Genomic DNA, 66,594 nt, shown 5'->3' with positions numbered 1-66,594 from the left:
CTCCCACATTCCCAAGCCCATCCGTGCCTCCCAGTGCCCACCTTGCTGTGCCCACGCCAGCTTCCTGCCGGCCCTGATGCAGGCGGTCATTCCCAAGGGGTTGGCGGTGAGGCAGGAGCGGATCCAGCTCTCCAGCCGGGGCAGGGAGAAGGCTCTGGCCCCCTGGGAGAAGCCGTTGTGGGGGTGGCAGGGTGGGCACAGGGCCAGCTCGTGGAGCGGCCGCACCGCCCGGGAAGCGCCCACGGAGCCCTCGAGCAGGAGGCTCAGGGCACCCACGGCCTCCAGGGACACCAGGCTGCTGGAGCTGGAGTGGGACGAGGCCGAGAGCTGCTCTGGCTCCAGCAGCAGCTCCAGCATGTCCAGGAGGTGGCTCTGCACGAAGGCTCGGTGCTCCTGGTCATTCCAGTTCTGGGGGGGGCAGGAAAACACGGGGCAGGTCAGTGCTCCAGGCTGGGAAGCTCCAAGGGCATCAGAGCCCAGAATCTTGCTCAGAATTCCTCTGGAATGTCAAACGTGTGGTTGGGAGAAGCTGGAATCATTAAAAACTCCACGTCAAACACGGAGCTCGTTCCTGCTCTTCCAAGGCACACAAAGCCACCCTCCCCCAAAAATTAAACCCCATTTTATTCTAAGTCAAGCGGCAAATATTTAATCCTAGAAAGCAGCAACGGGCTCTCTCCCAATCCCACCCAAATCCAGGGAGCTCCTGCTGGCACTGGAAGGAAGGGAACAAATCAATAACTGGCAGGCAAGGTCTTGGAGCTGCTCCACTGGAAAAGCCCAGCTGTGCCAGGATTCCAGGATAAAGTGTGTCATCTTCCAGGGTAAAAAGCTGAGGGTCATTTCTCCAATAAACAAAACGGCCTCTGAAAAAATCCTTAGTTCAAATCCTAAAGGACTCATGCCCAGAAAAAAAGCAGGAGACTGGAATTACAGCAGAGCTTAATACAGCCAAGCTTTGCTGAAGGAACACACCTTGTCCTCACCGCCATCTGTTCAAGGATAAAGCTGCCCAGCTCCTCTTTTTAATGATTCCAGCTTGTCCCAACTACATTCCACCAGCTCATCCAGCTCCCAGTAGCACATCCATGCCAGAATTCCAGAGGTTTGCAGCTGCGGTTGCCAATTCGTAAGTCACCCTCCCACACAGAGCTGCCCACGGGACACATCCAACTCACTCCTTCCTAAATATTTGGCAGTGATTTAAAAGGAAACAGCATTTCCACGTGGCTGATCTCCAGCTGAACAACCAACTCCCCTCCCTGACACAGAACCTGAGGCCAGGGAACACCCTGGGATCCAATATTCCCACTGGAGCACATGAAAGGAACTACGAAGACGAGAAAAGTCTCCTGTTTGAATAACGGAAAAAAGCGAAGGAGCTGTTGGTCCTTAAAAGGAGAATTGCCAGGACTCACAGGGAATTTTCATCTGCCTTTGGACTCCAGGAAAGCCTCATGGAAAACTTTTTAAAAACTTTCTATTAAATGCACAGAGAACACAGCAACTCTGCCTCATTTACCATGGAACAGGGAATCTGCACTTAGAGAGAACAACCCAGCCCCTTCCTGACCCCTCAGGGCAGATCCCAACAGGGGAGAAGCTCCTGCACGTGGAAGATCCCACAGGCACGGGTACCTTATTCCCGCCGGCGGATTTCCCAGGAAAGCCGGGAGATGCGGTCCTGGGGCTGGGCCACTCGTCGCCGAGCAGGGACCTGCGCAGGGACACCTTGTGGAGCTGCTGCACGTACAGGAACAGCAGGAACTGTAGCGTGTCCACGGACAGCTGGAGAGCAGGGAGAGAGGAGGAAGAGTCAGGACCCCCTCTTACACTGGGCCTGGGCTGCCCCTGCCTTAGGCCGGCTCTGGGCTCTTGCCTTGCTCCGCTCCCGCTCCAACTCCTCGGCGCTGGCACAGGAGGCCTCGGCCTCGGCCCAGCGGAGGCGGCGGGGTGGGTCGGGCTCGAGGAGACCGCGGAAGAGCTCGAAGTAGAGCCAGGCGAGGTCGCGGTCGAGCTGCAGCTTCCCGCAGGCGATGTGGCGCCAGCGGGGCCAGCGCAGCCGCGGTAAACAGCCCTGGGCGGCCCTGGCGCGGGCGTAGGCGGCGGCCTTGCGCAGGTAGTGCGGAGCGAGGCGGGCGGGCGGCGGCGCCGGCAGAGCGCCCACCAGGAACGGCTCGGTGCGCGCCCATAGCCGCACCGAGCCCGCCTCCGCCGCCATGGCCGCCGCCGCCGCTTCCGGGTTCCGCCGCGGGCACCACAGAGACGGGCCCTTCCCTCCTGCGCCGGAGCCGCTGCTCATTGGTCGCGCCCCCGGCTTGGGGGCGGGGCTAAGAGACTCGCGCGCCGATTGGCTACGCGGAGGGAAGTGGCGGCGAGGCGTGCGCGTCGCGCTGAGCCATGACGCTGTGGCAGGCGATTGGCCGGCGGCGCTGAAGTGTGCGCAGGCCATTGGCCGGCGGCGCGCGGTGCCCCGCTCCCATTGGCTGCCTGCGGGCACCCCGCGTTCCCATTGGTCGGGGCCGGGCAGGGGGCGGGGCCGGAGTCGCCGCCGCCGCCGCTCTCTTAGGGCCCGGCCCGGCCCCGCCATGGCCCCCGCCTGGATCGGCCGCCTCTGCCTCCTCCTGCTCTGCCTCTGCGGGGAGGCCGCCGCGGGGTGAGTGCGCTGGGACGCGCCCGCGGCACTGGGGAGTGCGGGGGTTCAGCCTCGGCGCCGCACCGGGCCCCTCGCGCTCGGGGTCGGCAGCTGCGGCGCTGACGGGACCCCTCTCCCTTTCCCCTCATCCCTTTTCTCTCTCCCTTTCCCCTTATCCCTTCCTCTCATCTCATTCCCCTCATCCCATCCCCTGACCCCATTCCCTTATCCTTTTCCCCTCTTCCCATTTCCCTCTCCCGTCTCTCGTGCCCTCTCTCTCCCATCCGTTTTCCCTCCTCATCCCCTCTCCCTTCCTATCCCGTTCTCCCCATCCCCTTCTCCTTCTCCTCTCTCCCTTCCCATTCCTCTGCCTTCCCCTCCCACTTGTCTTCCCCTTCCCCTTCCCTCTCCCTCTGCGTGTCCCACCTCCTCTCTCTCCCTTTCCCTTCCCCTTTCTCTCTCCTTCCCATCCCCTTCTCCTTCCCCTCCCTCTCCCTTCCTCTCTCTCCCCCTGCAGGAGGGATTTCTACAAGATCCTGGGGGTTTCCCGTGGCGCCTCCATCAAGGACATTAAGAAGGCCTATCGCAAGCTGGCGCTGCAGCTCCATCCCGACAGGAATCCCGACGACCCGCGAGCGCAGGAGAAGTTCCAGGACCTGGGAGCTGCCTACGAGGTGAGACCTGGAGCCGGGAGCGTCCCTCTGGAGCCGGGAAGGGGGGGGGGGGGGCGGCTCGTGGAGTCTCAGGATCCGTCCTGTAACATTCTGTAGGGAAATGAGAAAGGGAATGTAGGGAACGGGAAGCCTCTTCCATAAGGTGCAGGTGCAATCCATCCTCCCCCTGTTACCATGGCAAATTCCATGCCCTCCTTGTCAGTTTGTTGAATTCTATCCTACATCTTTTATTATCATGGAATGCTCTGAGTTGGAAAGGACCTTAAGGATCGTCTCAGTCCACCCCCTGCCATGGACAGGGGCCTTCCACAATTATATCAAATTCCCTTCCTTCCTTTTCCTCCTCTCAGCAAATTCCGTCTTCATCCTGTTGCTGTTTTGGATTCTATCCTACACTTTTTATTCTCATGGAATCATGGAATGCTCTGAGTTGGAAGGGACCTTAAGGATCATCTCACTCCACCCCCTTCCATGGACAGGGACCTTCCACAATTATATCAAATTCCTGCCTTTCCTTCCTCCCCTCCCCATCAATTTCCATCCTCCCCTTGTTACTACATCAAATTCCATCTATTCCCCTGTTACTACCTGGAATTTCAGGCACTTTCCCTATAAAACCCAAAGTCCAGATGCTGCCAGGCTGCTCAGAGGGCTCCTCCTGCCACAGGACAATCCAACACCTCTCCCAGCCAGGAGAAAACCAAGGCACCAAGTTAAAGTTGTTTGGAATTTGAGGGAGAAATAGAGGAGCACCAAGTTAAAGTTCTTGGGAATTTGTTCCCAGAAATAGAGCAGCAGCAGCTCCCAGTGTTGCACAGGGACAGGTGTGTGTGCAGGGCCTGGCTGGGATTGGGATTAGTCTGAGCTGATGGGAGGTGAAAGGCTTGGCTTTTAGAGGGAATTCAGTGGGAAAAATAACCGTGGGTTGCATATACAGGAGGATTCCTGCTGTTTCCATGATAATACTGTGGGATGTAAGTGATCCCTGACATTTAATAAATAACACATAGATTATCTCATTGCCCAAAGGCTTAAAGTCAAAGCCTTACTTTCCCTGGCTGTAATTCCATCCAATGGAATTTGGGCAGGTTGATACAGGACCTGTTTCTTCCATGTTTTCTGTCCTTTTTGTCCTCCTCTGTCACTGCTGGATTCCAGCTGTTCCCTGTGGAGCAGAGAGACCCTGGAAGATGGTGTTGCAAAATTCCATCAGCAGAAATTCCCAGCAGTGCTTCCAGCAGTCTGGTTGGGTGGGAGGTTGGGATCCTCTGGGAGGAACCCAGTGCAGAGGGAAGGGATTTGTAGCCTGGCTCCTGCTTCCATCCCTGGTATCCAAATTTGGATACCTGCTCCTCAGGTATCCAAATTTAAGGCAAATGAGGAAGTGAGAGAACCAGCTGGAATTTATTTCTCCATGATCAGAAAGAAAACACTTTAGTTTTGTCTCAAAGCTGGGGCCTCTTAGTTCAGACTTAAACTGAACCATCCCTGGGCAACCAGGGAATATAAGGATTTTTTTTTTGTGGAAAAAAGTATTTCCCTCTCTTTTGCAGCAGCTCATGGAGCTGTGAGCTTGGTGTCCTTCCTGTTAGCTGGGATCTTGTCACATTTTGTGGCACTTCATGCATGGAAAGGATTTTTCTACCTCTTCCTCAAGTTTATTTAAATTTCCCAGTTTGTTTAAATCTTTGCCAGCGGCTGAGATTATTCTTCTTATTTAAAAAATTGGAGAGGAAATGGTTGTAAAATCAAATCAGAAATCCAGTGTTGACCTGTGTGGTTCTGAAAACAGGTTTGGAAGAAAGTTTTGATGCCCTGGAAGGTCTTTGTCTCCCTCTTTAGCCAGGACAGCTTGAGAATCCTCCTGCTAAATCAGTGGGAGATGCAGCAGGTTGGTTTGAGGGTTTGGGGCAAAATGCAGCCAGGATTGTGTGTCCCTTAGAACCCAAACCAGGATTTTCCTCACCATAAAGCCTCTGTTGGCAGCACCTCTGCCAAGGGTTTGGGGAGTTGATTATGGCAAAGCTTTCCCAAAAAACTGTGGGGAATGTAGGTTAATGGAACTCCTCAGTGTCTCTGTTTTAACGGCCCTGGTGATTCCAGCCCAGAGCTGCCTGGTCTGAATGGAATTGTTTCCATTAGGAAGGACACTGATCCCAGGAGAGGGAGCTGAGACCCTTCTGCATGTGGTCATTAGTCTCAGGATGGGTTTGGGAGCAGTTTCCATGGAAATCTCAAGTGGCAAAGGGAAAATTGAACTCTCACCCACAGGGTGAAACTCGTGAGGCCACCGGTGGTTTTGTCCCTGTTGCTGACATTTATAACTGCACAGAATTCCAGAATGGTGTGGATGGGAAGGACCTCAAAACCCACCTCATTCCAACCCCCTGCCATGGGCAGGGACACCTTCCACTAGCCCAGGTTGCTCCAAGCCCCATCCAGCCTGGCCTTGGACACTTCCAGGGATGGGGCAGCCACAGCTCCTCCAGGCACCCCAAATTTCAGACTGGATTTCATGGTTTAGCCACTTGTCCTCCTGTTCCCGCTCCTCTTCAGCCTTCTAGAAGCTCACCTGGCAACTCTGACCTTCCCAAATGTGATCAACAGGGAAAGGAATAGTAAATGTGATCAAAACTTCAGAATTAAATCTGGTGCTTCACAGTCTTAGAAGTCCTGACTGAGCTACAGGGGTGGTGGTATATGATTTTTTTTTCAGTGTGTCCTTGTAGGATCTGAGTTATTCCTTCTAATTTGTTTTTAATATTTAAGATAAAACTCAGTGTGTATATTTTCCATGTTGTTTTAATAAACTGAATGTAATTTTCTATGGGTTTAAGTGATAAATGTTTAACTTTTCTAGACCAGCACAGCAAGCAAGTCCTAGACAAGGCTTCTGTGACATAAAGCCTCGCTGGTTGTCCCCAAGTGCAGAGTCCTGTGGCCTTCAGAGCCTTGTTAAACAACTCCCCTGAGCTGCAGGTGATGCCTTTCCTGCTTCCATGTGTTTTCCAGGTGCTGTCAGACGAGGAGAAGAGGAAGCAGTACGATGCCTACGGTGAGGAGGGACTGAAGGACGGGCACCAGAGCTCCCACGGAGACATCTTCTCCCAGTAAGGAGCTTTTCCCACTTTAGGCTGTTCTCCAGCTGCAGCTCTGATTTTGTGATGCTCAAGCTCGTGGTTTTTACCCCGTCCAGGTCACTGATGTGCTGTGAGATGGAGCATTTGAGGAAATACATTTCCAGTGGGTGTCCCACGTGACATTCTCCCTTTGGTTGTGCACCGCTCCCTGCTACAAGGGCAGCAAACAGGAACCAGGGGTGACTTCCCACATGGACAGCCCTGTGGGTGATTTGTCAGGTGCAGCACCTGCATCAAACATGTGGGGACTTTCCCAAGTTCCCTGTGCATGACTGAGGTTTAACCTGTTGTCACACCTCGTGTGCCCTTAGGGGACACTTCCGCTTCTGCAAAGTGTTGCTGTAGCAACAAAGCAACTGTAGAATTTGGAGCATTCCAAAGGCACCTGCACCTGATTTTCTGCCCCTTTGGATCAGCCAGGCACAGACTTCCTGAAGTCATCCCTGTAGTTGCTCATCTCTTGTGATCCTGAATGAGAACTTGTGCTGCTTGTGGGGGACAATATACAGGTTTTCTAGGAATTTTTCCTCATCCCTTTTGTCCTCAAACAAAACAAACCTACTTAGAGTTTACACCTTGTAGTGGCAGCTGAGCAGTAGAGCAGATCAGAGGGGACTTCCCTTGGGCAGATTTTGAGATGTTCCTGCTCCCAAACCTGGTTTCTGTAATACAGGAAACTTTTCCAAAGTGTCTCCTTTGCTTGAAGTGTCCTGGAGGAGGACACTGCAGGTTCCTGAGTTTTCTCTGGAGCTTTAGGACTGTGAGGAGGTTGTTCTTTAGGGGAACTGAAGCATTTGCCCAGGATTCCTTCCTGAACTAACCCATGTGCTTTGCTCCAGCTTCTTTGGGGACTTTGGATTCATGTTTGGAGGGAACCCTCGCCAGCAGGACAGGAACATTCCCCGAGGGAGTGACATCATCGTGGACCTGGAGGTCACGCTGGAGGAGGTGTATTCAGGGAACTTCGTAGAAGTAAGTTCACTTTCCAGAGTGTTGCCAGGTTTGAGGTGCCTGACCAGTGCTCAGAATACCTCCCCCCAAAAAAGAGAGCTCCAAGAGATGCTCCTGTTCTCAGTGTCTGCCCGTTGGGGGTGTTGTGGTGCTCTTTGCTGTAGTTTACTGAAGAAACCACACATTTATCCACCTTTTCCATCTGGCTGTGTCTCTGTAAAGTGGGATGATACTTATTTATTGACTGTCAGTCACTAGCTGAGCTTTTTTAGTGCAGGTGTAGAATTTAATGATATTTGAGGGCCTGTTCATAAGCTTCAAATTCACTTTGCAGTTCCTTCAAAACCACACCGAGGATTTTTCATGGTCTCTCTATGTGGCCAAACGTGTCACTGCAAGTTTTTGGATTATATAATTGGGAAAAGTATGTGAAAATTGCTGTTTCTTTTAAGCAAACTCCATTTCTGGTGCTGACAATCCCTCCTGTTCTGCACGTTGGTGTTTGCATTGACTGATTTTGTGCTTTGAGTGTTTGGGGAACCCCAAATAATTTCCCTGTTCTGTGGGACAGGGAAGTGTCAAAAACGAAGTGTGAGGTGTTCCATCCCGGTGTTCCCTTTCCTGAGTGGAAAGGTGTGCAGGAAAAGGAAAGGAAATGGCAATTGTGGTGTCAGGGAGAGTTTTCCTGGTGTTTGATGTGTGACCACAAGGTGAAAACTCGGGGTGTGTTGCTGAGGTCACACACGAAAACGTGGCGCTGGGTTGGAGTTAGATGATCTTCAGGGTCCCTTCCAAGCCAAACCATTCTGTGTTCAGGCTGTTTGAGAAATCCAGACCCTTGTGGAGCCCCAGGAGTGCTGGCACCAAGCTCTCCCTCTTCCCTGCAGGTTGTCAGGAACAAGCCAGTGGCCAGACAGGCGCCAGGCAAACGGAAATGCAACTGCCGGCAGGAGATGAGGACAACGCAGCTGGGGCCGGGGCGCTTCCAGATGACCCAGGAGGTCGTTTGTGATGAGTGTCCCAACGTCAAGTGAGTCGAATGCTCTCCACTGCTGCTCAGAACCCTAAATCCTGTGATTTTACCGAGTAATATAGGGATGTTTATTCCCAAACTGACCGCTAGGTGGGGGAAAGTGCCTGAATTCCCGGTAAGAACTGGGGAATGTGGGAATTCCTAACGCAGGTTTCTCGTTTTCAATGGGCTGGTCTTTATTCTTGCAGTAGAGCTCTGTTAGATGGAGAGCTCCCCACTTTCCTCTTCCAGCCTTTTATTCCTTGAACAGTCACACTACAGTGGGAGTGCCAAAACTAAATCTGGTTCAATACATTTGGGGAAGCACGCAGCTTCCAGCTGGGAACAGCTGGAAAGGGAATGCCATGTTGTGGTCACACATCCAGATGCTGCCTGTGCATTTAGGAGCTTTTAACTTTGCCTCCCCTACTAGTTGAGCACCTAAAAAAGGCAGCACTGACTCTCCAGTTTTAGATGTGAGCAAGGCAAGAGTACATGTGAGCTTGTGGGGGTGTTCCCATTACCCCATAACACACATAAAAAGCTGGAATAAAGTTGAAATAGAGTTAAAAACTTAGTGCTGGGTTGCTCTTCCCATTTTCAGGCTTGTGAACGAGGAGCGGACGCTGGAGGTGGAGATCGAGCCGGGGGTGAGGGATGGCATGGAGTACCCCTTCATTGGGGAAGGTGGGTGTGTGCTCAGCTCTGGCCTGCTCCATTTCCATGATTCAAGGCTGTTCTCTGTGGACTGGGAGTGTCCAAGCCCCACTTTGTGGTGGTTGGAAGTGCTGTGTCCTCTGCATGTGCTGAAATCCAGGAGCATCCCTTGGCTGGGAGTGGGGACAGGCACTAAACCAGCACCAGGTCTGATGTTTCAGGTAACACTTGAGCAGGAGCATCTGCTCCAGGCTTGAGTGTGTGGGGGAATCCCCTGTGCCCAAGGAGATGAAGGACACCACTGACATGCAGGCAGGTCTTCCACAGCAGCAGAGAGGTGTGACCCCGCTGATGCAACACCCAGAGAGTCCTAAGGTCTTTTAGATATATTTAAGCAGAGTTTTATTCATCTAAAGATCAACTAGTTGGGTTTTTTCCTTTGACATGTGAGCTGCAAGACTGTGTTTGATATCCTGCTTGTTCCTGAAAAAAAATAACCATCTCCTTGAATTCCTTCTCTCTCCCAGGTGAACCCCACGTGGATGGGGAGCCCGGTGATTTGCGCTTCCGAATAAAAGTTCTTAAGTAAGTCCCTGGCCTAGTTAGACTCTTCCTGCTGACTATAAAGGCAGCTTGCAAGGCATTTTCTGGCCAGTCTTGCCCACTCTGGCATGGAGCTTGCCCTGCAGCGTGTTGGTGCAGCCCTGGCACTCAGGGCTGTGCAGGATGTCCAACCCTGATGGTACTGGAGTAGCTGGATTCGTAAGAAGTGGGGTTATCAAAGCATCTTAATCTTTTTGGCTTGAATTCACCGGGTGTGATTCACATGAAATACCTCCTTTTTCCACAAATACACCATCTCCCTGTTGTAAGGAAATTCACTACTGAGAAGATCGTTGTGTGAGTCACTTGTCACACCTCAGCACTCCCCGCCCTAGAAATAGAAAGGGCATTGGGCAGTACTTATCCTGCACAGGAAAATGAGGCTAAATTTGATTCATTCCTCACTTCCCCTCCTATTTGTGAACTCTCCAAACTCCCAAAGAGAAGGGAAGATGCTGAAGGACCTGTTTCCCCTCTGGGGAAGGAGGAAAGTTCAATGTCTCTCATTTCCACAGGCACCCGGTGTTCGAAAGGAGAGGAGACGACTTGTACACAAACGTGACGATCTCGCTGGTCGAGGCACTGACAGGCTTTGAGATGGATATTGCCCACTTGGATGGGCACAAGGTGAGGCCCAAGGTGCTATGGAACCCAGAGCTACCTGCAGATCTCCTGTGCTTGCTCAGAGTCTGGTTATATCCAGTATTCCCTCAGCTAGAGCCTTCCAGGCCAATTCCCATGGAGCCAAAACAAGCTCTCAAGTGTGGGTCTCACTTCCATGGTGTCCCAGCTGGTGTTAGTTCTGGCACATGTCCTGCCTGGACCCGTTGATACCACAGGTTTTGGCAAAGGATCAAAGCTCCAACATCAGTTGGAGCTTTCCAGAGGGTTGGAAAGGGTGTTGGAGTATTGGGGTGCACACACACAACACGGAGTGACTAGAGAGGTGTCCAAGGAACAACTGGAGATGGCACTCAGTGCTCTGGGCTGGGTGACAAGGTGATGGTTGGTCGCAAGCTGGACTAGATGATCTTGGAGGTCTTGGAGTCTCAGTGACTCTGGGATTCTGTGATTCTGCAACACTACTGATGTCCTAAAATTCCTTTTCCCTCCAGGTTCACATTGCTCGGGATAAAATCACAAAACCCGGCGCCAAACTGTGGAAGAAGGGAGAGGGTCTTCCAAACTTTGATAACAACAACATCAAAGGCTCCCTAATAATCACCTTTGATGTGGAGTTCCCCAAGGAGCAGCTGACCCCGGACCAGCGGGAAGGTGGGTGTTCAGAGCCCACCAGAGCTGATAAGGACCTGGCATAGCTGATCCAGGGGCTGGAGTGCTCAGGGAGGGCTCTCCTGTGCCTGTGCCCCTTGTACAACATAACACAGTTGGCTGATGCCCTGTGCTGAACTCCCATTTCCCTGGGAAGCAGGGAAGTTTGGCTGCTGCAGCTGTAGGGAGCCAGATGAGGTTGGGATGTGCTGCTACTGGAATGTAGCACTTGGCAAGTTTGCAGGTGCTTTGTTTTGGAGCTGGCCATCTGGCTGGGCTTAGCCTCTGCTTTGCCTCTGCTGGAATGGGATCACAGAAGGATTTTCCAGCCCCTGCTGCTACTTTCTTGGAGGCAAGACTTGTGGGAATCCCTCTGCTGTCGAGGGTAAGGAGTGTCAGGCTGTGTCAGGAGAAAGGTTGTTCCTCTCCACACCTCCTTCTATCCTACTCCCTCTAGGAGAGATCTGCTGCTCAGCTTCAGTGCTCAAATGGAAGCTTGATGAACCATGTAGAAATCCTAAAATTGACAGGATTCCCTCTACTCCTTTGCTGCAGCAGCCTCTGGGGTCACTTCTGCTCTGCATCAGAGTGGGCGTCAAGGGCCTCGTGCTCTGCCACAGGGCAAAGATGTTCTTGGCATGTACCAGTGCAGCTCCTCAGGAAATCCCTATCCCCAGAGCTTCTTCCAGGGCTTCCTCTGAAGGTGCTTTTTTAGTGGATTTCCTGAACTCCTCAAGTTTATGGAGGGAAGCCAAGCCCTGGGTGGGCTGAGCCCTGTGGCACTCGCTGCTGCCTTGGCCACGCCGTGCCAGCTGCCATGGGCAGCCCAGTTGGTGGCTGCAGCTCCGGGTGTTCTGTGGCCCTTCCTGCAGCTGGCTGGGCTAGGAGGGCTGTGCCCCTGGGCTGTGCTTTGGGTGATCCTGCTGTGGTTTTATCCCTGTGCTTTCCTACTTGTTCCAAGGGTATCTCACAGGGCACAGCGGCCACGTCCCTGTGGAGTCTCATTCCAGGCTCCGCTGCCCTTCTAGAAGTTTCATCAGGCAACAGCACCTCTGAAACACAGGAGGTTATTCCAGCTGTTGCTCTTGGCACTTTGGAAGACACTGGGCAAGGAGCAGTGACAGAAGCCTCTGTGTCTGTGACAGTTCCTCCCACACCTTTATGGATATCCGGGAGCAGAGGGATGACCGTGCTGCCATGAGTGTGTTGGGGCACAGGGTGTTTCTCCAGCACCTCCCTCCTAAAGCAATTCCACATTTCCCAGGGGAAGGTGACTGGGTAGGCAGTCAGATGCCTTTCTGTCTGCTGGATGTCTCCGAACATCCAGTGACTGAAGGAGTTTTATGAGGGAATAGGTCAATTCCGGCTGTGTGGCAGTGGTTCAGTGGACACATCCAAAGGAAAACTGGGCTGCAGAATTCAAAACACTCCTTTTTTCCTTATTGTTGGCTGTGGTCCTGATTTCTTATCTCCTAACCATATGTCCAGCTGCTGGGGCTGTCAGAAGATACTCTGGCTCCAAGAGCACCACTCTGAGCTTTGGAATAAGATAAATAATCCTTTCTTTCCTGCCAGTGGAATAGGGCAGAGCTGACTCTGTCACTTTTTGGTGGTATCAACATTTCTAAGTAAAAATTGCCTTCAGCCTCCAGTAAAAAATACCTCAAGTGCAGTAGCACCAAATGCCAGGATTCCTGGTTGGAATTCCTGATTGGAATTCCTGATTGAACCTCGGATATGTGTTGAAATACCCTGTTCACTACTGAGGGTAGCACGAAACGAGGTGCAGGAATGGTGCTAATCCCACTTTTTTGGTGCTCCTGGAGTACCCCTTTCTCCAGCCCTGTCTTTCCTCTCTAAGAACCACACATCCAGGAGCCACATCCCCTCACCCACCAGTCAGGAAGTGACTTGGAGCCTCCTTTGGATGCAGAGAGGAAGTGAACTTACCTTGCACTCCCTGGAAAATGACCTGTCCCTAATGATCAGCAGCTCCTGAAGAGAGATTTGCTTTGTCCTGCTGTTTCTGGAAAGAGATCAGGAGTCTCTGCCCATCAGCAGGAACAGTTCTCACCTGGCAGAGAGCCCTCTTGATTCCAGTTACTACTTCCAGGCCAGTTTTCCAGTATTTTAACAGAGCTATTGTGGCAATTATACATCCAATCCCTGGTTTTAAAAGGTGGCACAATGTGTAGCCAAAAAGAGTTAAGGACAGACAAGCAGGACAAGGTTTGCAGGGAGACAAACTGACTTTTAGCAGGATTTCCTGAAGGATTTCCATGCCTGAAAGGTTGGAATTTTCTTCTGTACAAGTAAATTGGTTGGTTTAGTTACTAATGTCCAACCTGAGCCTCCCCTGGCACAGCCTGGGGCCGTTCCCTCTCCTCCTGTCCCTTGTTCCCTGGGAGCAGAGCCCACCCCCTGACTCCCCCCTCCTGTCAGGGACTTGCAGAGCCAGAAGGTCCCTCCTGAGCCTCCTTTGCTCCAGGCTGAGCCCCCCCAGCTCCCTCAGCCCCTCCTGCTGCTCCAGCCCCTTCCCAGCTCCATTCCCTTCCCTGCACACTCTCCAGCCCCTCCATGTCCTCCTTTAGTGAAAGTTATTTGGAAGTTCCCCCTGGTGTGGGGAGTTCCCCCTGGTTTTGGGTCCTGGCAGCCCCTCCTGGGGCTCTGAGGGTTTTGCTGCTGGTCTGAGCCATGCCCTGAGGGGCCCCAGGGCACTGAGTAACCAAACTGACTTAATCAGAGGGGACTCCCTCCTTAATCCCTGGAAAAACAATGTGACCGTATCCATTCTTCCCACTCTGCTTCCTCTGCTCCCAGTGGACTTGCCCTTTCAGCAGCAGTGGAGACCTGCTAGTCCTTCCCTGTCCTGCCAACCCCAGGAGATGAGCTTTTATGGATATAAGGGCTGACTCACCCTTTTAGCCTGTTCTGGTAAGAATTTGATCCTGCCAGGTCCTGGGACGTGTCAGTTCCTTGAAATGCTTGATGCCTAGGATTTCAGGAGTGAGGAAGGTGTATCTGAGGAGGCATTCCCCCCTCTGGGCCCTGCTCACTCACTCTGTCCTTTTCTTGCAGGTCTCAAGCAGTTGTTGAAGCAAGGACCTGTGCAGAAGGTGTACAACGGATTGCAGGGATATTGATGCCTGGGAAAATTGGACTTCCCTGGAATTGCAAAGTCAGATTTGTTTGTGGTTTTTTCTCCTTTCCACTGGAGAATGGAAAAGGGTGAGGGGGGGAGGGCAGTGGTTGAGGTTTAGCTGATTTTTAATTTGTAAATGATGGAAGTGCTCAGAGTTGGGGGAAATACTTTTTCAGGACACAACTGGTGCTGCCTATCATGTTCCACGTCCTGGAACAACAGAGATTCCTTGAGCAGGAAAACAGAGGTGGGGAAGGGAGTTTTAAATTCCATGCAGGTTGGAATTTCTGTTTTTTAAATATATTTTGATGTGACTTTTCTCGACCATCTCAACATATTTTCAGAGCTGCTCCTGCTTTTTACGTCCTCTGTGTCCATCTCCTCCAAAATATTGTTGCTTCGGGGTGGTGTTTTTAATCCCAGCCCTTCCCCTCTGAGTCTGGGGTGTGGTATTGGTTCAGAGTCTGTGTTTTTGGGGCAGGAATACTGGTGCTCTTGGGAATGGATTGGGAATGGTTGGAAAAGGAGGGAATAGTCTTTTAAGGCCTCCGTGGACTCTCTTAACTACCAAGTAGTCCTGTTGTCCCAAAACTCAACACTTGGTTTGGAACTGGACCTTGCTCCAGCTTAGCAAAGACTCCTGGGTCGTGGTGGGATTTGGGAATGGCTCCATGGCCTTAGTTCTCCCTCTTTTCCCCCACCTGTAACCAGCATTTACTGGAAAAGCTCCCTCCTCCTGCGCTCTGTCCTCCGTGAGGACGGGACAGGTGATGGAAAATAAAGTGTGTGTTTGAGTTGGAATGGCAAAACCTCCCTGGTGATGTGTTTCCACAGCCCTTTCCCTGGGACAGCCAGGCCCTGCTTCCCTCTTGTAGGCAGCAAGAGAAATCCTGGGATCATTTCAGTTGGAAAAGCCCTCCGAGCCCATCGAGTCCAACCGTCCCCAGCACTGCCCAGGCCACTACCCACCCATGTCCCCAAGTGCCACATCTTTTGAATCCCTCCAGGGGTGGGGACTCCACCACTGCCCTGGGCAGCTGTGCCAATGTGTGGCTGCTCTTTTAGGGAAGGAGTTTTCCCTCATATCCAATCTGAACGTCCCCTGGAGCAACTCGAGGCTGGTTCCTCTTCTCCTGTTGTGTGTTATGCAGGAGAAGAGCCCGACCCCCACCTGGCTCCACCCTCCTTCCCGTTCCCTCAGGGCTCTTGGGGGCTGGAAAGTGGGATCCTCCCAGCTGCTGCCTTACCCCCCATTCCCTTTCTGGGGAAGTGGATGGGATCTGGTTTGCCTCCAGATGGAACTGTGAGCTGGGGAGCAGCAGGTGGAGCCTCCAGGTTGTTTTGTTTTCGGTTTGTTGTTTATTTTCCTTACTGGGAGCTGGAAGAGCTCGGTGAGGTGGGAACAGCTCAGCCCAGCCCCTGTGTCCCTGCTGCCCTGGATCCAGCCCCGTCCCACCCAGCCCTGGGCTCCAGCAGGAGCTGACGCAGCGGAAGCTGCGGCACTGGGAAGTTTTCCTGTTGGATCCTTTGTCCATTTGCCTTGGCAGAGCCCAGCAGGCTGAGACAAGCCTGGGATGCCAAACCCTTGGACTCCCTGCTGGCCTTCCTCAAAATCCCTGAGGATAAGCTGTATTCCCAGCTGAGGCTGCTCCCTCTGCCCATGGCTGCCCAGCCTTTTCCAGGTGCTGCAGGGCAGCTCTGCCTCTGCTCCCCCTCAGTTCAGATTTCTAGGAAACCTCCAATTTCAAAGAAATTCCTTCCCGTATCCCTGTGCACGGGGCTGATTCCCGTTATTCCAGCCCCTTGCAACCCTGCTGCCAGTGCTCACCTGTAGCAATGAACCCAAAAAGCTGGGATTTCGCTCCAGAGTCCCAGCTTCCCCCTGGAGAAGGTGTAACCTTTCCTACCTGCACCCCCAGCAGCAGCCAGTGGGTTTATTTTGGGCCTGGCTCCTTGTTCCCGCTGCTGCTTTTCCTTTCCCTGCTAATCCCTTTCCTTCCTGTGGTTTGTTTTTATGGCATTGTGGGGCCGGACTCCTCGGGGAGCTCAACAATGGCTGCAGAGCCCTGAATTGTACAGCAGCAAGGAGGAAAACAGGAAAAAAAGCCCCAAATTCCAAGCAGGCAACCCTGCTTCCTTCCATCCTTTCCCTCCCGCTGTGGGGGGTTGTCCTTCGCCTTTCCCACCTCCAGACAAAGCTTCCAGGGCTTCCATGCTTTTCCCCAGCAGCAACAGCAGTGCTTGCTCAAACATTTCCACAGGTTTCTGGATCCTTTATGCTTATAAATGCTTCCCAGGGGGTTTATGTGTTCCCACCTTGGTCAGGGACCAAACAAGGATCCGGACAGTGCGAATCCCCGAGCTGGGAATTCTGTCATGCACAGCCTGGATTTCCAGCCCTTCCTAAGCAATGCTGTTCCCAAACTGGACCAAATAAACCCTAATTTCCTGGTCCTCTTTTACCCTGGATCCTTGTAAAGGTGAGGATTGGGAGGGCTCAGATAGAGGTGTGGTTTTTTCAGTTCTTCTAGGAAAACACTTGTCCTTGGAACACGTTCCCGTGCTGCTTTGGGGAGGCCTGGCTGAAACGGGATCCTGGTTTATTCCTGAAGGGAATGGTTTTCATCACCTCCAGTGCCTCACCACTGGCTGGATTTTAGATGTCATCACCTCCATCAGCGCTGGGTTCCCACCCTTTGGATAGATCCCTCCCATCCCAGGGGAGGACAAGGAGCAGATGGAATGAAGATTCCATAGCAGGTTGATGATGAGGGTGAAAACAGGGCTCGGATCTACTTTTCCATCGTGCCCTGCAGCCTTATCCATGTCTGCTCTCCCTCCACAGCCTGGCTGGCTGCACCTAAGGCCACATTCCCCATCCCAGACCAGGTGCTGAGGTTTTGGGGCTGCTCCAAGGAACTTCAGCCCTCAGTGTGGGGATCCTGAGGGGTGGGAGTTTGCTTCCATTTGGCTTCAGCCACGCTGAGGCTTCCAAGTCCGGGAAGTGTTTGGGAAGTGTTCCCAAACAGCCATTTCCCTATGGGAACTTCCCTGGAAGTACAGCTCAGGAAGGCTTGGTTCTTCCAAAGAAAAATTGTGTTATTTTTGAGTCATCTGTGTCTGAACCTTCCTGCTCCGGAGCCAGCAGGGAGGGCAGGAGGGAGAGGGAGCTGGTGCCAGGAGAAAATTGCTCTGAGGGCACCTGGGATTGCCATGGGAGCCTCCAGCTGGGAAGGGAAGGTGAGGCCATGATTCCTCACCGGAACCCGAGCTAGCAGCCCCCATCCCAGCTCCCTTGCCACTGGATTGCCCAGGGAGAGGACAGCCCGTGGGCCTGGAGGTGTGGTGGGATGGGTGGGATCCCGCTGCCTTCATCCCGGCTGCCACCCACGCATCCCTGCTCCTGGCCAGCTTTCTCCTGCATCCTGCAGCTCACCTGGGAAGCGAGCAGGAAGGGAAGAGGGCAGAGATGGGCACCCATCTGCCCTGCCAGGAGGGACTGGCCAGCACAGCCCTTTCCTCTGCTGTATTTCCAGGGAGCCGCTCTCTTCCATGTGGGAGCAGGAGGCTGCTAGAAAGCAGATCCCAAACAGTCTCCATCCCCCCAAAAAAGCGGATCCCCTCACCCCAGTGCAGCCCCCGGGGTTAACAAGGGTGTCCCAAAGCCCAGAATTCAAATATCTGGGGCTGTGACACTGTGACCTCCGGGAATTTGGAAGGACGTGGTTTGTTTAGTCCGGAAAAGCCACAATGACACCAGCGCAGGCTCCGAGTGCGTAAGAGGTGTTTACAGGGATAATCCCTTCCTCCTTCCAGATGGATCCCATCAGCCCCACTTTTCTCCCCCTCCCCACCCCAGCAGGCACAGGAGGTTTGGGCAGCTCCTGGAGCCATCCAGCCCTTTGGCTCTGGGGCACAAAGGCTCCTGAAGGACATGGATGGAGGTGCCGACCTTGCAGAGGGAGCTGATGTCCAAAAGGGAATGTGGGGGTGGGGGGAGACCTTCCCACCCCATCCAAGTCTCCCATGGGCTGGAGACGAAGGGAAAAGCTCTTTCCTGGCACATGGGCATGGTCTCACTGGTCTGACTGGAGCAGGGATCACGGATCCAGGTCTTATCTGAGCCCTTATCCAAGGCAGCGATAGCGGAGTGATGGAAACCATGCGTGGAAAACAAAGCCTTGCCTGGCAATCCCTGCGGAAAACCGGGATGCTTCACTCCGGGGGCTGGTGAAAGCTGCCAGAGGTTTGTGTACAGAACAAACCAGGACCCGAAAAACCCCCAAGGAGCAAATGGAAAAACCCCCACGGCTGACGGGATCCGCGGCGACACATTGTCCCGAGCTGGGATCCGGGGCGGAAGAACGGCCAAATTTGGGAAAGGATGGGCCACGCATGTGGCTGCCAGCTGCCAGGGAGCTGATCCCTGTTGCAAGAGTGACAGAACAGGAGCCCAGCTCCCAGTTCTGGGGCAGCCAGGTCACACATCCCCAGCTTGCCATAACCTTGGTGGCCCCGCCATGAGGCAATTGCGGGTTTTGGGGTGAGGAAGAGAAATTTTGGGAGGTTTGGGATGAGGAGGAGAAAGTTTGGGGTTACAGTGTGCTGGGAGTGGGTGCTGCCACCAAAACCCCTCTGCAGCTGGTCACCATGTCCCTGTGGGACGCCAGTGCTGGTGGAAGGGATGGGGGTGGAAGGTTTGGATGTGTTTCCCCTGGACACGGATCAAGGTGAGGCTGTTCCCTGGGGTCCTGCAGTTTTGGGGGTTCCCCCTGCCAGGTGCTGCCCCATCCCTCTGTGGGAACTCCAGACCAGCAGTGGAGTCAGCTCTGTCCTGGAGCGCTCTCCTGCTGCGACCGACACGCACGGGGGGCCTGCAAGGAGGAAAGAGGCTTTTCCAGAGCTGCTCCAAGTGGAGGCTTCCTCATCTGTCCAAAAGATGACGCATTTCAGAAGCAAAAAGCAAAACAAGACCTACTATTCCAGACCTCCCTGGTTTCTCCAGCCTGGGTCTGCTCTGGGTGCCCTCCTGGCTATCCAACGGCTCCATCGCAGCCATGGGGATCCCACAGGATCTGCCCTCTGCAATCCCAGCCCAAGCAAGGAGCTGCAGCCCAGGGAGGGAGGGACTGGGAATGAGAATCCCTCTGGCTCTTGGGGACCACAGTGCAACACGTGCAGGCAGCAGAGATGCCCCAAGTCCAAAATCCAAATGAGCCGGGAATGTGGCTGTTTCCTCTGACTGGAAGGGATTTTATCCCTCCATGGGGAGCAAACCCACTGTGCATGACATTCAGCATCCCTGGATGCCTGTGGCAGGGACAGGCAGTGCTTGTCCCTCAGCACAGCTCCTGCCAAAGGCGATGATGCTCACGTGCCTCAGCCCTGTTGTTTTGGATTCTCCGGCCTCTCGGAGCCTGCGCAGGGTGGGGAACACGCCAGTCCCTGCCCCCGGAGCCTGGGGAGGCGGGGGCTGCTTCAGGGATGGCCGTGGGCCAGGGTGATGAGGTGTGGGCTTGGGACACCTCCTTCTCCATCCCTGCTAGAGGACAACTCCCAGGGTCATCTCCCCATCCCCTCTGTCCCACATCTCTTTTCCCCTCTTCCCCCATCCCACCCTTTCTTGCTCACAGGGTGTTTAGAAAGAGCTGGAAGTTAATGCAGGAGAGCTCCTCTCTCCTGCACTGTCCCCTCCACTACTGTCCCCAGCCAGCTCCTGGCTCATCCCCAGCCCTTCCTGTCCTTGGAGAGGTGGAGATGAGCAGGAGAGCTCAAAATCTTCCTTTGGGTGAAAGGGAAACGCAGCCAAGAATTTATTATTGATACAACCAAAGTTTAAACAGTCAAGAGGAGTTTTTAGCTGGGACTTGGACTGTGGAAAACTGGCCCTCACAGCTGTCTGTGCTTGGCCTTGGAATGAAAAACAGTGGGAAAGTGACTTAATTGAGTCAAACCAAAGCTGGGGGAAGGTTGAAATGAGCTCAGGAGCTGCAAACCCCTCCAGCAAACACCAACAGCCTCTTTCTAGAGGCCTGGAAAACTCAGTGCACAGCCCAGGGTCAGACACTGGGACTGGCACCAGCAGCCACAGCCTGTGATGGATCCATGATGGATCTGTGACGGATCCACAGCCCCCATCAGGGCTGCTGAGGGGAATGAGAGCAGCCAAAGGTGTGGTGGGAGTTGATGGGTGCTTTTATTACACAAGGTGTGACATCTTCCCTCCACCCCTGTGGAACAGGGATAGATGAGGGTTTAACTCCATCCTTTTAACCACTCCTTGGCTGTTTCTCCTGCTGGTTTCCCCACCACCCCCATCTTCCCCATTTTTCCATCCGTGCCAGGCGTGTTTCTGTGCAGTCTCAGTACACTGTGCCAGCCCAGCGTGGGGAGCATCCCCGGGGCAGGGGCTGCTGGGGGCGTCAGTCCAGCTGGGACAGGGCAGGGAAGCCACTGGTGTCCCTTGGGAGCAAAGCCCGTGGCACTGGGGACGTGCATCCCTTGTAGGGGAGCAGCTTGGTCAATGGATTCACGGAGTGATGATGGATCCAGCCCCTGCCTCCCCAGGGTGATGCTGGATCCATGGGGATATGATGGATCCATCCCTTGCCATGTCCATGGGGAGGTGATGGGTCTGTCCCCTGCCTCCACAGGGTGATGATGGATCCATGGGAAGGTGATGGGTCCATTCTCTGCCTCCACAGGGAGATGATGGATCCACAGGGAGATGATGGGTCCATCCCCTGTGTCCATGGGGTGATGCAGGACAGCTGCCAGCTCCGTTAGCAGCTCCCTCCCGTGCACCAGAAGATCCCCACGGCCATGCCCAGCAAGCAGAGGGTCCCCAGGATCAGCCCCAGCACCAGCGGAGCGCGCGACCGCACGCTGAGTTTTCCTGCAAGAGCCGAGAAGGACGGAGGTGACGACCAGGGTCACCCCACCACGTCCCTGTCCCCATCCCAGCTCCCAACCCAGACCTGTCCTGGCGCTCTGAGCCTGCAGGATGCTGACACAGGTGGTGTTGAGGAAGTGCTGCAGGTGCTGTGTGGTTATGGGGTACTTCATCAGCTCCGTCTTGGCAAAGGTGGCCACCTGGTGCTGGCCGGGCCAGCGCCGCTGCCAGGTGGCGTTGGGGACGTGGAAGCTCAGGAAGGCCGTCCCGTTGAGGGTCACCTCGTAGAAGCTGTGGGATGTGCCGTTGGGGAAGAGGCGGCAGCCGAGGTGGCAGCAGAGCCTCTGGGTGTCTGCGGGGACAGAGGCACAGACAGGGTCACCAGGTCCCACCCAAACCGTGCCCTGAGCTCTCACGGCCTCAGCCCTGCAACAGCTGACCCACCCACGGCTCTGCTCCCCCTCAGTGGCTTTTCCAGTGGCTGGGATTATTTTCCCTCCCTTATCTCCCAACAGCACAGATCCAGTTTTACGGAGATGAGAGGGTTTCGGGGCACTCGCTGCTCTCCTGGATGGATGCACCCAGGGAGCAAGGGGACACCAGGACGTGGGGGTGTCACACCAGAGACCCCGCGGTGACACAGGGCTCCCCAAGGAGCAGGTACAGAAATGTGGAGCTGGGGAAGAACAGGTTTGGGGGTAAGGAAGAAAAGGAAGGTGAAGCACAGCCTGGGCAGGAGCAGCAGAGGAAACTGGGCTTGTGGAGAGGTGCAGGAGCATGAAACCGTCACCAGCAGCATCCCATTGCTCCTGGAAAGCTGTGGGATGCTGGCAGGGAGCAGACAGGGAGTAGGTAGAAAGCAAGCAGGTCACAGACAGGGTGCAGGTAGGATACAGGTGGGATGAAGACAAGAAGCAGGCAGTAAGAAGGCAGGATGCAGGCAGGGTGCAGGTGGGATACAGGTGGGATGCAGGCAGGGTGCTTACACCTCACTATCCCCCCCAGCTGCAGTCCCAGCCCTTTTCCTGAGGAGCAGAAGCAGGTTGAGCATCACCCCGTTCCCAGGGCAGGCTCTGGATGAGAAATTCCCGGCTCCACAGAAGGGCTCCCTTTGCCCACAGAGACGTTTTGCACATGGCCACGTCCCCACCCCTCTGCCCACCTGTCCCTGCAGAGCCATCCCCGTGCCCTGGCAGCGCAGGGGGGTCTCCCCCACCCCAGTGCCCCCCGGGCACCACTCACAGTCCATGGGTCTCTCCTTGTAGAAGAGCTTCACCAGGTTGCTGAAGTTGCTGAGGTAGGAGGTCACGTCCTTCTGCCGCTGGGCCCAGGCGTCGGGCGGCTCCAGCGGCAGCACCTGGGTGACATTGTGCCCCTCCAGCACGTGGCTGAGCCGCCCATCCAGGCTGGCGTTCCCCCAGAAGAGGGAATTGCCTTCGAAGACGCGGGTGTAGTGCACCATGGTGAAGGTGAGCGGGGCTGCGGGACACGTGGGGACATCACGCACCGCCCCGTCCCCCCCGCGAGCCCCGTGCCCACCCCCTGCCAGCCCCCGTGTCCCCCCACGCCAACCCCGAGCTCTCGGCCCCCGTTCCCCTGCCTTACCCGCCTGCTCCGCCCCGCAGCCCAGGGCCCCGCAGAGCAGCAGCAGCCGCAGCATCGCGGGGACGGGCACGGGGATGGGGACGGCACGGTGGCCCCGAGGCTGGCCCGGCCGGGAGTTCGGCGTGGGGACAGCGGTGGGCACGGAATGGTGGCCCCGGGCTGGCCCATGGGATGTTAAGCCGGCCGGGGAGGTGGGGCTGTGGGAGGAGGAGAGCGGGACTCCAGCCAGGTCTCTCCCATTTCCTCACCCGACCCACCCGCACCCCTTCCCTGCCGGACATGCCAGGCACTGCAGCGCCCCAGGATGCGGGCTGAGGCTCCAAATCACCTCGGGACAGAGGGAATTGGGCGAGCAGCCAGTGCCTGCCTCAGTTTCCCCATCCCTTGGCTGGGTAGGGTCCATCCTGCTCCCCTGGGAGACCAGTGGGGACACGGTGATGGGGACCATTCCCAGGGAATGGGGGAGGGATGGAGGGAGCAGCGTCACACCCACCAGGCCTGGAGTGGGCATCCAGCACCAGGACCCCCCTCCCTGGAAGGGGGTGACACTCGGGGGAGCTAAGCTCCCCTCACACAGAAGAATTCCTTCCCAATATCCCACCTAACCCTGCCCTCTGGCAGTGGGAAGCCATTCCCCCTTCTCCTCTCACTCCAGGCCCTTGGAAATAGTCTCTCTTCATCTTTCTTGCAGCTCCTTCAGCCACTGCAAGGCCACAATCAGGTCACCCCAAAGCTTCTCCTCTCCAGGCTGAACAATCCCAACTCTCCAGCCTTTCCTCCCAGCAGAGCTGCTCCAGCCCTCTGACCACCTTGGGGCCTCCTCTGGACTCTCTCCAGCAGCTCCATGTCCTCCCTGTGCTGTTCCCCAGGGCTGGAGCAGCTCTGCAGGGGGGTCTCCCCTGAGGGGCAGAGGGGCACAATCCCCCCCTCTCCTGCTGCCCACGCTGGGGGATCAGCCCAGGGCACGGGGGGTTCTGGGCTGGGCCATGTCCAGCCTCTCCCCCACCAGCCCCCCAGGCCCTTCTCCCAGGGCTGCTCCATCTGCTCATCCCCAGCCTGGAGTGATCCCGGGGCTGCCCCGACCCAGGTGCAGCACCAGCCCTTGGCCTTGTTAAACCTCAGCAGATTCCCAAGGGCCACTTCTGGAGCCTGTCCAGGTCCCTCTGGATGGCCCCGGCCCCCAGCTGTGCCCCTGCACCCTCATCTCGGGGTCACCTGCAAAGCTGCTGAGGGTGCCCCTGAGGATCCTCTGGCTCATTAATGCACAGATTAAATAACACTGGGCCCAGCACAGACCCTCAGGGCACCACTGCCCACTGGTGTCCACTGGGACCCTGAGCCATTGACCACGACCCTCTGGATGGGACCATCCAACCACTTCCTTGTCCATCTGACAGTCCATCCATTGAATCCTTCTCTCCCCAGTGCAGAGAGAAGGATGTTGTGGGGGACCATGTCCAAGGCTTCACAGTAATCCAGATAAATGACTTTATAATCCATATAAATGTCCTCTGTAGCCCCTCCCTTGTCCACTGATGGAGTCACTCCACCACAGAAGGCCACCGGGTTGGTCAGGCAGGACCTGCCCCTGGTGAAGCCGTGCTGGCTGTCCCGAATCCCTGTCCTCCCTGTGTCTCAGCAGAGCTTCCAGGAGGGTCGGTTCCATGACCTTCCCCGGCACAGAGGCTGACGGGGCGGTAGCTCCCAGGCTCCTCCTTTCCACCCGTTTTAAAGACGGGAACAACGTTTCCCTTTTCCCAGTGACCTGGGACTTCACCTGCCACGGCTTTTCCAGTAACCTGGAGCGTGGCTTGGCAGTTCCGTCCGCCAGTTCCCTCAGGACTCTGGGACGCATCTCACACAGGATGGGGTGGCGCGGGATGTCCCCACGGTCCGGCACGACATGGCGCACTATGTCGCGATACGGCGCGACGTGTCACCCTGCCTGCCGCTCCGGGCGACGGGGCGTGTCCCGGGGCGTGTCCCGGGGCGTGTCCCTGCTCCGTGCGTGTCCCGGGGCGTGTTCCTGGGCGTGTCCCCGTTCCCTGCGTGTCCCCCATCGGGGCGTGTCCGCGGTCCCTGCGTGTCCCGGGGCGTGTCCCGGGGCGTGTCCGCGGTCCGTGCGTGTCCCGGGGCGGGGCGGTGGTGGCGTTGCCGGTGCCGGGAGCGCAGCGATGGCGGCGGCGGAGCTGGAGCGGCTGCGGATGGCGGGGGCCGGGATGGCCATCGCCGTCCTCACCAGCGGCGGCGACGCGCAAGGTGCGCCCGGCGGGGCGGGGGGCTCGGCCCGAGGGGGGAGGCAGCCGGGCCTCCCCGCGTGTCCGTGCCCGTGTCCATGCCCGTGTCCCTGTCCGTGACCGCCCGGGGCCAGAGTCCGCGGGACCGCGGCCCGCGCTGCGCCCCGGGGCGCGGGGATGGGACACCCCCGTCCCGTGTGCCCCCACGGGGGAGGGTCGGTGCGTCCCGCCCGCGGCGCTTCCCCGTCCCCATCACCCCCGGGACAAGGCACGGGCCCGCGGGGGGAGCCTCACGGAGGGGAGGGTGTCTTTTCCCCGATAAGCAACTCGGTCCCGGCCAGTTGCTCATCCACAGCTCCCACCCGTGCGTGGAGTTTGCCCGGTCTCAGCCCACGTGGGTCCCACTCACTCTAGGGGACACCTCAGGGTCACCTACAGGATCTGATCTCCTCTGGGGCTCAGGGTCCCACGAGGTTCACCCTAGTCGAGGGGATCCCTCAGGGTCACCTACAGGATCCCACCCCCCGTGGGGCACAGGATCCCACGGAACATCCCGGGTCACATTTTGCTTTTCCAGGGATGAACGCTGCCGTCCGCGCCGTCACCCGCATGGGGATATACGTGGGAGCCAAGGTGTTCCTCATCTATGAGGTTGGGATACCCCCCTGCTCCCTGTCACGTGTGGGGAGCACCCACCCCCCTGTGCCAGGGTACCCCTCACCTCCACCCTGCTCTTCTCCGCAGGGCTACGAGGGGCTGGTGGAGGGGGGCGACAACATCAAGCAAGCCAACTGGCTCAGCGTCTCCAACATCATCCAGCTGGTGAGGGTCACCGGTGGGGCCGTGGGACCCCCCGATCCCAGCTCCCCAAGTCCGGGTGACGAGCCGTGTGCCCCCGTTGTGCCCCCAGGGCGGGACGGTGATCGGCAGCGCCCGCTGCAAGGCCTTCACGACGCGCGCAGGGCGGCTCCGCGCCGCCCGCAACCTGGTGGAGCACAGCATCACCAACCTGTGCGTCATTGGCGGCGACGGCAGCCTCACCGGCGCTGACATCTTCCGCTCCGAGTGGGCCGGGCTGCTGGACGAGCTGGTCCGAGACGGTGGGTGAACCCCCTCCCAAAGCCCCCGGGTGGGCACAGAAGGCGTCGGAGCAGGGCTGAGATCCGGAGGTTCGCCCCGTCACTGTGACCCCGAGGAGGGCTGGGCTCCCACACTGCTCCACTGGTGACGGGGGGGATGTGAGCGCCCCAAAATAACCGGTGTGGTGGCTGTGACCCCCCCCAGGGCAGATCAGCGAGGAGGTGGCGCGGCAGAACTGCCGCCTGAACATCGTGGGGCTGGTGGGCTCCATCGACAACGACTTCTGCGGCACCGACATGACCATCGGCACCGACTCGGCCCTGCACCGCATCATGGAGGTCATCGACGCCATCACCACCACGGCGCAGAGGTGAGCGGGGCGGGCGCTGGGGGGGTGCTGGGCCTTCCCCCGGCATCGCACCCACTCCTTGTCCTCCCACCCGTGTCCTTGCAGCCACCAGCGGACGTTCGTGCTGGAGGTGATGGGTCGCCACTGTGGGTAAGGCCCCGAGGGAAGCCCGTCGGTGGGATGGGATGTGGGATGTCATGTCTCGGGGCTGCCACCACCGTGTCCCCCCAGGTACCTGGCGCTGGTGTCCGGCCTGGCCTCAGGCGCCGACTGGCTCTTCATCCCTGAATCCCCTCCAGAGGACGGCTGGGAGGACCTCATGTGCGAGAGGCTGGGGGAGGTGAGGGGGGTCTCCTACAGTCCTGTCTCCTGTTTCCCCACGGAGATTCCCCTCAGGAGCCCGGGCTGAGCCTCAGGCCAGTGCCCGGCCCCCGCGAAGCTTCGGGAGCCGCCGCCATTGTCCTGTGACCCGGGGCACTCAGCCGAGTGCAAATCCAGCCCTCGCGTGCCAGGGGCAGCTCTGGCGGGGGCTCGGCTGCCCGTGACCTGAGCCACCCCCGGGGCAGCGGCCGCCGGCGGGGAGGGGAGGGTGCTGGGACACGGCCACCGGGAGTTTCAGTTCTCTCCCCTCATGCCAGACACGCAGCCGAGGGTCGCGGCTCAACATCATCATCATCGCCGAGGGCGCCATCGACCGCAGCGGGAAACCCATCACCTCCAACTATGTGAAGGACGTGAGTGCCCTCTCTGCCACCTGCTCCGGTGCCCACAGGGACCGGTGGGTCCCCGGCGGGTCCTCGGCGTGACACCCCCTCTCCCCTGCAGCTGGTGGTGCAGCGCTTGGGCTTCGACACGCGCGTCACCGTCCTCGGCCACGTGCAGCGCGGAGGGACCCCCTCGGCCTTCGACCGCGTCCTGGTAGGTCCCGGGGGAGGACAGGGAGAGGGGGAGCCCCGCTCCTGCCACCCCTCTGCCCGTGGAAAAGGACTTGCCAGCTGGGATGAAGCTTGATGGGCTCAGCCCTGCTGTGCCAGGCAGAGCCATGTGCCCGTTCCCCGTCGTTTCCTGCGGAATTCATGGGGTTTTGAGTAAAACCGTCACCTCTCTGGCTGTGAATCGGCAGCCGCGTGGTTTCCAAGCCTTGTGGGAGCATCCCCAGCATCCCACCCAGCTGGTCTGGTGGCCCCGGTGTCACGGGTGCCCCTGTCCCTTTGCAGAGCAGCAAGATGGGAATGGAGGCGGTGATGGCGCTGCTGGAGGCCACGCCGGACACGCCGGCGTGTGTGGTGAGCCTCTCCGGGAACCAGTCGGTGCGGCTGCCACTCATGGAGTGTGTCCAGGTGGTGAGTACCGGGGCATCGGCGGGGGGGTCCCACTCCCCACCCCACAGGTGTGGGTGTCACAGTGCTGTGTCTCTGCCTTGCCCCCAAGACGAAGGATGTGCAGAAGGCCATGGATGAGAAGAGGTTTGAGGAGGCCATCCAGCTCCGTGGGGGGTGAGCAGCAGGGATTTGGGATCGAGGCAGACATCCCTATGGGATGGGGGCTTCTCCTTGTTGGGAAACCGCTGGCTCCCACAGCCAGAAGGGTGTTCCCCCCACCCCACCCCAGGGTCCAAACATGCCTTGGGGACTCCTCACTGTGTCCTTGCAGGAGCTTCGAGAACAACTGGAACATCTACAAGCTGCTGGCACACCAGAAGCCGGCGCAGGAGAAGGTGAGGGGAGATGAGGAGCATCAGGGAACACCACCCCCAACCTTGGGGACACGCATGGATGTGCTGTGCCCCTCCCTGTCCCCGCAGAGCCCCTTCAGCCTGGCCATCCTGAATGTGGGAGCCCCCGCCGCCGGCATGAACGCGGCCGTGCGCTCGGCAGTGCGCATCAGCATCTGCCAGGGACACACCATCTACGTGGTGAGCGACGGCTTCGAGGGCCTGGCCAAGGGGCAGGTAAGGGGTGTCCCAGGGGGTGGGTTTGGGCTTGGACGGGGGTGACTGGGTGCTCCTTCCCACCCCTAATCCCGCCCGCAGATCCGCGAGGTGGGCTGGCACGACGTGGCAGGATGGCTGGGACGCGGCGGGTCCATGCTGGGCACCAAGCGGTGAGTGCAGCCCTGGGAGACGGGGGGTGTAGGGGAGGTGACACCCCTGTCCTCACCACCACGGTCTCTCCTCCCCCCCCCCACCACAGGACACTGCCCAAGACCTGCATGGAAAAGATCGTGGAAAACGTGCGGAAGTTCAACATCCAGGGGCTGCTGGTCATCGGCGGGTTCGAGGTGCGGGGGGACCCTCAGCCCTGGCTCCTGGGGGCTGGAGTGGGCTGTGGGCATCCCAAAGGAATGCTTTTGGGAGGTGGGGCTGTCTGCGGGGCCGGCATCTCCCCGTCCCTGCTCGCAGGCGTACGAGGGGGTGCTGCAGCTGGTGGAGGCGCGCGGGCAGTACGAGGAGCTCTGCATCGTCATGTGCGTCATCCCCGCCACCATCAGCAACAACGTGCCTGGCACCGACTTCAGCCTGGGCTCCGACACAGCCGTCAACGCGGCCATGGAGGTGAGGGCCGGGCCGGGGGGCAGCTCACCTCCCAGCCCTGGGAGGCAGAGGTGGGTTTTCCTAGTGTGATTCCCCCCCTCCTCCTGGTGCAGAGCTGTGACCGCATCAAGCAGTCGGCCTCGGGCACCAAGCGCCGCGTGTTCATCGTGGAGACCATGGGCGGCTACTGCGGGTACCTGTCGACCGTCACCGGCATTGCCGTGGGCGCCGACGCTGCCTACGTCTACGAAGACCCCTTCACCATCCACGACCTGAAGGTGAGCGGCTTTCTGGCTGAATGAAGAAGGAAAATCGGGGAAGGGAGGGCTGCAGGGCAGGGCAGGAGCTGGAGGAGCATGGCTAAGGGTTGATGGTGGTGGTGCCTCGGTCCGGCAGAGGGGACTGGAGGGACCTGGGACAGCATCCTGGTGTTCATCTTGCAGGCCAATGTGGAGCACCTGACTGACAAAATGAAAACAGATATCCAGAGAGGGCTGGTGCTGCGGTGAGTTGGGGACCTTTGGGGACAGTCACTGCAAAGCCCAGCCCCGTGGCGGGGAGCGAGGCCGGAGCTGAGTCCTTCCCGTGGCCAGAGAGGGCCCCTGGGCACTGTGAGGTTTGACACGGTGGGCACGCTCGGCCGTGGGGACAGTCCTGCATGGGATGCCTCCACAGCTGTCCCCACCCTGGCCCCAGGGTCCCCCTGGGCACACAGGCCAGGGCTCTGGGCCTCAGGGAGAACAAAGCAGCCAAGAAAGGTGTTGTGGGGAGCACAGGGAATGGCAGAGTAAGGAGCAGCCCCCCAACCCGTTCCCTGTGACCCCCAGCAATGAAAAGTGCCATGAGCACTACACCACCGAGTTCCTCTACAATCTCTACTCCTCCGAGGGCAAAGGCATCTTCGACTGCAGGATTAACGTCCTGGGCCACCTCCAGCAGGTACAGGGGACAGGGCAATGTGGACCACTGCTGTCCCCATGGGCTGGACAGGCGTGGCAGCCCCATTTCTCTGTCCCTAGGGGGGAGCCCCGACCCCCTTTGACCGCAACTATGGGACCAAGCTGGGAGTGAAGGCGGTGCTGTGGATGTCGGAGAAGCTGCAGCAAGTCTACAGCAAGGGTGAGCCAAGGGCTGGGGGTCCCGTGGTGGGCGTGGGGGAGGCTGGTGGCTGCTGCTCCGGGCTCAGCTCCCGGCGAGGTGGCCAAGGTCGGCCATGTCCCCTCCCAGGGCGTGTGTTTGCCAACTCGGGGGACTCTGCCTGCGTGATCGGGCTCCGGAAGAAGGTGGTGGCCTTCAGCCCTGTGACAGAGCTCAAGAAAGTCACGGATTTTGAGTAAGTGCCCGTGCCCTGGCGGTTCACCAGCTCCCAGGGGGACATTCCCGGGCTGTCCCCTCTAGAGCCGTGTCCCCCCGTGCAGGCACAGGCTGCCCCAGGAGCAGTGGTGGCTGAACCTGCGGCTGATGCTGAAGATGCTCGCCAACTACCAGATCAGCCTCACCGAGTACATCTCGGGGCAGATGGAGCACGTCACTCGCCGCACCCTCAGCATCGAGAAGGGCTTCTAGTGCCACCAGCCCAAACCACAGCCCCCACCGTGTCCTCTGCCCCCCCCAGTGCTGCTCGGGGAGCGCTGCATCCCCCTGTTCTCAGTAGCCCTGTAGCTTTGCCACCGACCCCTCAAAGCAGGCAGAGCCTGGTGCCAGCTCCCAGAACGGCACAATCCTGCCCCAAATCACTGGTGCGGTGTCTGGTCCCTGTGCAAGTGCAGAAGGGAGGTGTTGCTTGAGCCCAGCTGCACAGCCCAGACCCTTGATCTTCCCTTAATAGTTTATTATTATTTAATCATGGGGTATTTTAAGTCCTTGTCCAGCGGCCTGACCGCCTGAGCCAACCGCTGCTGCTGCTTTGTGTTCGCCTGCCCCGCGTGCGGGAGGGGGGTGAGGAGGGTGCGGTGCCATCTCGGAGGGGCTGGAGCTGCTCCCCGGGGCTTGGGGCTGCCCCTGAGCCCCAGGAAAGCTCCATCCCAGTGGGGTGTCAGGAGGGCTGAGCGCGGGGTCCCAGCGAGCCCCTCTTCCCCTTGCATGACGCTTGGCTGCGATGTCACCGTGCGGCCCCGGGTGCCGTGTCCGTCATCTCACCGCTGCTCTGTGACCCCGGATCCTGCACTGCTCGTGGTGCTGCTCCTCCTCCTCTAGAGATAAAACCTGCTGGAGCCAAACCTGCCTGCCTGCAGTGGTCATTGAGCGCCCAGGGGGAGGCAGGGATGGCAGGGCTGGGGGTGGGATGGGGGGGACAGTCCCTGCCAGGAAAGCCAGATGGTTTTCCCAAGCCGGATTAATGCCGGGCCAGGAGGTTTCCTGGCTTTGCACATCCTCAAAGCCTGGGAGAGTGGGACTGCGGGCGGCTTCTTGCTGTCCAGGCCACGGTACGGGCAAGGTCAGCATCCTCTGCGGGCAGGCTTTGCAATTCCAGAGGAAAATCACTCCGTTCCCACCTTCAAAGGACGTGCCCAAGTGATTTATGGAGGCGCTGAGTGCGTTTGCTGAGGCACTTTCTCAGGGCTCCTGCCAAACGTGCCGGTCTGGCCACGCTCTGCGTGTTCAGCCATTCCAGACAGCTCCATGGAGCCCCTTTCCCAGGACACTTTCCTCCTGGGGCTTCCAGCTGACGGCTGCAGCCTCCAGGACAGCGCCAGCACCAGGATGCATCACAGGCTTTTGAGTCAAACATGCTGTTGTTTTGTCCTCCCCATGGAGCTGTCCCCAAGTGAAAGTTCCCCCTGATTTGCCCCCTGGCCTTCTGTGGTGGAGTGACTCCATCAGTGGACAAGGGAAGGGCTACAGAGGACATTTATATGGATTATAAAGTCATTTATCTGGATTGCTGTGAAGCCTTGGACATGGTCCCCCACAACATCCTTCTCTCTACACTGGGGAGAGAAGGATTCAATGGATGGATTGTCAGATGGACAAGGAAGTGGTTGGATGGTCCCATCCAGAGGGTCGTGGTCAATGGCTCAGGGTCCCAGTGGACACCAGTGGGCAGTGGTGCCCTAAGGGTCTGTGCTGGGCCCAGTGTTATTTAATCTGTGCATTAATGAGGCAGAGGATGGATCAGGGGCACCCTGAGCAGCTTTGCAGGTGACCCCGAGCTGAGGGTGCAGGGGCACAGCTGGGGGACGGGGCCATCCAGAGGGACCTGGACAGGCTCCAGAAGTGGCCCTTGGGAATCTGCTGAGGTTTAACAAGGCCAAGGGCTGGTGCTGCACCTGGGTCAGGGCAGCCCCGGGATCACTCCAGGCTGGGGAGGAGCAGATGGAGCAGCCCTGGGAGAAGGGCCTGGGGGGCTGGTGGGGGAGAGGCTGGACATGGCCCGGCCCAGAACCCCCCGTGCCCTGGGCTGATCCCCCAGCGTGGGCAGCAGGAGAGGGGGGGATTATGCCCCTCTGCCCCTCAGGGGAGACCCCCCTGCAGAGCTGCTCCAGCCCTGGGGAACAGCACAGGGAGGACATGGAGCTGCTGGAGAGAGTCCAGAGGAGGCCCCAAGGTGGTCAGAGGGCTGGAGCAGCTCTGCTGGGAGGAAAGGCTGGAGAGTTGGGATTGTTCAGCCTGGAGAGGAGAAGCTTTGAGGTGACCTGATTGTGGCCTTGCAGTGGCTGAAGGAGCTACAAGGAAGATGAAGAGAGACTATTGACAAGGGCCTGGAGTGAGAGGAGAAGGGGGAATGGCTTCCCACTGCCAGAGGGCAGGGTTAGATGGGATATCGGGAAAAAATCCTTGGCTGTGGGGGTGGGGAGGCCCTGGCACAGGTTTCCCCGAGAAGCTGTGGCTGCCCCTGGATCCCTGGAAGTGTCCAAGGCCAGGTTGGACAGGGCTTGGAGCAACCTGGGCTAGTGGAAGGTGTCGCTGCCCATGGCAGGGGGTGGAATGAGATGAGATTTAAGGTCCCTTTTCAACCAAACCATTCCATGAGTGTATGATCCCCTAATTTCAGTGCTTTCCCCTAACTGGTCACATTTTGGGCTCTGGAGGAAGACGATAACAATTGTCTCTCCCCTGCCAGAGCTGGAGCTGTGGAGGAATATCAGGTATTGCTGATGGAGGTGGCATTGCTGCTATTCCTGGACGAGTATCTGCTCTGGGGACCCCAGGCAGGGACCTGGATGCTCCTGGAGCTCCATTTCCTGGGTGGGAAAAGGGCTCTTCCACCATCCCATGGGCCAATCCCGTTGGAGGAGCCCCAACCCACTCCCAAGCAGGACCCCTCATGAGCCACAGACCCCACACTGCCTCACCATCGGCCTCCCAGAGGCCCTGAGGGTGGTTTGAAGGGAAATGGTGCTGGATCCACACAGCCACTGGCATTTTCCACAACTGGGAATCATCTGCATTCGCCGCTCAATATTCCCTGCTGAGGCAGGGCAGGGTGAGAGCAGGTCACACGGAAAATCTGTCACAGCACAGCCCTGCAGCAGCCAGGTTCGGGGTGGCAATGGGGACAGGGGTGTCAGACCAGCTGCATGTTGGGGGATGGAGTCACTGCAGCCCTGACACCTCATTTCCACCCAAAAAAACCCTGGAGGGCCAAATTCCAGGGGGGAGATGGGCAGGCAGAGGCTAAGCAGGAGGGGACGTGACTGTGCTCCCAGGCTTCCCGGCACATCCAGCCCACCCTGAATTGAGGGCAGAGCAGAAATCCAGGAGCCTCCTGCAGCGGAGGGCAGGCTGCCAGGGCCAGAGGGAAGGGCAGGAGCCTCCCCCCGGGGTTTGCAGGGACACTGCAAGGAGCCGTGGGGAGCAGCCAGGGCAGCGTGAGCCCTGCACCAGCCAAGGATGACGAGCACGGCACGTAGGCAGAGCTGTGCTCCTGCCCTGGGATTCACAGCCCAACTTCCCAGGAATTGTGTCAGCGTCCTCAAGGCCGTGATTGCTCCACCAGCCGCACGGCCAACGAGCCCTGATGACAAACCACGATGATGCCTTTGATCACTCTCATCCCAGAAGAGCTGGAGGGTCCAGCAGCTCCCCTGCTCCCCGACACGGACAGGCCAGGAGCCTGGGAGAGGACTTGCCCTCAGAACATCATGCACAGGGGATGATGGACAAGTCTCCCGGGCCCTGGCTGTCGAGGGAAGTCTGGGACATCATAAATCACACAACTGCAGCTGGATTTAACTCAGAAGGAAACAACTGAGGTCACTGGAGGAGTTAAAGGCATTGGAAAATAGCCCCCCAAGTGACGAGGGTCAAACTGTGTCCCTTCCCACCGAGGTCAGGCAAACAGGCTTGTTGGACATTCCCTGATGAGTGTTCCTTCCAGGCAGCATGGCTTGGACACTGGACAGGGACAGTGGGGACAGGGGACAGGGACAGTGCAGTGCCAGGGCCCGGCTCCTGTCCCATCTCATGGCCATTGTCCCGCCCGGGGTGGCTCTGCACTGAGCTCTCCTCACCCTCTGCTTTGCTTCCTGCCCTCACTGTGGCTGCAGGAAGGTTCCCCAAACCCCGTGCCCTTGGGAAGCATTTCTGGGAGCAGGATCACCATTTCAGAGGCCCAGTGGAGCGGGAATGTGAGGGATCCCAGCCCTCCTCCTGCTCGGCAGGGCTCACAATGTGCCCCGTGAACCAGAGGTAATGGAGCAGTGCCCCCAGCCACGACATACACGGCCTCGAGAGATAATTGGGTTTATTTGGTATGTCACAACAGTTTAGCTTGTATTTAACAGCTCTATAAAACCTTAGTAAATGCATTTTTATCAGTTAGAGAGCAACGCCCACCCCTGATGTCTGGGCAAAGCAGGCAGCACCGCCCAGGGCCCTTTCACTTGGATGTTTCCTTAAGCTGCTCTAATGCCTGCAGGGAATGTGGGGGTGAGAGGACAGCTGAGCATCCAGGATTTGGGAGTCATTTGTGTTGCACTGAGGCTACTCCAAGGTTTTCTTTGGTCTGCCTGACCCCCACAGCAGTGCTAAAGGAAGCACTGGCCGTGACCAGAGGAAGCCAGTCAGGGCTTGGAAAAGAAATTAAGAATTTGACATTGACCTTCACAACCTGCACCAGACGGTTCTTGGTGATCATCTCAGGAAATGTCTCCTTGACAGACTTCACAAAACCAAATCTTTGTGGCAGAAACTGCCTCCAGAGGCTTCAACACACCCCAGGCTGGCCGAGGGTCAGTCTGAGTGGGAGCTGCCCACGAGCGGTGACTTTTCCAGTTGCCACCCCCTTGGATCACACAGCACCTCTGGCTGCAGCCCTGCTCCTTCCTGCTTTGCTGATTTGCCTGCAGTTCCCATCCAACAGCCCCAAAGACACGGGATACAAACATGAACAGAGCCTGCTCCCCAGGCAGGAAAGCTCCGGAGAAGGAGCCAGCAGCAGCTTCCCGGCCCAGCCCCTCCCCACGGGAAGCACAGCGGGAGCACCGAGGCTTTGGCTGCAGCCAGGGCTGTGTGGGCAGGATGGCACCGCGGGGCTGGGGCTCCGGGGAGGGTTGGAATGGCCATGGGCACCCTCACTCCTCCTGCAGCTCCTTCTTCTGCAAGGCCTGGAGTCTCCTCACCACCGTCTGCTGGATGATCTCCAGCCCCTCGGCGTCCAGCTCCTTCATGAGGAGCAGGATGGCGTTCAGGACGTTGTTCTGTGGGGATAAGGCAGACACTGCTTCGTACAAGCCAGCCAGGAAATGGACACTGGATTTTCCCTGCTCTTTCTAGGAACTCCCTCACCACCACCACCACCACCACCGGCAGCAGTTGGGAGCAGCCACCTGCAGCCACAGGAGGGAACAACCGAGCCCCGGGGGCAGACACAGGCAGAGGCTGTGGCACGTGAGGAGCCTGGAATGCAGGACCAACCCATCCACCCAGTCCTGCTGAGCTGCCCACACACCTCTGGCTCCCGGCCACGCTCCAGCCTGGCTTCTGTAGGGAAAGGCACTTTCAGGAGCAGCCGCCCTCCCTCTCCAGCGTGTGTAGGATGGGGAAGGAGAGGAGCCCTCTGCTCTGAGGAGTGAGGAGAGCTGGTGGAATCCCTGGAAGGGACCCTCAGAGGTCCCCAGCCCAGCCCTGCCCCCGCTGCAGGAATGCTGCCAACATCAGGCCGTGGCTCTGTCAAACCATGGCTTGAAAAACTCCAGGGAGAGATTCCACAGCCTAAATAATCGTCCTTCTAGGGAGAATCTTTTCCCTCACATCCAACCTGAACCTCTCCAGCTGCAACCTGAGGCCATTTCCCCCTTCTTTAATGGTCAGAGCCTGTGGTGCTGCTCTAGGCAACCAATACGAGAGAGAAGCAGAGTGTGGTTCAGATCGATGTGATGGCACTGAGCCCAGCAGACAGCAATTCCCAGCGGAACCAAGATCCATGGGATTCATCCAGGGCTACACCACAGAGGGGGCTGAGGAACCACCTAAAGTTCAAGTTCAGCAGTCCCTTCCCAAGGTTTGACCCCCCTTCTTGCTAAAGAAACTCTTCCTAATATCCAGTCTGAACCTCCCTGGCACAGCTTTGGACCATTCCCACGTGTCCTATTTCTGGATTCCAGAGAGAAGACCTCACCACCTCCCTCTCCACACTCCCTCCTCAGGAAGCTGTAGAGAGGGATGAGGTGGCCCCTCAGCCTCCTTCTCTCCAAACCAGACAAACACAGAGCCCTCAGGTGCTCCTGGACACTCCTTCCAGCCCTGGCACCAGCTGTTCCCCTCTGGACACATCCAAGGGCCTTCATGTCCTCCACAGGAAAAGAAATTTGGTCTTTAAAAGACACTCACTCTCTTCTTGCGGTTGCAGTCTGTCTCTCGAGGGGAAAAGGAGGGATATTTATCCCTGGGAACAAGCTTCATATCAAGCTCCTCTCGAATTTTGCTGGAAAAAAAAGGGGCAAATGTTATTATGACCAGGTGGGAGAATCTTCCTCTGGCAGGCCAATCCATCATGGGCAAACATGCAAGGAGTATCCAGCTGGAGGACTCTGGGCACGGATGGAGCTCCCAGATCAGAGAGGATCCATCCCTGTCTCCACATGCAGCTGACACACTTGAGCCACCCAGCACAGCAGAGCCTGTCTGGCAGACACAGGACCAGCCCCACCGGTGCCATTCCACAGCACAGCTCCCCATGGCACCTGGAACAACGGGAACCCCCCCGGCCGTGGGCCCGGCCCTCGGAACAGCAGGATCCTTTCATGCCACACAGGAGTTCAGCCCAGAAATCCCAGCAGCTCCCAGGTGAGCCCTCACTTTGTCTCCTCCAGGCTGGAGCCCAGCAGTTCGCTCCCGGGCTCCGCGGTGGATCCGGCGGCGCTGGATTCCGTGCACTCGGCCCAGCCATTCTCCACGTTCCTCTGGGCTGGGGGGGCTGTGATCTCCACACCATCCACCAGGGCCTGGGACAGCTCCTCCTCTGTCACTGCTGCAAAAGCCCAAACGAAAGCCTGTTGCTATGAGCTGCAGCAGCCCAGGGAGGTGTAACCCAAGGGGTTTGCTCCAGGAATTCTCCGGCATTTTGCTGTCACCCTCCTCCTGCAGTGAAATCCATGCAGGAGGACGCTGGGAGCCATCCCCAGCCTCTCAGAGGAGGGTAACAGGGAGGGATGCAAACATGCTTTCCTATTTCTTGTCTCAGGAGAAGGCTGCAAAAGCCACCAAATCGCTGCTACCAGATAGAAAAAAAAAACAGAGAAGCTTTTCTACAACAGCAGATCCAGTTGCAGAACCTTTGTCTGGCCACAGCAAAGGAGACAGCCCTAAAAAACCACTAATTAGTGGTACTGCCTGAGCTATAATGAGGTGCTCTTGGTTCTGCTGGTGTGGGGAAGGGATGGGGAGGGAGAGGAAGGGAAAGGAATAGAAAAAAGGGAGAAAAGAGAGAAAAGGGAAAGGGGGAAAGGGGGAAGGGAAAAGGGGAAAAGGGAGAAGGGGAAAGAGGAAAGGGAGAGGAAGGAGAGGAGAAAGGGGAAGAAGGGGAAAGGGAAAGGGAAAGGGAAAGGGAAAGGGAAAGGGAAAGGGAAAGGGAAAGGGAAAGGGAAAGGGAAAGGAGAAAGGGAAAGGGGAAAGGGGAAAGAGGAAAGAGGAAAGAGGAAAGGGGAGAGGGAGAGGAAGGAGAGGGGGAAGGGGAAGAAGGGAAACAGAAAGGGAAATGGAAAGGGAAAAGAGGAAAGGGAAAAGGGGAAGGGGGAAAGGGAAAGAAGGAGAGGGGGAAAGGGAAGAAGGGAAAAGGGAAAGGAAAGGGGAAGGGCATAGGGAAGGAGAAGGGAGAGGGGGAATGGAAGGAGGAGAGGGAGCGGGGAAAGGGGAAGGGGGAAAACAGCTTAGAAACATTGGATCTCCCAGATGGAACACTCAACCTCTGCCACATCCTCACTCAAGGAGAAATCAAAGGATGCCTCAAAGAGAGGAACCAACACACCACTGCCTCCAGCTCCCCTGGCTCAGGGCTGGTGGTGCCCTGCCCACACCCACCTTGGTTGTCCAGCCTCTGCAGGCCGGGCAGGTTGCGCAGCACTGTCATGCGGTAGCGGTGGGGGTCCTGCCCGCAGCAGGGGTTCTCTGCCAGCCACAGCACCCGCAGCCGGGGCAGCCCTTTGAGGTGGAACAGCTCATTGAGGCTCGTGATGTTGTTCTTCCTCAGGTAGAGCTCGCTCAGGTTCCGGCACTGTGTCAGTGGCTCGAGGTCTGAGATGCCGTTCACGCTGCGGAGACACGGTCAGAGCCCATCCCGCCCTTCCTGCACCTTCCCAGACCCTTTTCCTGCTACAGCCTCACCCTGGCACAGCAGGGTGAGGGATATTCAGCCCGTGGCTTGTGGCATTTTATCTCTGCGAACAGAGGGCAGAATTAAAACAGCCGGCGCTCCTCTGCTGAGGATGGCAAAGAGCCTCTGCTTCCCCCAGACCTGCCCCCTTTCCTGTGGCACTTCCTCAGACCCACCAAAGGAGAAGCCATATAAGATTCCCAAGCTCCACTTCGCAGAGCATTGGCTCCATGGGATTCCCAGGATGGGTGAAAAGTTGGGTGTATTATAGAAAGGAAAGGCTCTGAGAGATCCATGAAGCATTTCAACAAGCACCCTGCAAACAGGCCACACACAGAGGCCATGATGATCCCCATCCAAACTATGGAATGGGACTTCAACAATGGAGTTTTAACACTTGTTGAAACAGGGGTTATTTTCTTGAGGAGCAAAGGGGAAGGTGCAGAAGAGCTAGTGAGTAATAATCATTTCTACATCCCTGCTGCATGAGAAATGGGGCACAAAGAGCCAGGCAGCTCAGACACACAACCACAGCGAGGTGGGAAGAAAATAAGCTCCAGGAAAAAGGTGATTTCCCTGCCCTCTCCAAAGCTGGCAGCCTGGCATTCACCTGAACGTGATCACCTCGATGTTGGGCAAATCCCGGCATATTGAGATCTGGGCAGGGAGAGACAGAAACAGCACGTTGGCACAGGTGGGAAAAAATATCAATAAACCCAACTGAAACCACAATAAACCCAACTGAAATCACAAGAAGCACAATCAGGCATTTAGGTTTGCTTCAGTCTAACCCGAGTTTAACACCACCAGAGAGATTTGCTGCCACAGTGAGTGCAGAGTCAGCAGCTCCTCCGGCCTCTCTCCCCAGGAGTGGAAGCACAGACTCCAACCAGCATCACGCTGTTCTTCTGCTCCAGCAACTCTGCAGCCTCCACAGGCAGCAAAGGCCCCTCTCACCTCTGCCAGGCCTCTCCTACCAACAGAACCTCATCCAAAGTCCCAAACAGACGAGGTAGAACTCAGGGTCCTGCTGTCCGGGGCTCACGCAAGGCCTCAGAGAGAAATTTTCCAATTTGGAAACATCAGCAGTCCCTTTTGGTTTGTTATTTTTTTTTATGGTGTGAGCTGCTGATCAACCCTGAAAAGGCCTGCAGCTCACTGGCACGGGGCCAGCCCAACCCCAGGCCCGAACGTTGCCACCCCCATCCCCTGCATCCCGTCCCCGCTCCGGCTGCTGGCCCAGGCTACACAGGCTGGGGCTCCTCGCTGGCTCCTCTGGGACTTACATCTGTCAGGTGGCTGCCCCTGTGGGAGGAGAGGGGGGTCAGGGGGACATGGAAGCGTGAGCCACCCCCTGCTCCCCCCACACCCCGTGCACAGCCTGAGCCCCCGCCCGGCCCCCCCAAACTGCTGCAGCAGAGTCTGTCATGGGCCTGGTTGTGCCTCCCCAGCCCCATCCCTGCCTGTCCCTCCAGCCACATTCCTGCCTGACCCCCAGGCCCATCCCTGTGCCCTGTCCCCATTCCTGCCTCTCCCCCTTTCCCATCCCTCCCTGTCCCCACTCCTCATGCCTGCTGTTCCTGCTTACCAATCCCTGCCTGCCCCCCTCTCCCACCCCTGCCTGTCCCCACTCACCATCCCTCATCACCCTCACCCATCCCTGTCTCTCTCACATCTCTCCCTATCCCCCTTCTCCATCTCTTCCTGTCCCCATTCCCCATCTCTCCCTGTTCCCTAGTGCCATCCCTGCCCCTCTTCCCCATCCCTGCCTGTCTGCCCTCACCCACCCCTGTCCCCCCTCCTCATCCCTGTCTGTCCCACTTCCCCATCCCTCCCTGACCCCCCTCCATCTCTGTTCCCCTTCCCCATCACTGCTGTCCTCCCTCACCCACCCCTGTCTGCTCCCCCTCCCCATCCCTCCCTGACCCTCTACACCATCCCTGCCTGTCCTTCCTCCATTCTTTCCCCCCCACCCAGTCCTGTCTGTCCCCCTCCCATAGCCTTGCCTGACCCTTTCTATCTCTGTCCCCCCCCATCCCTATCTGTCCCTCTTCCCCATCCCTGTCCCCCTTGATCACTGTCCCCTCAGCCTCACCCAGGCCTGGCCTCCTTCTCCATCCTTGCCTGTCCCCCCCAGTCCCTGTCTCCCCTCCCCATCCCTGCCTGTTCCCTCTCCATCCTTGTCCTCCTTCCCAATCCCTGCTTGTGCCCTCCCCATCCCTGTCTGTCCCCTCTTCTGCATCCCTGTGCCCCCTCCATCACTGTCCCCTCAGCCTCACCCAGGCCTGTTCTCCTTCCCCATCCCTGCCTGTCTCCCCTCCATCCTTGTCCCCTCTCCCCATCCCTGCCTGTCCCCTCAATCCCTGTCCCTCCTCTATCCTTGTTCTCCTTCTCCATCCCTGCCTGTCTCCCAAATCCCTATCTCCCCTCCCCATCTCTGCCTGTCTCCCCTCCATCCTTGTCCTCCTTCCCCATCCCTGCCCGTCCCACCCAATCCCTGTCCCTTCCCCATCCCTGTGCCTTCCCCATCCCTGTGCTCTCCCCATCCCTGTCCCTTCCCCATCCCCGTGCTCTCCCCATCCCCGTGCTCTCCCCATCCCCGTGCTCTCCTCATCCCTGTGCTCTCCCCATCCCGGTCCCTTCCCCATCCCTGTGCTCTCCCCATCCCCGTCCCTTCCCCATCCCCGTGCTCTCCCCACCCCTGTCCCTTCCCCATCCCTGTCCCTTCCCCATCCCTGTGCTCTCCCCACCCCTGTCCCTTCCCCATCCCTGTGCTCTCCCCATCCCTGTGCTCTCCCCACCCCTGTCCCTTCCCCATCCCTGTGCTCTTCCCCATCCCTGTGCTCTCCCCATCCCTGTCCCTTCCCCATCCCTGCCCGTGCCCTCCCCACCCCTCTCTCCCCGTCCCGTCCCCGTCCCCCGGCGCACCAGCAGTTGAGGCGGCGGACGCCGTCGAGCGCGGCGGCCTTGGCCTGCCGGAGCACGGCCGCCCGGCTCAGCCTCATGCCGGGCCGGGCCAGGCCGGCTTCCAGGGGCGGCACCGGCGCCCTCAGGCTCCGCCCGGCCGGGGCGGGCTCCGGAGCGCCGGGGATGGAGCCACCGCCTCCTCCCGGGATGGAGCCGCCGCCTCCTCCCGGGATGGAGCCGCCGCCTCCTCCCGGGATGGAGCCGCCGCCTCCTCCCGGGATGGAGCCGCCGCCTCCTCCCGGCCCGGCCCGGCCCCCACGGGCCTCGCTCGGGCCTGGCCCGGCCCGGCCGCGCAACAGGCGCAGTTTGAGTCATTTATTCATATTTACGTGTAAAGCTGATTAGTCGTTTAATTATGTCTTGTTCAGAGCGTGGTTTGTACGCACAAAGCTGCGTCTTTGTGGGTTTATATTTGTGTTATAGAGCCATCGTGGAGCGGTTTGGGTTGGAAGGGACCTTAAAGATCACCTCATTCCAACCTCATTCCAACACCTTCCACTAGCCTAGATTGCTCCAAGCCCTGTCCAACCTGGCCTTGGACACTTCCAGGGATCCAGGGGCAGCCACAGCTTCTCTGGGCAACCTGTGCCAGGGCCTCCCCACCCTCCCAGGGAAGGATTTTTTCCTAATATCCCATCTGAACCTACTCTTTTACAATTCAAACCCATTCCCCCTTGGAATAACACACATGAGTGTGTGAATTTATATCTGACTTTACACATACATCCTTATATCTCCCTATGTATCTATACATGTAGAAGTGTATCCTACATCTATATATGTATGAAGTGTATCCCTACATCTATATATGGATAAAATGTATCCCTATATCTATATGTGAATGAAGTGTGCATAAATAAAATATATCCACATTTTCTATAATAACTATTTCTCACCAGGTTCTCCTCACTCAACTCCTAAACATTCCAAAGGGTGATAGTTCAGCCCTTGAAAAATATGTTTTGTACAAGTAAGAGTTAATTACTCTCTCAGGAATGACTAACAGACTGCAACTGCTCTTATCCTGGGGGGCAATAAGAAAACTAAGGCTCACCTTTGAACCAAAGTCAGGAGTCAAGCAGCTCAGGACTCGTTCTTACAGACCCAAAGTCCTTCAGGAATCCAATCCTGGACTGCTGGATTTCTACACCACCTTATGACACAGTTTGTATCTTTAGGGGTGTAACAGCAGCTTCAGTGATTGAATGGGAGAGCTGGAATAAAAAGACCTGGAGAAGTGGTGTGGTTAGCAAAGACAGTCCAAAAAAAAGGCATCAATGCAGTGTTTCCCAGTGTTTTTCTGTGTGTTTGCACCTTATCCAGCAACAGGAACAACTGTGGGATGGGGGCTGGTGAGTGGCTGGTTGATTGTGTTGGTGTTTGGGTGCACCAGTGCCAATGAAAGGGATCAGGAGTGTGGATGTGGCACTTGGGGACATGGTTTACATAATCACAGAATCACAGAACCACTGAGGTTGGAAAAGCCATCCAAGATCATCAAGTCCAGCCTGTGCCCAGTCCCCACCTTGTCCCCCAGCCCAGAGCACTCAGTGCCACAACCAGGCGTTCCTTGGACACCTCCAGGGCTGGGGACTCCACCACCTCCCTGGGCAGCCCCTGCCAATGCTTAACAGATTTTTCAAGTGAAGAAATTTTTTGTGCTCATCCTGCTGGCAAAAGCACAGGTCAGTCAGTTTAACTGTACACTGTCTGCTCTGACACTCTGCTGGGACTGACCCATGCACAAACGTTTGTTTCATTCAGGTTATTTAAATAAAATCAATTTTATTCCCAAGTTTCATACTGCAAGTAGCACCAATAAGCATCTCAGGCAAACCTCCTCCCTGGTCTTTTAAAAGGAGAGAGGTTAAATAACGTGTATCAATTTGAGAAGGACATGGAGAGAGGAACAGGAGAAGCCCTGAGGTCTGGGACAAAGTGGCCTCGTCAGGACCACCTACGATCCATGGCACATCCATGTCCCGCTCACAGCCCTGGATCTTTCCATATTCCCGGATCTTTTCAATCTATCCAATCTTTCAGTGTTCCAGAGCAGGGATGGATGAAGTCCCACCTCACCCCTAATTCCTGGTGGTGGGTTGTAGTCACTTCTTTGGTCTGTGGGAGCAAGAGAGTAAAAAGCTCTTTGCACACTTGGGATCATATCTGGAGTACCTTTAGTCAGGTCTGCGCTACGTGGCAGCCACACATTCCCTTTCCAGCTCTGTATCAGTGTTTTATATAATGACCCCATTATCACTTGTTTAATTGCTTTGTGGAGGCCCAGGAAAGCAATTTATTGCACATGACCCTTGTATGTATTTTCTCCTTTCAGAAAAGCTCTCATTTCTGACCAGAAGGTTGCTGTGACCCGTGATTGCTCCATGCAGTCTCACAGCTCACTTGTGATTCCCACAAGAGCTTCAGAAGGAAGTGTTGGAACCCCTGAGCTTCTTGGCTACTGAACCAAACATTCCCTGGATGTGGCATGGGATTGCTATTGGGGTGTGAGTCACACAAAGGAAATTTGAAGTGATAGTGGTGACCTGCCCTTGCTGCTGGGAGCTCTCCCTGTTTGTCACCATCACTGATGAGGTGTCTGCCGTCATGGAATCATGGAATCATAGAATCATGGAATGTCCTGAGCTGGAGGTGACCCACAAGGATCATCCAGTCCAAATCCTGGCCGTGTACAGCCCCAACAATCCCACCTTGTGCCTGAGAGGGTTGTCCAAACCCTCCTGGAGCTCTCGCAGCCTTGGGGCTGTGCCCACCACCCTGGGGAGCCTGGTCAGTGCCCAACCACCCTCTGGGGAAAGAACCTTTGCCTGAGATCCAACCTGACCCTGCCCTGTCACAGCTCCAGCTGTTCCCTCAGGTCCTGCATGGAGTGGTTTCTTCTTCTGTTAGCTGGAACTCGCTGACACTTCCATAGAGATGCCAGTGCCGGTATGGATACCTCCTTTTTGAGTCCTGGAAGCTCGGGGGGCAACCAGAGCCACTTCTCCTGGTGCTACCCCACTCTGCTGACAGCACCTTTATGCCTCCCAGAAGCTGATCCCTACCTAGCACCATCCTGGTTAGGAAGAGCTGTTAACTGGGATAGAAGGAGCAGCATGGCTTTGGGGGAGGCATTGACAGTTTTATCCTCCTGGTATCCCAGTGAGGTGGTCGGCCCTCCTGGAGAGGGGGTCCACTTCCTCCTCTCCAGGGCAGACACTGGGACGTCTTCAAGAAAGCCCCACGTGTTTGAGAATGTCTCATCTCTGAGCAACAAGTTGTTCCTGTAACTGCTCCTGTGTAGCGTCACGGCAAGTTTGACTGTGCTGTGGTTCCAAGGATGCTCTGCTCATGGCAGCTCTCCAGCAGATATTCCACCCACAGGACATTCCCTCTGTGCAGCCCTCGCTGCTCCGGGTCCAGCAGCACCGTTTGGATGTTGGCAGGAAATGCCGAGGTTGGAAAGAGCCAACAAAAGACTCGTGTCATCACGGAGATGTGATGGATGGAGGCAGGCACGGCACCGGAGACCACCAGGTTCCGTCAGCTTTCACTTTGGGAAGCATCCCCTCTTCAGCCCCTCTGAGGAGACAGCCAAGAGTGTCTGCAAGACACTTCCAGAGGCAGGTGGGCACTCCTGGGCCAAGTTAATAGAGGAGTTTGTGCAGAACTTTTGGAAAAAAGCCTTTGGAGAGGATTTCCAGGAAAGCTTCCGCTCCCTACGTGTTCCCACATGAGCAGAGCAGCACTAGCCCTGCTTCACCACGGAGCAGCTGTGTGGACACCACAGCCACACCTGAACCACCCAGGTACATGGCACAGCTCCATTCTGACTAGGACAAGGGATTTCATGACAGGCAAGACCTGGCTCAGCCAACAATGAATTCCCAAGACAAACATCCACAGCAAAAGGAAATCACAGCCAACTGCACAGAGCAAGTAATGAGGGGCTGGAGCATGTCCAGGGAAGGGAACGGAGCTGGGAAGGGGCTGGAGCAGCAGGAGCAGCTGAGGAGGGAGCTGGGGGGGCTCAGCCTGGAGAAAAGGAGGCTCAGGGGGGACCTTCTGGCTCTGCAACTCCCTGACAGGAGGGGGGAGTTGGAGGGGGTCGGGCTCTGCTCCCAGGGAACAACTTGGTGGACTTGTTTATGGTTGATGACCTTTCCAACCTAAACGATTCTGTTCCGCTCATTTCCATCTGCTCTTTCGGCAGGAAGGAGAGCCAGGGATAAAGGTCCCAGCTGGATCGTTTCTCCAGTCGCCCTCCAGCGAGGAGCTGCACAAGTGCTGGTGTGGCAGAACTTTGGGAAGCACAGAGCCGGGAAGGGCTTGGCGGGATGGCAGAGGGAGCTCACACGGAAAAGGTGCCACACACGCTGCCACGGAAAAGCTCTTTGAGAGACTGTCTGTCCCTGCTGGCAGCAGAGCTGCCAAACGTTCCCTAATGATTCCCGAGCTGGCTCGCTCCCAACTGTGGTGTCTGTGCGCTCTGGGAGCGTGTCCGGGTGTCGTGCGGGGGCAGGAGAGGAGCAGGGAAGGCGGGAGCTGCCAGGCTGGTCTGCAGCTCCGGACATGTCGGGATCAGAGCGCGCCGCTGGTAAAAAAAGCCAAACACCTTTCCATAAGTTTCAGAAGTGTGGATTTTTTCACAGCCTGCAATTCAGTACAGGAAAGCTAAATTAGCACCCCCTAAGCGAGCCTTTTATGTGGTAAACATATCAAATACAACAGGGGATGCTCACTCCATCAATCCTGGAAAGAAACTGTGGGGGTGGGTTTATGAAACAGTATCAAATGCACTTGGAATCAGGAATTTAAGGAATTCCCACCTTTCTTTTTACATTTTTTTTCCCCCTTTGGTTGATTATCTGTTGGAAAAAAACCTGGAAAATTAACATCAAAAGTTCAATCTCAATAGGACCTATGGATGGACTTTAGTGCTTTGCCCAGCTGAGGCACAGCTGGAAAGTTGATTTGGAGTTGATTTGGAAGCGGTAAGAGCAGCCCAGAGACCTCAGCAGTGTAGGCACGAGCCACTCTGCTCCACTCAGGATCAATTTTGGGGATTACACACGACTAGAGAGAGGGAAATTGCTGTTCTGGGGGCTGTTACAGCAGCTCCTTGCCATGAATGGGTTTCCTACTCAGGACTTTTTACTTACTCTTCATTCCTAATCTTTAATCTTCACTTAAATGTTCTTAATCTCCACTTAATCTTTGTTCTTCCATGACACTGAGTTATTAAAGGGGGATGTGAGAAAGGAGCAGGATTAAGAGGCGAAACAACTGGGCTGCAAAGGACATTTTCATTGCAAGGTGGTGTTGTCCTTGACAGATCCAAGTGGAAAGGACAGTGCTGGCTCAGCTCCCTCTGCCTCCCTGTATCTCCCTGTGCTCTTCTCCAGATCCTTTTTAAACTCACTACAGTGTTTTGGCTCCCTTTGCTCTGCTTCACTAAATCTGTGGGGGTTTTTCCCAAGGAATAAGGCAAGAAGGAGCTTCCTGGCCCACCTTGACTCCAATGTTCTGCCCTTTTTCCATCTTTTTTGGTCTCTTTGTAAGTGGGGGACATATCATCCTGATCCCCCCAGGCTCCTTCCTGTGCATCACACATTCTGTATGAAGAAACATCATATTTTACTTTGATTTGCAAATCAGCAGGATCCCAATTCCCATGTAAATGTATTCATGGAATGTGTGCTACTGGCAAAAGGAACTGATAATAACTGTCTCTACAGGGCACTGTGAGCCCTGGAAATTGCTCCTTATGTTGGCATTTCAGCTGTAACCAGGGATGGCAAAGCACTCAAGTCCATAAGGTCCATCGAGTCCAACCATTCCCCAGCACTGCCAAGGCCACCGCTATCCCATGTCCCCAAGTGCCACATCCACATGGCTTTTAAATCCCTCCAGGGATGGGGACTCCATCGCTGCCCTGGACAGCTGTGCCAGGGCTGGACAGCCCTTTCCAGGAAGGAATTTTCCCTGATATCCAATCTAAACCTCCCCTGGCACAGCCTGAGGCCGTTCCCTCTCCTCCTGTCCCTTGTTCCCTAGCAGCAAAGTCTGACCCCCCCTGGCTCCCCTCTCCTGTCAGGGAGTTGCAGAGCCAGAAGGTCCCCCCTGAGCCTCCTTTGCTCCAGGCTGAGCCCCCCCAGCTCCCTCAGCCCCTCCTGCTGCTCCAGCCCCTTCCCAGCTCCGTTCCCTTCCCTGCACACGCTCCAGCCCCTCCATACCCTTCCTGAACTGAGGGGCCCAGAACTGGACACAGCCCTGGAGGGGCCTCAGCGGTGCCAGCACAGGGGGACAATCCCTGCCCTGGGCCTGTGCCCACTCTGGGTGTGACACAGCCCAGGTGCCCTTGGCCTCCTGCCCACCTGGGCACACCTGGGCTCATGTCCAGCCACCGTCACCAGCATTCCCAGGGCCTTTCCCAGCTTTCCAGCCCCTCCACCCCAGCTTGGAGCTTTCCAGGGAGTTGTTGTGACCCAAGGGCAGGACCTGGCACTTGGCCCTGTTGACCCTCACACCGTTGCCCTCAGCCCATGGATCCAGCCTGTCCTGATCCCCCTGCAGAGCCTTCCTGCCCTCAGCTCATCCACATCCCACCCAGCTTGGTGTCATCTGTGAACTGACTGAGGGAGAGACTGTGACTGTAACTGCACAAGGGAGTTTTATAAACTCTGATGGGAATATTGCTGTGGAGAACACGGCCAGGAGGCCCCCAAATCCACGATCACGTAGGAATACAAGCTGGAAATGGCCTAAGCAAACAAAAAAATCTCTCTTAAATCCAGTTGCAGTCCCAACACAAAGGGAAAGGAAAGGCTGGGTGCTGCTGGGAGCAGGGAGATAATCCCTTTGGCATCATCTCACAGGTCTGTGTCACTGCTGCAGAGCCTCAGGTGTTCCTGAAAGGTAGGGAGGAAGGCTTCCCCAGCTCTCCATTACCCAAATTTAAATGTGAATGATCTGAGCACTCAGATCAGCTGTCCCTCTTCCCCTGAGCCCGGTTCTGCTCAGAGCATTTTCAGGAGCGTTGGAATGCCTGCCACCAGTGGGACAAGGGAGGGGCCCTCATTCCTAGGACATTCCAGCTGATTTATGCCTGCCAGTGTCTCCTCAGTCCCCCTGGAGGGTTTGGATGATCCTCTGAGGGATAGGGTGGGATTGCTGGGGCTGTGCAGAGCCAGGAGGTGGACCACATCCACCAGGAGATAATCCTAGTGAGTCCCTTCTGGCTCCGGATCAGTGTGTCACTAACTGTGCTGTAACACCCTGTAATGCTGTAAAGCACTGAGATGAAACTCTTGAAAAGTGACATAAAAAAACCCCTATGGTATTAAAAACCCCACGTGGTGTTAAACCAGCAAAAGCTGCAAAAATACTTTCACCTTCATCTTTTATCTGGTAAATTCACCTTCGTGTTCTTGGGGCTGGGAGGGAGAGGGAAGGCAGCCAAGCAGCCTCTGGGTTGTGTCTTATCATGAGTGTCAAAGCTGATGGAAACAGATGAGAACTCCAAGATAGGTCAGGCCTAGTCCAGGCCTGGACAGGGTTTGGAGCAACCTGGGATAGTGGAAGGTGTCCCTGCCCATGGCAGGGGGTAAAATGGGATGAGCTTTAATGTCCCTTCCAACCCAAACCATCCTGGGATTCCCCGGGACGAGCCGAGCAGGTGGGATGTCTCCTGCCTCCAGACTCCAAGTGTTGTGGTTTGAAGCACAGAGTAAGTCGGTGTTTTGGTTAAACCGGAGGTGTGTGCTTTAAATCCTGGCAGTCGGCTCTGTGTGGGTGTCCAGGGTTAATCCCTGCACATCCTTCGAGGGTGATGGTGCCTCACTGTGCCTTACGGTGCTGTTTGTGACAGAAAACAGCCGTGACGGAGGAGAAAAGGTGTTTGTGCCTCTCCTCGCTGGACGCGTTTTATGCAGAACTCCAAGGGCCGAGGGAAAACGCCAGCTCGGCGATGCTCTGCTGCCCTCGAGCGGGCGCGTTAAAAACATCTCGCTCCCCTCTCCCCACCTGCGCTGAACTGCCGCCTTAAAACTCAAAAAAAGCCCTTTGTAATCAGGTTTTTAAGCGGTTTCCACAGCCTATGGAGGGCGAGGGGACACAGTCAGAGCTCCCCCTGAGGAGCGGAGGGCGGGGCTCTCACCGGGGGCGGGGCCTCATCGAGGGCGGGGGTTCATTGAGGGCGTGGCCTTCACCCCCAGGTGAGCACTCGGGGCGTGTCCTTCGCCTCACGGGCGAGGAGGCCTCACCTGAGGGCGGAGAGGGCGGGGCTTCACCGCAAGGTCAGCGGCATGGGGGCGTGGCCTCTTAGGGGGCGTGGTCTCAGCCCAATACGTGGGCGTGGCTTTTTCCCCGATAGGAGGCAGCGCGGGGGCGGGGTCTCAGACGGGGGGCGTGGCCTGCCAGTCACGGGGGTGTGGCCAAAGCTCAGGGGCGTGGTCTTCTCATCGAGGGGGCGCGGTCTCAGTAGGGGACGTGGTCTCGTTACGTGAGGGGGCGTGTCCTGTGTGCCGTCGGGCGCGCGCGCGGCCCCGCGTGCGCGTCACTTCCCGTGCGGGCGGAGTTGTGGCCGCGGACGGTCCGGTCCGGTCGGGGCGGCGGCGGCGGGAGCGGGAACGCGAGCGGCGGGACGGGACGATGAGCGACAGCGGGGAGCAGAACTACGGCGAGCGGGTAATACGCGGAGCCCGAGCGCGCTGCGCGGCCGGGCCCCATCCCTTCCCTTTTAACCCCTTTCCTCCAGGCGGCATGGCCGCCCCCGCGTCCCCCCCTCCCCGTGTCCCCCGTATCCCGCTGGCGGGCGGGCGAGGCGGCGGCAGTGCTGGGGGGGCCGCTCCCCGCGCGCCCCGCGTGAGGCGCCCGGCGCCATCTTGGGCCGGGACCGCGCGCCCGGGAGGGACAAAATGGCGGCCCCGGGCCCTGAGGGGCCCCTCGCCTTCCGTCCCGCCCCTGAGCAGCGGCAATCCTGCGCTCCTCTCTCCGGAGTCGCCTTCCAGCCCGCTCTTGGAGCTGCTTTCTGAGTTATCTACCTTTTGCTGCCTGTCGCCTGTAACAACAGCTCTGCTCCTGCCTCACATCCGGGTGGCTCGGGCTCTTATTTAAACGTAATAGTCGAAGGCAACCCCCTCGCTTTGTGAAACCTGCAGCAGATATTCTTTCAAACCGCACAGTTACTCTTAAGATCTCACTGTCTGGATGGGTTTTGTACTAATACCGAAGTAGACGAGTTGCTAAGCCTCACATTTGTGATGCACATTTGCAGTACGGATGACCTCTTTAACAGTTAGTTGCTTTTTATTTAGTGGATCAGCCTTGTTTTCCTTTGAATTGGGGTCAGTACTTTGTTTTGGGGGTTTTTTCAGCATATTTCTAACTTCTTAACTCGCTGCAGCATCGGAGGGAGCTGTGGAGGTGATGAGTTAAATTCTAAACTGGAGGCGACAAAAAATATTCAAGAATGTAGTAATCCTGAGCACTTAGGATTCCTTAGAATATGGCTTTTTCATACTAATTCACTATAATAAGGTGTGATACAGGAGTGTTTCTACTTCAAGGCAGGTGAGGTTGGAAAAATTTGGTCTCCAGGAAGTTAAAAATGGGAATGAATGGTGAAAGACAGGGATTGGGGAACAGAGTTGTGCTACCCCCAGTGTTCTCCTTCCTTGGTGTGTTCGTGTCACTGGTGTGTTTTTAGTGAGAGAGGAGTATTTGCCCAAGGTGGGTATTTGGGTGTCAGGGTTTTTTAAATTTTTTTTTTTTTAATTGTTGTGCAAGTCGGACTGGAAACCAGTTTAATTTTAAAAAAGTTTGCCAGGATAACCTGCACTGTGTTTTTGGTCAGAATGAGTGGAAATGTTAAAACTTAGCAAAATGTAGCAAAGTCTTTGTGAAACATCATCGTGCAGGGTTTTGGGGCAGGAACTGCTGTCTTGCTGCTTTTCTTTATTTTTATTTAAAACAAAAATACATAAACCCTGTGCAGGCAATTTTTGCCGAGGCTTAAAATGAGTTTTGTCTGAAGTTTTGTGATTTTTAAATAGATGAATTGTATGCAGTGGACATGTTTGTAAAGCTAAAACCAACGAGCTCCAGGCCTGCTGTTCCAGACTGGAGCAGGGATTGGCTTTCCTAATGCTATTGCCACTGTTATTTAGGAAATTTTTTGCATATTTAAGGCTTTTATTTTACTGAGTCAGTGGCTTTTCTACTTTTCTCCTCTGCAGAGTAGAGTCAGTGTTTGGGTAAATAATCTGGGATGGGACTTTACAAGTATCTGTAAAGCTGTTTCAGGCCAGGAATTGTGCTCCTGAAAATGTGTTCCTGCTCTCTCTCTTGCAGTAGTATTCCTGCAATCAGTCAGATCTGGGGATTCAATCAGATGGATCTTTTTTTATCCCATTTCCAGCTGCATTGGTTTGCAGGCCTGACTGAATTGAGTCCTTGTGGGGATGAAGGAGAAATTCCACGTGCTTTTGCCGCTAAGGGGATTTGGTATTTCAGCAGCAACACAAACTTAAATTGGCTTCTGTGTCAGTTTTAAAAAGAAAAACATGAAAGAAGGAAAAAAGACCCCACTTGAAATCTCTTTTACAGCTATGCTCCATAGTGGGAAACTTTTTGATTGAAGAAAGTAAATTATTAAATGCCACCAATACTTCAAATACTGGAATGTGCTTCAAATACTGTCACTGAGCTGCAATGCCAGGGTTTTCCAAGTTTGTTTTGTTTTTAATTGAAATTGTTCTCACAGAGTTTCATGGGATTCAGGCTTGGAGGGGTTGGGAAAAGTCAAGTTAAATGGAAACATAGAGTCTCATCTTATGAATTAGTTAATTCTGATAGTGATGGGTTGATTTGTGATCAGAAACTTCAGTAGGAGTCAGGGCTTTATTTGTATGTATTTTTTTTTTTGTCAGAGTGACTTGCATGGTGTAAATGCTCGATTTACAGATAACTTAAAAGGTATTTAAATCATATATTTTAAAAAACGGTGACTTTTATTACTAAATTGTGGAAGAGAGAGGTCTGGGGAGGCAGTTTGAGAAAGTTAGAGACAAGCTGATAGCTCCGTGCCTCCAAAAGGATGGATCATTCCCTGTGTTCCTCCTTCAACAGCTGGCACTTGATCTGACCTCTTGGGGGGCTGGTTCAGTACCCAAAGCTGTCAGAAAATCATTTGGGGTTTGCTGCTGGGTTAATTCCCTGCCAGCCTGGGGCACTGAAGGAGCCCCCAGGGTCAGCACAGGTGGTGGGAGGAAGCTCTACCCTGATTTTGCAAGAGAGGCAAAAGCTGTTGTTTTTTTGTTGGCTCAGTTGCTAAATTCCATAGTGGAGAGGTTGAGGAATGTGAAGTCAGCACAGACACACCTTGGAGAAATGGGCTGCAGATCTGATGTGACATGTGAGGCTGCACCTTTAGGAAAGTGGAAATACATAAGTTTATAGGAATCTTTGATTATAAAAGCCCTAATACTTTTATTTCTCTATCTTATATTATTGACTGAAATCTTTACCTTGCATCCCTGTGAGGAGAAACTGGATCTGAGAAGTGCAAAGAACTCATGGCCATCACAGGCCTTCCAGCTGCTTCTGCCCATGGAAACCTTTCCTACCTCCTGCCCCCCAAATTATCCTGCTCCTGGAGCACTGTAACATTCTTTATGAATGTCCTTAGAGCTGCTCAAAATACCATCCCTGCAGTATCACACTTTGGTTTTAATGTGCCTAAAGTCTGGAAAGAATCACTTGGAAACCACAAGCCTGGACTTCAGGGCTTCCACCTGAATTCCAGTAATGCCTGAGGAAGGGGAAGAACTGTTGGTAAAGATCAAGGGATTTGGTGGGATTTTAAATTCACACTGGACAGACTTGAGGTTAGGAAAAAAAAAAAAAGATCATTTAGTAGTGGCACCAGTCTCAATCTGCTGACCAGCAGTGCTGGAATATAGGCAGCATAAAGAAGGATCTTTCTTCCCTCTTTCAGATGGCATCACAGGAGACAATTTGGCATTTTTAAATAACTTAAAGTTCACAGAGGGAAAGAGCAAAAAGTAGGAAAAGAAAATATAAAGGACAACAAAACCAGATAGGAGAAACTCCAATTTTAGTGAGCTGTGGGAGTGACTGGTGTGAACCCTCAGGGGTAACGGGGTGTAAACTAAGTTTGGAGTGCTGCACACTCCTGGTTCATGGAATTTTGGGTAGGGAGGATTTCCTGGGGTTTGGAGGTGGGAAGGGTGATGACTTGGGAAATTTTGGGGGGGTTTTACTGGTCCTAGTGATGTCCGGAGCAGGTGAGGTGCAACGAATTCCTTCGAGGCTGGAATAAAGAAGTGGCATAATCCTGTAAAATGTGGTGGATTGGGGATAGTCTAGAAACCAAATGTGGATGTTTAAAAACTGGGAAATGCTGTGAAGTGCAAAGGAGCTGGATGAAAATAAGCCAGCAGTTCAGTTTTCTGATTTGAGAGATAGTTGTCCTAAGGATTTTTCTTCCCAAGTTTCTGCTGCCCTGTCCAGATACCACATCGATGTTAACATAATACAGCAAATATTGCCTGAAAAACCTACCAAATAAATGAAGATTCACCAATTCTCTCCTGATTCTTCAAAGCTTTTGACTTCTAAAAGTTCTGCAAAGGGTTTGGGGTGTATTTGTGGGCAAACTGCTCCCTGCTTCCCTCTCATCCTGCATTTCTCCTGTCCTTTCCAGCCTCAGTGCCCCTGTATTTGGACATGGGTCCTTCTGTCTTGCCCAGATTACCTTTTGTGAATTGAAGTATTTTTCCTCACAGGAAGAACTGCTTAGTTTTGGGGTTTAACCCTTTTGAATCTCGCTTTGTCTAACTTTTTAGGAGTTATGGCTTCTTGTGGCTAAATTAATACATTAACTCAGAACTCATCTCTGTGGACTGTTTCCTTTTGAAGGTGGTAATGAATTCAGGTTAAATCTACAAATTGTAACTTTAATTACTTCTCAGTGTTTGCCTTGCCCTTTGCAGGTCAGTATATGGGGCAGCTGTAGTTTAGAACAAAACCTTAAAAATTTCAACAAAGAGTATGGCCTTGACAACTTTAGGTAATTTCTGTTGCTCTTTAAATTAATTGAAAATCTACTTTATCCTCTAAGTCACTCCCCCCCCTCCCCCCATATTGTATGGTTGGGAATTGTAAAGAGCTAAAATTTGGGTTAAGTTGTATGGAAGTGGTTTAAGCCTGATTAATTTTGAGTTAGCAAATGAATTTTTGAATGCTCAGTCCAGGATTGCTGTTAAATTAGTGTTCAAGTTTGAGATGTTGCACAGCTAAAACAAGGGATTTTTAACAAAAATCTGATACTGTGGTGTCATTAATGATCGTTCTTCATCACAATTTACTCTAAATGTAGAATTATTTTTTAGGAAGAAGTAGAATTTTTGCAGAATTTTAAATTTTCTCCAATACCTTGAAATTAAGAATGCCTCCTAGTGTGCTCAAGTGCTCAAGGCATGTGACTGAAGCTAAGCATTACACTGATCTAAAGATAAAAATATATAAGTTGAAACTGCTAATTAGGTTATCTCAGTACCAAAGAAGATTACCAGTAGATAACAGAGCAGGTGGGGTGTGGTTCCAGAGCACTGTTGGAGTGTGGGGTGTTTTTGGGTGGTGGAAAACACTGATTCCCTTGGAAGCACAAACCCCGGGTGTGTGACCCCCGGGTGTGTGACCCCCGGGTGTGTGACCCCCGGGTGTGTGACCCCCGGGTGTGTGACCCCCTGGTGTGTGACCCCGAGTGTGTGACCCCGTGTGTGTGACCCCCCGGGTGTGTGACCCCGGGTGTGTGACCCCCCGGGTGTGTGACCCCCCGGGTGTGTGACCCCCCGGGTGTGTAACCCTCGGGTGTGTGACCCCCCCGGGTGTGTGACCCCCCGGGTGTGTGACCCCCAGGTGTGTAACTCTCGAGTGTGTGCCCCCCCGGGTGTATAACCCCCCGGGTGTGTGACCCCCCCAGTGTGTGACCCCCCGGGTGTGTAACCCTCAGGTGTGTGACCCCCGGGTGTGTAACCCCGCTGTGCAGGCAGCTGGGGGTGTGTGTGCTCACAAACCTTCCCCTCAGCTGCAGGATGGCCCCGAGTTCAGGCAGTTGTAGCTCACTGAAGGCCCAACCACGCTGTGCTTTCTGCTGTGCTTTCTGCATTCCAAACCACGGGCAGTGGCTGCAGCAGGACCTTCCTGCACTCACTTCTTGTGGAGTTTGTCTCAGTATGTGGCTGATAGTGCAAACTGTTTTGAGTTTCCTGGTGCTGCAATTCCTTAGGAGGTACTCAGCTGATCCAGTTGCACTTGCTATATTAAATACAGGCATAAATAGCAAATTCAGTTGCTTAGTGTTAAGTTAAACTGAGTTGACTGAACCTGTTGATAAAATCGTAGGGCTTTGGTAGATTCAATCCTTAAATTGCATTTATAGTAAAAGTCCACAGCACATTTTTTTTTTTCTAGTTTCAGTTTTGGCACTAGATTTTATCCTGGAGTTCTTAAATATTCTTCATCCTGTTCTTTTTCTATTAAGGTTAATGTTGAAGAAGGAAAATGCGGAAGTCGCCATTTGACAAGTTTTATAAATGAGAATTATTTGAAGCTCAGGAATAAGTGAAGCTGAAATTTGAAAAAAAAGAAAGTGAATGCATGCTAATTATCAGACCAGAAGTCCCACTTGTAGAATATTGAGCAATTTGTGTGAAGTGGGGAAGATGAAAGAAGTCAGAATTTGAAACGGAAGAATGAAGAAAAGGAATAAAAATGAAGTTAAGATAAGAAGTAATCTGGAATCTGAAAGCACTACGCTAAGTAATTACTAGTCTGTTTATGTGTCCCTGTATATTTTGCTAAACATGCATGCATTATCTGTTTAATAGCAAAAGTACATGCAGGGTAAAGAAGTGTCTACCAGGGAAAAAAAAAAAAAAACCTCCTTAACAATCTAGGCAGTGCTAATCCAACTGCCCGGACACGTAGCAATGAATATTTCCATTGATTTCACTGGAGCTTGTTTGCAGCCCATAGGTAAACGAGGAATTGTGTCCAAATTAGGCTTTCAATATCTGCGTGCAGGAATCCCGCTCTGCTTCCAGAAGCGGAAGTGCTCATGGGTCTGGCAAGTCGGGGAGACACACCCCTGCAAGATCTCGCTCTAAGGAGGATTCCAGGCGCTCCAGGTCAAAATCTAGATCCAGGTCTGAATCCAGGTGAGTTGGCTTCTTTTACCTCTTCCTCCTCTTCACAACTCAGGTGGTTATGTCCGAGGGGACGCCCAACTCAGCCGGTTCTGCTCCCACAGTTACCAGGGATCTGTGGCCGTGGAATGCGGAGGGGCATCAGTGGTCTCAGGGTTGGTATTTTTGCAGCTTTTTCCAAGAGTCAGCTACACAGGAGGTAGTCAGCTCTGTAGGTTTGTATCCCTTCTGACCCACTTTGGAAGGGCCTCTTGGAATATTGAGTTGTTTCTGAGCAGGGAGCAGTAGGAACTTTTTAGAATTGCCCAGTTTAGGTCACATTACATTTTCTCATGGTGTTCCTGGAGTGGGTAATGAAAAGCAGTTGCAGAGATAAGTCTGACCTTTTAAGTACTTTAATTTAACTTGAAAATTAACAGGCTAGGGAGCTTTAACTATTAGACAGCTTTCCAAGCTCCCAAAAAGAGTTGCAGAGAAAGTAACCTGCTCATTGTATTTGTTACGTGGCAGCACAAACACACCCTGTGAACGTACCTTTTGCACTGTATCACCTCTCCTTACACTCACTGGGGTGCAGAGTTCCTCCTAAAAGAGCTGATGGTTGAGTGCTGACTGCAGAAATGAAGGTGTTGATGGTTTTTTTACTCATTTGTAGGCATTCAGGTTAAATAAAGTGGGGTTTAGCAGAGGGGGTTCCACTTGAGCTGTTCACAACTTACTTTTTTTATGTGAACAAGCAGGGAATTGCCAAAGCCTGGGGGAAGGATGGTGACACTGGGAGATTTTGTGCTATTAGCAATCACTAATACTGTGTTAGATCTTGCAAGATCAAAGTGAAAGGCTTTTGTGAGAAGGAAAATGGCTGGGAGGTTTTGCCAGCAGAAGAACGAGGTTTATTGTCCAATTCAGGCACAGTCACAAATGTGAAATCATGCACTTGGCAGTCCCTGGAGTGCAGGAACAAATGTGTCAAATTAAATTAATAAACACTTGGTGGAGTAGCACCGTTGGAGAGGAGGGAATTGGAGGGACTTCTGGAAGTGCCAGCAGTGAGAGAGGGATAGGGCAGGTCAGGAAGGGTCTAGTCCCAGATCCTGCCCAAGGCAGAGTCAGCTCTGGGCTCAGACTGTGCTCTCAGGCCTTTGTCCAGCTGGGGTTTGAAAACCTCGGGGGGTGGAGGCTGCAAAACACGCCTGGGGAACCTTCTGATTTTAAAATAAAGTCAGGATTCCACCCAGAATGTCCTTCTGCCCCTTAATCCGTGACCCCAGGGATTCCACACCCATGTTTCCCACTTGCAGAATAACCATCATACTGAGTAAGAGTGCAGTCACAAATTGTATAAAATTCTGGAGAAGCAAATACAAGATCTAGAATTCACAAGAGACCTTGCAAATCATTTACTTTTACAAGAAATCAGTCTTTAATACCCTGGCAACTGACTTCATAATTTCTGATGACCAAAAGTAGCAGTTTATGACTACTATGGCTTCCTGAGCATTTAACAGCTGTCTTGAAGATGCCTATGGCTGGAAATACTGGAATTGTAGAGCAGGGTTAGTGTTCTTCAGCAGGTTTGGGTGGAATTGTGTCAAGGCACATATTTAGAAACATTGTATTTTAATCTCGCTTCAGTGCTGTCACACCTTGGGATGTGGTCAGGGGCACATCATTTAAATCTGGCTCTCCCCAGAGAAATAACCCTGTGAGAACTTTCATATTTCTTGGTAGTTTCTGTTGCAAATGTATTTTTGAGTTACCAGCTTGGTAAATTAAACTTTGATTTGGGAACCAACCTGTGTCCTGGTGATTTTATCAGTTGGGGTGTGGATCTATCTGATTTAAAAATCTGCTTTTATTGAAGTGTGCAGCTTGTTATCTTTGGCTGGACCGTTCTGGTACCTGGAATATCAACTCTGTGTTTGCCTTAATTATTTTTTTTCCTATATCTGGCTGAAACGTGGCTGTGTGCATGTGTGCAACTTCATTTATTATTATTACTATTCCAGTCTTTTTTTTTTTTTTACTGTCTTCCTAGCTTCAGGGAAGTTCTCTTTTTTTTTTTTTGGTAAAGTTTCTGTTGCCAAAAATAATATTTTCGTTCTAAATACATAGTTAGAAGTGCTGTAATGGGATATGCTGCAGTAATTTCTCCTGGGCATGGATATATATTTCAAGTTGAGTTTATCTGGCTCACTGCTGGTGAGGTTGGAGGTGTTTTTTCAGGAGATCTGTCCTGCAGTTTGGCTGTCTGGTGACAAGTGGGGAGAAATCCTGGCTGTGAAGAAGCTGTTAAATGCTCAGGAGTAGAAACCAGTTCAGGTTCTAGAGCTTCATTCGCGCCAGTGTGGTGGTGCTGTGGAACTGGAGGAAGGACATCTAAGACACAAGAGCCTAAAAATCAACAATTTTTGACTTAGATCCATTGACTGTTAAACTGTTAACTGCACTTCTTAGCCTTGCAGGGATTTTTCTTGGGAGTGGTGTGGAATGCAGGTTATTCAGTGCAGCCATCACAGGGCAAGGGCAGGCAGAGTATCCCAGTGGAAGTGCCTGCCCAGCTTTTCCCCTAGGATGGGCTGTTTTGGGAGGGCTGAGGGTCTGGGAGAAGGAATGGAAGTGTTCCAGAATCTCATGTCCACAGAGCTTATGCTGTCAGAAAACATTCCTGGGGAGGGGAAAAAATCAGTGAGCAGTTGCACCTTTGTCTAAAGACACTTGGATTGTGAACGTGTCAACATTGATGAACAACTAGTGTTAAATAACTGCTGAAATACCAGCAGGTAAAGGAGCTACTGCAGCTTAATTCCTGCAGATTGTGTTGAGCTCTGTTTCAGGGCTGTTTGCCAGACTTTAAAGGTGTATTTATTTTTCAGTGCCCCCTCTGCAGTGGTGCAGGCTTAATGTTAAACCATACTCCTGTTCCCTTTATCTGATAAGTTTTAAAAGACAGCCACCCCACCTGTTTTTAACTAAACTCTGAATATTCTATGCAATACTGTGTCAAACCAAGAGAGCCTTGTTAAAGGAAGTTAAAAGCTGAGTAAAATCAAAGAGAGGCTCCTGCAGGAATCTTAACAGTGAATATTTAACAGTCCTTGTGAGTAGTGACTAAATTGATTATAAGTGAAGCGTGTGGGGCTGCAGGACTTTGGAAAATGAGCTGCTTGTGACTCTGATGTATTTTTGGAGGGTTAAAACCCCCAAACCAAGCCAGCACTGTACCTTTGTCCCCTCAGATCTAGATCGAGGAGGAGTTCCCGCAGACACTACACGCGGTCCCGCTCCCGGTCCCGCTCCCACAGGAGATCCAGGAGCAGGTCGTACAGTCGGGACTATCGGCGCCGGCACAGCCACAGCCACTCCCCCATGTCGACTCGGAGGCGTCACATCGGAAACAGGGTATGTGTGCTCAGGAGTGACTCCCAGTGCTGGGCACAGCCTGCAGTCCCCCAGCCTGCTGGTTTGTGCTGTACCCCAAGAACACAAAGGGTTTCTGTGAAAGGAGGCTTGTGTCCCTCTGGCTTTGATGTGACGGTGTCTCCATTAGCCCAGCCCAGATCTCAGCCCCGTCTTTGTTTTATCTTGAAACCCTGACAGTCACAACCTGCACTGCAAATACAACCTCTTTCATTCTGATCTCTCTCTGTCCCTCCCTTTAGGCAAATCCTGACCCAAACTGTTGTCTCGGGGTGTTTGGGCTGAGCCTCTACACCACAGAAAGAGATCTGAGAGAAGTGTTCTCCAAGTACGGGCCCATTGCCGATGTTTCCATCGTGTACGATCAGCAGTCCCGGCGGTCCAGGGGATTCGCCTTCGTGTACTTCGAGAACGTGGAGGATGCCAAGGAAGTAGGTTGGGGGCTGGGGAATGTTTGTGGGCTCTCACTTGCACAGGTGTTTATTCTGTCACCTGGGCAAGCTCAGGGCCTGAAAAATGCTTGGCATCTCAGAATCATGGAATTTGGGCTTGTGAGTGCTACAGAATGAACAGGGAATTCTGTACTCACCCAGTGTAGAATCCTACACTGGTGCCAGCCTTGCAGAGCTGTGTGCTTATGGGCTGGAACTAGGCTTATATTCTGCATAAATCCCACTCCTGAAACTCTCCAGTGTCTTCTGTTCCACATCTGGCATGAAGGCTTCCACGTGGATGCTTTGGATGTGGGTCCTGCTACTTGGCAGAAAAAAACCCAAACCACAATTGTTTTGAGTTCTTCAATTCAGATTTACTTATGACTCTGATATCATTATGTTCATGGTTATGGTTATTTTTAGGGGTGTATTGGAGGAGAGAAAACACTTAAATCAACATAACAGTGCTCTTTGTTAACTGCTGAATTATTTGCTGCTTCTTGTGTACTGGAGTAGTTGCATCTCCCTACATCAGCATGTTCAAAGATTCCTCTTAATCTTATTAAGAGGCACTGCAACACTTGTTAAATTATGTTCCTTTCAGGCTTTTAATGGCTTATAAATTACATTTTCAGTGGTTACTGATGTTTAAGTCCAGATGGTCTTATGGCTTATGTTCAGTGTTATACAGAAAGTGTGAGTCAGACCTGGCTCCAAACTGAGTCTTTTTAGGACTTACTTTAACACTTAGAGCAATGGTTAGAAATCTGTGTTGGTACCAAAGTTCATGGCCACAGCTGATGGTATTTTGTCATTCCTTAGGCAAAGGAACGTGCCAATGGAATGGAGCTGGATGGAAGAAGGATCCGGGTAGACTTCTCCATAACAAAAAGACCTCACACGCCTACCCCTGGAATCTACATGGGAAGACCCACTTAGTAAGTGACCTGTGTGGGGATTTTTTTTTTGCAAACCAGGATTAATTGCCTTGTGTTTTATAGGAATTGTTCTGTTTCCCCTTTAAGACACCTGGTTCTGAGTGGTTTTTTTTTTTGGTTTATCAGCCTTTTGCCTCAGCCATCACTACTGCATCTCTTTCCAGCTCTTTAGATTCAAAAAACCTACAGTACATGTTTTTTTTTTTTAATTTCTAAATTATTTTAAGCTTTGTAAGCTCAGGTTTTCAAGAGTGAATGAGCAAATGCTGGTGGAGCAGCTGTGTGGCTCCATTAATATTTGGGATTAGCAGTTCGCCCTGTCCACACAGTACACTTTTGACTTCCAGTTTCCAAAAGTGTAAATTGTTTTCCCAAGTCATTCCCCAGTTGATTTCCCAAGACTTTCGGCTCACTGGTGGTTATGCTGATGTAGTGTTGAGACTGCAGGTTATTTTTGTAATCAGAAAGTTCATTCAAAAGGAGTTTGCTCAGAGTTCAGAGTGAATGAAGAGCAGTCACAGAATGGAATTCCTCCTGTGCCTGTGATACCAAAAGGTTAAGAGGTTGCAGGCCAGAGAGGAAAGGACCTGGCTGAAAGTTCAAGCGTTTAAAAAGCAATTGTTTAAGTAGTTCTGTTCCTACCTACATTGGTCTTTTCAGCTGTGAGGGTGGGAGGTAATAACATAACCCAGTTTAAATAATATGAACTTAGCTGACTGCAAACCATGTGAATGTTTAATATCTGATAAAATACAACCCTCTCTCCCTCCTCAGTGGCAGCTCCCGACGACGAGATTACTATGACAGAGGGTACGACCGAGGGTACGACGACAGGGACTATTACAGCAGGTCATACAGGTGAGGGGCTCTGGGGGATTTCACTGCTTTGGAAACTTCTGCTTTCTCAGCTACCTGCACAGGCATCAGGCAGTTCATCCTACATAAGTATGACAGAAGAGTTTTGCACTCACTGTCAAACCTTCCTGTGAAATCGTCACCAAAATGACAAATCATGTTGGTCACACTGAGAAATACTTTGTGGTGTTTAACTCGTGCTGTGATTTAGTCCATAATGTCTTCTGGGTCTGCATTAAGTGTGTTTTCTGTACTCTGATTTTAGAAGAATCTTTGGTTGGTTCATCTGTTAGCACTGAGATGGTGCAGATCTGATATTTGAGTTGGGATTACAGTGCCAGCTTAGATATTGAGCACAGTGTAGTACACAAAAAGAAATTGCAGTGCTCCCCAGTATCTCCCACTGATAATTATGGTACCTCAAATGTTGCCAAAAATAAGGAGTTGGGGATTGTAACAGACCTGTTCTCTACTGGACATTTGCATTTAAAAAGCTTTTTTAACATACCTCTTCAGGTTGGATATGTGTGTAAACAAGTTTGGGGTGTAATTGGTGCTAGTGATGGAGAAGTTTGTCCTCTGCATTTTCCAGAATGTTCCCTGTGGAATCCTCACAATTTCTGGGACACTCTTAAGCTGGACACAAATTCAAGAGTTTATTTTTTCTGCCTGCAATCAGCAAGCATTCCTGTAATTGCAGAATTGTGTAGTAGTGCTTCCCAGTGGTTTGCAAAGCTTTAATGCCTCTGCAATAGGTGGATTTATGATTGTTCCCTGATGGCAGCCATGTATTCATGGAAATAGCTGGATTCTTTGCCACCATTGGTGTGTAGCTTTCAGATGTGGTAGAAGGCTCTTGGATCAATCATCTAGTTTGTTTTGGAGCATGAGGTGCAGGAGCTTGCTTGGGATAGTTAAAACTTCACGTCACTTAATGTGCTAAAAGTAATTAACCAAAGTACTGGAGCAGCTCACGAGGGTCTTGGGACACAGGAAGGATGTACAACATAGTCTGGTGCTACACAGGCTCTTAAATGGTGCTTCCAACTTGCTTCTCCCACTTCCCTTGGTTTTGTATGGCATTCTGATGTTAATATCAGAATAAAGACACCTAAGGACAGCAAAAGATGTGGCTCTGCAGTGGTTGGTGAGAGTTTTGCACCATCTGTCTTGCACTTCTTCCGAGCTCAGATTTCCTCATTGTCTCAGGAAGGGTCAGTTGGGGTGTGCTGGTTGTCCTTGAGATCTGTTGCTTGTGTGCTCTTCAGGTGTCATTTATTCCTTGGTTAGATGTGGCAGGAGCCCAGATGTTCAGTGCTGAAGGGGTTCCTTTTCATTCCTCACCAGTGGTCAGGTGTTTGTGAGGTGTCACCAGAAGCTGTCACCGGGTCAGAAGCTGCAGCCCAGGACAGTGACCTGCTCTGTGGAAGGTGTCCCTGCCCATGGCAGGGGGTGCAACAAAGTGGCCTTCAAGGTCCCTTCCAGCCCAAACCATTCCATGATTCCAGGAATATGGAGCCACAAACACCTCATGTGTGGCTGCTTTAAAAATATAAGGATCTGCTATTTTCTCTTCCTGGTTGTGTGAGGGAGAGAGAAATGTTAGGGTGTCGTGAGTGCTTCCCTGAGGAAGGGAGGCTTGGAATTGTTGAAGATGCAGTGAAGCATAGCATACCCCACCCTAAAAATTCAATTAGTAACAATCCTTTGCCTTCCCTGCCCTCTATGAAAATAAAGCCTTAAGGGAAATACAGTGTCAGATGAGAATTGTCCTGTTAAAACTTTAACTTCTCCTCATTTCCATGGGAGGCTTAATTTTACCTGGAAAAGTATCTGAAAGCTAAAGACTAACCTTAAAACCAGTCACCAAACCACAACTGGAGAACACTTTAAACTTGATTTAGTCTCCTTCTGGTAACACTTTGCTGATCTAAGTCTGAGGAGGTACCAGTCCAACCACTTAATATTAAATGCAATAATAAGTTTTTTCTGTTCTATACAAGGAGAAATTGTACCTCAGCTCTTGTTTAAATGTGACTGAAGTGTGAAAATATTGGAGTGTGGGGTTTTTTCCTGCCTCCACCTTGGAATCAACATTTGTCCTCAGGGTAGTGAGTTGATCTTGCTACTTTAAAACAAATTATTAACTCAGAGGGCCTGCCTTAAATGGGTAAAAATGAACATAGCGAAGTAATTCAGCATCATCTGGTGTAGGAACCAATGTTTTCTTGTCTTGACATCATTTTCTTACCCTTGATGATGTTTTTTGCTTGTACAATGAACTTCTTGTTTATTTTTTAAATTCTTAAAAGTCATTCTGCTTTTGTTTTCACAGAGGAGGAGGCGGCGGTGGAGGAGGAGGCTGGAGAGCTGTTCAGGACAGGGATCAGTTTTACAGGTATTTACTGGATTAGTGGAACTGGGCAAGGAAACACAAAACTTGGGAGTGCCTGGATTGGAGGGGTTTGGGGTGGGTTGGCTGTAGCAGCGACTGCAAGTCAAATAAATCTTCATCTTGGACAAATAATTCAGATTAAAAGCTAAGGTGGATTTATTTGTCTTGCCCTTCTTGTTTAGGATGCTCCTGACTTGAAACTAAAGTGGCATGTGGGCAAATTGTGAGTGCAAGAGGTTGTATTTGTTGTAAGAGTCAAAAATAATATTAGACCCGGTATTAGAAAATTCACATCTTCACTGTGTTACCCACTGGAAATGTTGATCAGCTCTTCCTGTGCTCATTAGTTTTCCCAAGTGCATTCCCAAGCCCAGGGTGGGGTTAGAGGTATCCACATAAAGCTGGGTTTAACAAAGGGATTGTTTGTGTCCCCCCTGTCCCAGGAGGAGGTCACCATCCCCATACTACAGCCGAGGGGGCTACAGATCCCGGTCCAGATCCCGATCCTACTCACCTCGTAAGTACTCCTGGAATCCTGCAGTGGGTTGGGTTGGAAGGGACCCTAAAGCTCATCTTGTTCCCCCTGCCATGGGCAGGGACACCCTCCATAGACTCCAAGCCCTGTCCAAACTGGCTTGGCCTAATCTCAGAGTTCACATCTCAAAAGCAAATTTCCCCTTTCCCTGAAGGTCTTTTGAGCTTTTGTGTCCATAAGGATTGACTTCAGCGTGGTTTCTTTATTGAACCACAGTTTCTTTTGAAGGAACTGAGCAACAGGCAACCTTGAGCACAGAGCAGATATTTAGTTTGGAGAAAATAAACAAGATAACAGTACTTGTTTTGAAGCTGAGGTCCTGTTCCTTCCTCCAGAACTCTCTTAAAGCAGGAGTTTGGTTACCTCCAGGACATGAGGCTCTGGAATTTGATGCAGGTTTGAAGGGGGGCAGTGAGCTTTAGTTCCAAATCTCTCAATCCTTGAAGTCTGACAGTGTGTTTCACTGTGTTTGTTTTCTCTTCCAGGTCGCTATTAAAGCATGACATGGAATTTCTAGCTACAGCCTTTGAGTTGAAATTGCAAGTTTGTGGACAATATTTTTTTATTGTCTCCTCTGTTTAACCAAGTGACAGTGCCTAGTGAATTAGGTGACTTTGACACCTTTTATGAGGACGACTTCTGTGGTGTTCAGTGCTGTTTTCATCCTGCGTATTTGTGTAGTTGGTGCTTTGTTTTCACTTGTGTTTTGAAAGGAGTATGTTTTGCATGTATTTTTTTAGTCTCCATTTTGACTCCTGAAGGGTTTCTATTGTAAAGACAAAAACTGTGCAGTTAGTTTTTTCTACTGATTCCAAGTTACTCCCAAGATCCAAACCTGTGTAAAATGCTTTCCGAAAGTGACAAATAAAACAAAAACAAGTTGTTTTTTTTTCTTTTCCTACTTATTTTTGCCAAGAAAACAAAATCCTTCAGGTAATCCCAGGGCAGGTGCTGTCCATTCCTTTCAGGATCAGCCACTCCTTTGGTGTCCCACAAAAAAACCTGTACTTAAAGTGCTTCTCAAGTCCATTTCTCACTTCTAAAATCAGCCCTGAATCCCTCACTTGGGAATCTATGCAGTGGGATCTGTGAGCTAATTACTTTTTAATCTTGTGTTGGAGGAGCTTTCCACACTGGTTCATCGTGAGAATGTGGGGTTATTGTCTAGAAATAATGCTATAGTCATTCCTGGACTCAAAAATGATGCTCCCTGTGGATGTAGGGTAGAAAATCCTTTTCCTGTTTGCTCTCATGAGGAGTTTGATAAATCACGTGGAGCAG

The 66,594-nt window shown here is 53.8% G+C and overlaps 6 protein-coding genes across 11 annotated transcripts in view; 3 read left to right on the top strand and 3 right to left on the bottom strand.

The window, feature by feature from the left end:
* LOC135419804 (TBCC domain-containing protein 1-like) overlaps positions 1-2,240 on the bottom strand; it is a 5,287-nt gene extending 3,047 nt beyond the window's left edge. The window contains exons 1-3 of the mRNA XM_064666637.1: positions 1,880-2,240; positions 1,639-1,788; positions 42-408 (exon numbers count right to left, since the gene is read on the bottom strand). Of these exons, the coding sequence (XP_064522707.1) occupies positions 42-408; positions 1,639-1,788; positions 1,880-2,221 (859 nt within the window). The 5' untranslated portion in view covers positions 2,222-2,240. The remainder of the gene's footprint in view (positions 1-41; positions 409-1,638; positions 1,789-1,879) is intronic.
* A 279-nt stretch (positions 2,241-2,519) lies between these two features.
* Positions 2,520-14,887, top strand: LOC135419803 (dnaJ homolog subfamily B member 11). Its single transcript, XM_064666636.1, has 10 exons — positions 2,520-2,656; positions 3,153-3,309; positions 6,322-6,419; positions 7,289-7,421; positions 8,288-8,430; positions 9,017-9,099; positions 9,597-9,654; positions 10,188-10,299; positions 10,788-10,947; positions 14,023-14,887. The coding sequence occupies exons 1-10, from the start codon at positions 2,589-2,591 to the stop codon at positions 14,085-14,087; spliced, it is 1,077 nt and encodes a 358-aa protein (XP_064522706.1). The 5' UTR covers positions 2,520-2,588; the 3' UTR covers positions 14,088-14,887.
* Positions 14,888-20,258: 5,371 nt separating this feature from the next.
* Positions 20,259-24,553, bottom strand: PROCR (protein C receptor). Of its 2 annotated transcripts, none has more exons than XM_064666650.1 (4): positions 24,361-24,553; positions 22,221-22,457; positions 21,064-21,330; positions 20,259-20,981 (listed from the first exon to the last, which is right to left on the bottom strand). In XM_064666650.1, the coding sequence occupies exons 2-4, from the start codon at positions 22,438-22,440 to the stop codon at positions 20,869-20,871; spliced, it is 600 nt and encodes a 199-aa protein (XP_064522720.1). In that variant the 5' UTR covers positions 22,441-22,457; positions 24,361-24,553; the 3' UTR covers positions 20,259-20,868. The 2 variants fall into 2 exon arrangements, with proteins under 2 accessions (XP_064522720.1, XP_064522719.1); XM_064666649.1 differs by lacking the exon at positions 24,361-24,553 and adding an exon at positions 22,584-23,142.
* Positions 24,554-24,711: 158 nt separating this feature from the next.
* PFKL (phosphofructokinase, liver type) lies at positions 24,712-31,001 on the top strand. The gene is made up of 22 exons (XM_064666648.1): positions 24,712-24,842; positions 25,398-25,471; positions 25,565-25,642; positions 25,731-25,920; positions 26,105-26,270; positions 26,355-26,399; positions 26,481-26,589; positions 26,888-26,983; positions 27,075-27,167; positions 27,467-27,592; positions 27,681-27,745; positions 27,903-27,966; positions 28,054-28,200; positions 28,282-28,352; positions 28,442-28,529; positions 28,651-28,803; positions 28,896-29,060; positions 29,226-29,287; positions 29,610-29,721; positions 29,802-29,901; positions 30,010-30,115; positions 30,201-31,001. Exons 1-22 carry the CDS (start codon positions 24,758-24,760, stop codon positions 30,346-30,348), a joined length of 2,343 nt encoding a protein of 780 aa, XP_064522718.1. The 5' UTR covers positions 24,712-24,757; the 3' UTR covers positions 30,349-31,001.
* Positions 31,002-34,451: 3,450 nt separating this feature from the next.
* On the bottom strand, positions 34,452-41,626 carry CFAP410 (cilia and flagella associated protein 410). Its single transcript, XM_064666635.1, has 7 exons — positions 41,465-41,626; positions 39,823-39,841; positions 39,147-39,193; positions 38,245-38,474; positions 37,024-37,195; positions 36,556-36,649; positions 34,452-35,423 (listed from the first exon to the last, which is right to left on the bottom strand). Exons 1-7 carry the CDS (start codon positions 41,539-41,541, stop codon positions 35,298-35,300), a joined length of 765 nt encoding a protein of 254 aa, XP_064522705.1. The 5' UTR covers positions 41,542-41,626; the 3' UTR covers positions 34,452-35,297.
* An 8,387-nt stretch (positions 41,627-50,013) lies between these two features.
* TRA2B (transformer 2 beta homolog) lies at positions 50,014-66,197 on the top strand. Of its 5 annotated transcripts, XM_064666633.1 has the most exons (10): positions 50,075-50,191; positions 56,073-56,350; positions 56,615-56,748; positions 59,976-60,138; positions 60,399-60,587; positions 61,413-61,528; positions 62,303-62,386; positions 64,719-64,781; positions 65,222-65,295; positions 65,799-66,197. In XM_064666633.1, exons 4-10 carry the CDS (start codon positions 60,106-60,108, stop codon positions 65,807-65,809), a joined length of 570 nt encoding a protein of 189 aa, XP_064522703.1. In that variant the 5' UTR covers positions 50,075-50,191; positions 56,073-56,350; positions 56,615-56,748; positions 59,976-60,105; the 3' UTR covers positions 65,810-66,197. The 5 variants fall into 5 exon arrangements, with proteins under 5 accessions (XP_064522700.1, XP_064522704.1, XP_064522703.1 ...); XM_064666630.1 differs by lacking the exon at positions 56,073-56,350 and having other exon boundaries at positions 50,014-50,191; XM_064666631.1 differs by having other exon boundaries at positions 56,073-56,748.
* The last annotated feature ends 397 nt before the right edge of the window (positions 66,198-66,594 follow it).

The sequence above is a fragment of the Pseudopipra pipra genome, chromosome 10 (assembly GCF_036250125.1).
Source record: "Pseudopipra pipra isolate bDixPip1 chromosome 10, bDixPip1.hap1, whole genome shotgun sequence".
NCBI classification, from domain to species: Eukaryota; Metazoa; Chordata; class Aves; order Passeriformes; family Pipridae; genus Pseudopipra; species Pseudopipra pipra.
This window is presented reverse-complemented; position numbering and strand designations above follow the sequence as displayed.

Excerpts from the sequence above, each read along its gene's own strand:
- LOC135419803 (XM_064666636.1), top strand. The coding sequence starts at position 2,589 with ATGGCCCCCGCCTGGATCGGCCGCCTCTGCCTCCTCCTGCTCTGCCTC. Across the intron at positions 2,657-3,152 it reads TGCGGGGAGGCCGCCGCGGG|GAGGGATTTCTACAAGATCC; the intron begins GTGAGTGCGCTG and ends CTCCCCCTGCAG. Across the intron at positions 7,422-8,287 it reads ATTCAGGGAACTTCGTAGAA|GTTGTCAGGAACAAGCCAGT; the intron begins GTAAGTTCACTT and ends TCTTCCCTGCAG.
- PROCR (XM_064666649.1), bottom strand. The coding sequence starts at position 22,638 with ATGCTGCGGCTGCTGCTGCTCTGCGGGGCCCTGGGCTGCGGGGCGGAG. Across the intron at positions 22,458-22,583 it reads CTGCGGGGCGGAGCAGGCGG|CCCCGCTCACCTTCACCATG; the intron begins GTAAGGCAGGGG and ends CGTGTCCCGCAG. Across the intron at positions 20,982-21,063 it reads GGCTCAGAGCGCCAGGACAG|GAAAACTCAGCGTGCGGTCG; the intron begins GTCTGGGTTGGG and ends CGGCTCTTGCAG.
- PFKL (XM_064666648.1), top strand. The coding sequence starts at position 24,758 with ATGGCGGCGGCGGAGCTGGAGCGGCTGCGGATGGCGGGGGCCGGGATG. Across the intron at positions 27,967-28,053 it reads AGAAGCCGGCGCAGGAGAAG|AGCCCCTTCAGCCTGGCCAT; the intron begins GTGAGGGGAGAT and ends CTGTCCCCGCAG. Across the intron at positions 29,061-29,225 it reads TCACCATCCACGACCTGAAG|GCCAATGTGGAGCACCTGAC; the intron begins GTGAGCGGCTTT and ends TTCATCTTGCAG.
- CFAP410 (XM_064666635.1), bottom strand. The coding sequence starts at position 41,541 with ATGAGGCTGAGCCGGGCGGCCGTGCTCCGGCAGGCCAAGGCCGCCGCG. Across the intron at positions 37,196-38,244 it reads GCAGAGGCTGGACAACCAAG|CAGTGACAGAGGAGGAGCTG; the intron begins GTGGGTGTGGGC and ends GGGCTTTTGCAG. Across the intron at positions 36,650-37,023 it reads TCCAGCCTGGAGGAGACAAA|CAAAATTCGAGAGGAGCTTG; the intron begins GTGAGGGCTCAC and ends TTTTTTTTCCAG.
- TRA2B (XM_064666630.1), top strand. The coding sequence starts at position 50,156 with ATGAGCGACAGCGGGGAGCAGAACTACGGCGAGCGG. Across the intron at positions 50,192-56,614 it reads AGCAGAACTACGGCGAGCGG|GAATCCCGCTCTGCTTCCAG; the intron begins GTAATACGCGGA and ends ATCTGCGTGCAG. Across the intron at positions 62,387-64,718 it reads TATTACAGCAGGTCATACAG|AGGAGGAGGCGGCGGTGGAG; the intron begins GTGAGGGGCTCT and ends TTGTTTTCACAG.